The 72,089-nt window shown below is 42.3% G+C and overlaps 3 protein-coding genes across 3 annotated transcripts; 1 reads left to right on the top strand and 2 right to left on the bottom strand.

Moving 5' to 3' along the window:
- Positions 1 to 22,181: 22,181 nt before the first annotated feature.
- On the bottom strand, positions 22,182 to 25,025 carry purba (purine-rich element binding protein Ba). Its single transcript, XM_083979601.1, has one exon. It carries the CDS (start codon positions 24,970 to 24,972, stop codon positions 23,989 to 23,991), a length of 984 nt encoding a protein of 327 aa, XP_083835727.1. The 5' UTR covers positions 24,973 to 25,025; the 3' UTR covers positions 22,182 to 23,988.
- Positions 25,026 to 25,710: 685 nt separating this feature from the next.
- Positions 25,711 to 28,865, top strand: h2az2a (H2A.Z variant histone 2a). The gene is made up of 5 exons (XM_083979602.1): positions 25,711 to 25,837; positions 27,087 to 27,164; positions 27,290 to 27,403; positions 27,538 to 27,667; positions 27,849 to 28,865. The coding sequence occupies exons 1-5, from the start codon at positions 25,835 to 25,837 to the stop codon at positions 27,908 to 27,910; spliced, it is 387 nt and encodes a 128-aa protein (XP_083835728.1). The 5' UTR covers positions 25,711 to 25,834; the 3' UTR covers positions 27,911 to 28,865.
- A 3,612-nt stretch (positions 28,866 to 32,477) lies between these two features.
- hs3st1l2 (heparan sulfate (glucosamine) 3-O-sulfotransferase 1-like 2) lies at positions 32,478 to 63,004 on the bottom strand. Its single transcript, XM_083979177.1, has 3 exons — positions 62,752 to 63,004; positions 35,511 to 35,915; positions 32,478 to 33,952 (listed from the first exon to the last, which is right to left on the bottom strand). Exons 2-3 carry the CDS (start codon positions 35,769 to 35,771, stop codon positions 33,287 to 33,289), a joined length of 927 nt encoding a protein of 308 aa, XP_083835303.1. The 5' UTR covers positions 35,772 to 35,915; positions 62,752 to 63,004; the 3' UTR covers positions 32,478 to 33,286.
- Positions 63,005 to 72,089: the final 9,085 nt, after the last annotated feature.

Here is a 72,089-nt window from a genome sequence, read left to right as displayed (position 1 = left end):
TGTTACTTCCTGTGTTTTCCCTCCTCACTCTCCTTGCACACCTGTCCTGTGTTTCACCTCGTCAGCCCTGCTCCTTGTGTGTCTCCACCAATCAGGTTCCTTTGCCCTCCTGTCTCTCCACACCTGTTGCTTGTTGCTTTGATTAGTTCTGTTGTATTAAGTCTTGTGTGTCTTTCAGTTCCTTGTCGGATTATTGTTTGTTTGTCATGGTGTTCTGTTACTGCCTGTTAAGTATTAAATGTTGGTTTGCAAGTACCTAGCTACCTGTGTTCGCTCCTGCGTTTGGGTTCTCTTTCTTTCCCCACATCCTGACACAAGCATTATTGGATTATGTCTGACGTTACTAACATTAAAATACCTCACTATGACTCTCAAAAACCTATTGACAAAAGCAAAAACAAAACCAGGATCTGCATAGCAGATGTGTTTGAAAGATGGAGACTGCTGAAAGGGGAAAAGAACTTGAGTACAGATGCCAGTGACAAATTTTCTGGACACGCACCTAGATTTTTGCACAATTAACAGTGCATTTATACAGATTTATCCGATTGCGTTATTGTTGCGTTTCCGGTAGGGTCGAGACTGTGTGAGTGAGTCTCTGGATACCATAGCCAAAAAAGCTGCAGCAGGGCAGAGGTGAGCTTGTCTGTCAACCTCGAGTCTGGGGATGAGGCGGACAGGAAACATTGCGCTGCCGTATTTTGAATTTGAATTGCAGCAACAGTTTTGGTCAGAGTCTTACCTTATCGGTCCTTTAGGGTAGGAGATCCTGGGAAAACGGTTCTAGCAGGCCACATTTTGAAAACAATCAAAAGTCCAAGCCCCTTTCTTCAGACTTTTCTCTGAAGCAACACCTCCAGAGCACAGCAACGTGCTTCGCTTGTTCAGTGTTGGGTTCACATCAAAGTGAAGCCCCACAACACGCAACAGCATTGCATTGCTCAAATTGGGATTACACTGGGTCGTGTATGTCAGTGTAATCTCAACACACATCAAGGCAAGGCAAGGTAATTTTATTTGTATAGCCCATTTTTACAAACAGTTTGTCTCAAAGGGCTTTACATGGCATCATTACAACATCCTCTGCCCTTAGACCCTCACATCCACTGAGGAAAAACTCCCGGAAACCCTTTTAACAGGGAAAATTTGAGAAAGAGAAGGGATGCCTCACCCAGGACGGGCAGACAGACGTGCAATAGATGTTGTATACAGACAAGAAAACAGTTTTATATGCAAAACATGGAAATGTTGGGGGAGCGATGGAGGTGGTGGTTGGTGCAGAGAGATGGAGCTCTGGTGGAGTGTGAGACACCAAGGCCAAACTACAAAGTGCAACAGATAAAAGATAATGACAGTTGTCATTGTCAACTGTCACCTGCCAGAGAAAACTACGGAGTCCGACATTGTTTTTGCGTAGTTACACACCGATGCCATATTAACTTTAGCTAACTCTGACTGGCGAAGTCGGGCGTCATTAGCGCTGACATGGATTACAATATTTCTGTATTTACATTTAAGTTTTGCCAGCATCGCATTCTACTTGTTCTACTGTTCCACACATGTCTGACATTTTTCATTTTTGTGAAGTAAAAAGTAATTTCCATGCACCATGAGATCAGGATGTTTACGGCGCTACGCATTAGTGCTCAAAATAGAGTCTCCCTTCAGGCAAAACACTACCGCTTTGGTCCACTGGCGCCGCCAAACTCAACCAAAACTGAAAGTTCTTTAGTATTGCTTTAATTTCTTGGTTGCGTGTGAAAAGGATTTCAAGCAATTTAGTTTCTCCAAAAGAAGGTCTCCAACCCTACCATTAAAGCAGCATCTGGTCCATATTAGTGCAAGTAAAGAAAAAATTATGAACACAGGAAGTTCACCGATAGTTCATTTGAAGATATAATGTGCAAAATATGTGAACCCCCTAGATTATCTTTCCTGTGCACATGTGTCACATCATTTCCGTTTGCCATTTAGTACAAGGTCAGGCATGGGGCACTGCTTTGATGCACATATTACACCCACTTAAAAATGCATGCAAATGTATAACTTGTAGGAGTGTAAAGACACTGTCGTTCAGATGAAAACTAGGATGGGAAATACTCGTATTTATCATATTTATTTTTGCAAGTGAAAAGTAACCTTCGCACTAAATACTGACATTGTCTTCTTAATAGACTCAGCATCAGTTGCTTGTGCAAATCCCTCCCAAAACAACCTCAATCAGCCCTAGTGATTGGGATTCTTCTTCGTGAAAGTCAGAGTATGTTTTACCAGCATGACGAAGGTCTCCAGATTACCTTTAATATGACTATTGAGACAACAAAACAAAACAAAACACCACCAACGCCAACATTGCCACCAAATGAGTAACATCTCTTTGTGTCCTTTTGGAAAGCCTGGGCAAACAACATCAATAATCACAATTTAGGGTAAATAATTGACAACTTGTTTGCTTAGTCAGGAGTGTCAGGGAGCAGTAAGGTTATTGCTAATCTCTCCGGATGTACGTTTTATAAAGTCAGCAGTTTCTACCAAGTGTGATTGCTGTGTTTATGTTTGAAGTGGGTGGATTGACACTCATTGTTTAATTCACAGTTGAAAGAAGACAAGCTTCTTTCAACTAAGGCTGTTGGCAAAAGCTAAGGCTTATCTCCCAAGAAACGTCTTTGAGAGATGAATTCATAACCTTCCTTTATTAGGCTACATCACGTTTAGATTGTAATTCCTTGTTTGTTGGCCTTGACCAGACAGCACTGCGCCGTTGCAGGTTGTTCAAAATGCTGCTGCCCGCCTGCTGACTGGAAAGAAAAGGCTCGTGGAGACCGAGGCTTCTCAGTCGTGGCTCCTAAACTGTGGAACAGCCTACCTCTCCATGTTAGAGCTGCACAGCCTGTTGAGCATTTTAAAACACTCCTAAAAACCTATCTTTTCTCCTTGGGGTTCACTCCCAGCTAAGCGAGTAATCTTGGCTCTCTCTTTTACTCTCTTTTTATTCTAAATTTGTTTTAAATTGAATTATTATTATCCTTTGTGTTGTTTTTTATTTGTTATAGTGTTTATGATTAACTATATTGTACTTTTACAACTGCACAGCACTTTGGTCGACTGAGGTTATAAATAAACTGTGACTTGATTGATCTGCCAATAGAAAAAGCCCATATCTCAGTCTGATTTAGGTTTGTTAAAGTAGATTAGATTAGATTAGATTTGTAAAGATAGTGAGAACATTATTGTTGGCCAGATGTAAATGTTGAGGTGGCAGCATGGTGGCCTGGGAGAGAGTGAGCCATGAAGACATGTAGTCCTAACTACAATGTTTAGGGTTTGACCCTGCATTCCCACCACTCCCTGACAACAGCAAAATAGAGAGAAAAAAAACATCTTACTGGGACACACATTGGACAAGAGGTGTGGCCCAGTCAGATTCAACACTTACAGGGGTTTCACACTGGCAGGGCTTTGTTCAAGTTCCCGAAACCCAGCTTCGAAGTGGCCAGCATTTCAATCTGTTCTCAAGGGAAACAAAAAATACTTGGTTACTTGGTTCTTCCCTGTGAACCATGACGAGCAGAAAGGAGGAGAAGGCACTGAATACAACCTGGAGAAAAAATTGCAGTGGTCTTCTGAAGAAACAAAATGTTTGGTGGACGTTTGTGCATTGACAGAATTTTAAGAAAAGCTAAATTTGTTTGAAGTTTGAAGTTCTGTGTTTTCCTGTGTGTGTCTTTTGTCCCCGTCGTGTTCCTGTGTTATTTTGAAGTCCATGTCTTAGTCCTGTCTTCCTGTTAAAGGGATAGTTCACTCAAAATTGAAATTTCACTCATTATCTACTCACCCTCATGTTGACTAAGGGCTGGGAGAAGTTTCAGAGTTATCCGTGGCTTCTCTGAGTTACAGCGGGGCTCCGTGCAGCACTGCATGTCCATGTGACGGTTGCAAATGGATACCACTTTTCTTCGTAACACAAAGACACACCAAAAAACATCCAAATACAATATCCAATATAGAGATTTTCGGCGCAAATCGTGCGACATTTGGACGGACCAGGAAGAGGAGCTTCCGCTACAAAACAAGCTTGAAATATAGACTTATTTAATTTTTTCGGAACAATTTCGCATTTCGGGGCTTCAATACAAGACAGACATTACATAAGAGCAGCATGGAGGTATTTGGATGTTTTTTGGTGTGTCTTTTTGTTACGAGGAAAAGTGGTATCCATTTGCAACCGTTATATGGACATGCACTGCTACGCCGAGACCCCCTGTAACTCAGAGAAGCCACGGATAACTCTGAAACTTCTCCCAGCCCTTAGTCGACATGAGGGTGAGTAGATAATGAGTGCAATGGGCTCTTTGCACAGCTCCACTACTTCCTGAACTTAATGCTGCTCCTTCATTTCCTGTCTTACATTATTGGACAAACTGATTAATCCAGGTGTGTCTGAGGAGTCACAATGGTCAAACACACCTGGATTAATCAGGTTGTCCAATAATGTAAGACAGGAAATGAAGGAGCAGCATTAAGTTCAGGAAGTAGTGGAGTTGTGCAAAGAGCCCATTTGAATTTTGGGTGAACTATTCTTTAAAGTTTTCCTGCCAGTTTGATTACCAAATGTGTTTCACCTGTCTTGATTGCACCTCCTGTGTCTTCCCTCGTGTATTTAGCCTCAGTGTCTCCCTTTGTCTTTGCCTGATCGGTGTTGTTTCTTCCTATGTCCTGCCATGTGTGCCAGTGTTTCCCCCTGCAAGTTTTGTGAGTGATTTAAACACTTTTGTGCCACCAAACCTGCGTTTTTACCAGAGTCTGCTTTTGGGTCCAATCTCCTCACATAAAGTAAAGAAATTCTTATCTTTGAATTCTGGGAAGAGATGGCCATGGCTGGGTTCACTCCAATACATGACCAAATCATTAGTAAACTGGAGAATGATTACAGAGACAGCAGAAAAGCAAAAACAATTGAGTAATGTAGAGTAACATACTCCCACTTTGATTCGACTTAAACGGGTGTGAATGCTGCTGATTCACCAGAACTGTACTAGAAAACTGGAAAGTATTTTGCAGGGTATTTGTGTATTTGGCTGTTTGCTCCCTTGAACTTCTACATTACTTTAACATCTACCACCTCAGGAGCATCTTCCGTCTCCGGCCCTCACTCTCTAACTCCGTTGCTGAAACCCTGATCCCTCCGAGGTTTCCAGTAAAACCTTGGACAGTCTCCAGTATGTATGAAACTTAGCTGCCAGGGTTCTCACTTACACCAAGCCCTGGCAGCACATCACCCCCACCCTCACTCGTCTCCACTGGCACTCCTCCATACAAATGCCTCTGGAACTCAATCCCTACCAATATCCACAATGCCCCAACCCTGGACACCTTTAAATCGTCCCTCAAAGCCCACCTCTTCACCGTGGCCTTTCCCCATCAGTCTTAAGTGTTACTCAGCCTTTCCTTTGTCTGTTTAGTGTTTCCTCCCCTCTCTACCTTAAAGGGATAGTTCAACATTTAGGCAAATTGGCCCATTGCCATAATCCCTATAGTCATAGCAGTAGGTCCGTTACCTTTATTTGCCGGTGCAAGCTATTTTTAGAACGGCGGAGCAGAGCCGCGAGGTGCTCAGAGCTACGCTACGGAGGCTCATGGGATTTCTTGGTTTCCCTCATCAAACTCATCAAATACACAATCCAACAACTCCAAAACGCTCTGGTGGACAAGTTGTGACCTGCACATTCACCACGCTATGAGATAATAACAGAACGTTACGAGACAGAGTTGTTTTAGAGGCAAATACAGAGACTGCTTGCTGAAAAACTGTCCTTGAAGTCAGTGGCTTGAAGGTTTGCATGAAGTTGTTGTTATTATTATTATCCTTCTGGGAAAAGGATTAAGGATCCATATCAGTTCTCAGCCTTAACCGTAAGAAAGAAAGCCAAACGAACACTTAACAGGACTTGAAGGGCTGAATGTGTACTTAAGCAAAATCACAACTTTTCAGGTGCTGCCAAATTCATTCTTGTAATTTGCGTCACAATTGCCTGTGCGTCTGTTTTCACTTAATCTTCAAACATGTTTTTCTGACCCCATACAAAGAACTGTTTTTGTTCTTTTTGTTTTTCTTCTTTAGGGAGGAGTGTAATGCTGGACACCCCAAGTCCTTTAAATGCTTGTCAATGTCATGAACTCTCAAAACTCCCTGTTAATGCCCTCAGCTTGCAGGACTTAACCAGTGTTTCCCATTAATTAACTAGACTGTGGAGGCCCGCCACAGTCTCTCACAGAAAAAAAAAAAAATTGGCGGCAGTTTGAGAGGCTGACTGGCAGAGATGAGAGCTGGTGAAACGCTAGCCTGGTTATTTAAAACACCATATCTGATCTCTGCCTGCACATAGACACACATACACAGAGAGGGCGCACGCTAAATGCACTATATCGCGCTAATTGCTCAGCTGCAGCGCTATATCGATTGCTACCCCTACCCCCCCCCCCCCCCCCCCCCCCCGGTCGCGCCATGGTCTCCTGAAATCCTGTGGGAAATACCGACTTAACCCTTTAGCAGAATGGGAAAGGTCGTTCATTTGGGCTTAGTCCTGACCATTACTACATTACAGGAAAGTCACGATGTCCTAATTCAACAACTAAGGGTATGTGTCTGGTAAATATCAGCTGACAGTGGTGCTGGGAATAGGCCTGTATGCAAGATGTTCAAGACAACTGTCTGTAAATGATGAGGAAAGAAAGATAGGGAACTGAGGGAGTAGCCAGGGATGATGAGGCCGTGAAGTGTGAGGACGTGAGGCAACTGCGTGAAGGTGCAGCTGTGCTGATGTGACCAAAAAAAAAAAAGCAAACTAAAAACAACAAAGGTACTCGCAACTCTGCAGGACTCTGCATATAAATGTATTGTGACGTACGTTTCGAGCAGTAGGGGTATGCTCTTCGTCAGACAGTAGGATAGCTGTGAGTAGCCATCTTAAATAGGCTACTACTAGTCACATGACTTTGATCAGGTGAGGATAGCATGCAGCTGTCAACTCACAGGTGACAGAAATAACACACAGACTCAATACCAATACAATTCAATTCAACCAACTTTATTTATCCCAAATAGGGTAATTCCGTTTGCAGTCTCCAGTCAGACAGCACACAAAACAGTGAATCACACAGTACAGAAAAGAACGGGATAATAATAAATACATTTTCACATTATGACTGGAATAAAATAAATAGATGACTACTTGCTGCTATCAGCAGCATTTAGCAGCTTGATAGATGGGGCAAGATACCGCCGTTTGGAAGGCATTAAACAAAACTCCTGGCTGAGGATATGGTCAGGATGGCCCATGACCTGTCTCGCTTTCTGGACTACTCGTTTTTTCCAGAGGGAGTCAGGTCTGTCAGTTTAACTCCGATGATCTTAGAGCAGACATTGACGATGCTGCTGAGACTATTCTTCTCCTTTACAGACAATCCATAAAACCAAGAAATAAAAGAAAAGGTCAAAAGACTTTCAATAAACGAATAATAAAAGTTACACAAAATGTTCTCAGAAACATTAAAAGAATTCAGCCAGCAGATGTATTCTTTGTTGCCCTCTTTTAGCAATCGACTTTGTGTTTATGTCAAACTTTAGTTTGGAGTCAAACATGGTTCCCAAATACTTACAGTATATGACTCCACAATCTCAACATCCTCTCCATGGATGGTACTGGCTACTGACTTAGGGCGACTCCTCCTGAAGTCAATCACTAGCTCCTTGGTTTTTGTTACATTTAGATCCAGGAAGTTATCGTCACACCAGTTCACAAATAAGGAAAGTGCACAGCCATGGTCTGATTGGGCCCCCTGAAGGAGTGATACTAGGACAGTATCGTCCGAGAAATAGCTGTCCTCTTGCACAGACCTACAACTGTCTGTGTACATAATAAATAACAAAGGCGAGAGGACACAGCCCTGTGGAGAACCTGTATTAGAGGTAATGACGGAGGACATGCTGCCATTCACAAATACTCGCTGGATTCTGTCTATTAAAAGTTTAAGAGCAACAATAAAATAAGGTGAAAGCTGCTTAATTAAAATATGAGGCTGCATCTTATTAAAAGCTGAGGAAAAGTCAGCAAATAAAAGCTTTGCATGTGCACTGGGTTTTTCAAGGTGCTTGTACAACCTGTCTAAGATAAAAATCTTAGCATCATCCACACTTTTCCCAGACTGATAAGCAAATTGGAGAGGATCAAGTTTGCCATTAGTCAAGGAAACAATTTCTTCTTTCAATATCTTCTCAAAGACCTTCATCACAAGGGACGTTAAAGCAACTGGCGTCCCTTGTGATGAAGGTCTTTGAGAAGATATTGAAAGAAGAAATCATGACCTTAATATTCTCAGTGCATATAGATAATTATACATTGTGTCACACAATCAGAACATTATAAAAATCATTAAACCTCAGGCCAAAAAAGGCAGTCATGTTGTAGGATTACAATAACAATACCAGTAGAACAAAGTTCTCAACCTAAACAATACCATCAGACCAAAAGGCCATCATATAGGATGGGATCGTCACAATAAATGTATACGTAGTGAGTCCTGCAGAGTTGCGAGTATCTTTGTTCTTTTTAGTTAACTGATATACACTACTCACGAAAAGTTAGGGATATTTAACAAGAATCTCCCTATAAAAAGTTCATGCTACAGTGATATTCTATCATGAGTAGAAGGATGCAATGGTAATGCCTTTATCTCAAACAAAAGCTAACAACAGCGGTGGCTATAGCACAACAAAAATCTCAATGTCTCAATAACTTGATCAATTTGATCAAAGTGTTGTCTTGGTCTCATGATGTCAAAATGTGAACATCGTGGAGAGGAGAGGGAGAGAGAAGAGGACTTTATACAAATTGTCATTGAACCAAGTGGTTGAACGACAATAGGCTCTATGCACAGCTCCACTACTTCCTGAATGTATGGCAGCTCCTTCATTTCCTGTCTTACATTATTGGACAAACTGATTAATCCAGGTGTGTCTGACCATTGTGACTACTCAGACACACCTGGATTAATCAGTGTGTCCAATAATGTAAGAAGGACCTGCCATAAATTCAGGAAGTGTGGAGCTGTGCATAGAGCCCATTGAACCACTAAATCAGACGGTGCTTGTGATTTTTGTGGTTAATCACCTTGTTAGAGAAGAGCATGTTATTCAATAAGTACTGAAACATTGGACATGTGCATTCAAAAGTTTAGAGAAGGTTAAATTAAGTTCACCTGTGAAGATTAGTGTGCATTTTAGGTGCATTCTGAAATTTAATCCAAAAGCCAAACATCCCTAACTTTTTGTGAGTAGTGTATATATATATATTTGTTTGTGTAATGTGTGGCCTCTCTGTGTCAAAAACGCCAGGGCCTCTTTTTGGAGCCAGTCCGCCACTGGGAGTTGCCAATTAATGAAGACATATTTCTGGAGATACGAATCCAGCATGATATTTCTCATCCTGAGACACTGTGTGGGCAACGCAAAACACAACTTCCTCAATATCCACAACAGTGAAACATTAAAGGCAGCTATTTTGCCCTCAGATCTGAAAGTGGTGGCTGGTTACATCTTGTGCAATGACAATCAAAGGGGACAGCACTTGACTGACATTTTAGTCAGAAGCACTGCAGTGTTGCAATTTTTGTGATTTCCCCCCCATTGCTTCACAACCTCCTCTGACACTGTAAAGACCTATGACTCTTGAATTCTCCCGAGGTCCTTGAATCAGTCAGAGTCCTTTCTCCGAGTGGTGAAAGGACTCTCCGGTGAGTGCTTCACTGCAGGTGAGGTGGACAGGTTGTGTGGTGCAAGCTGTTGGTTTATTTGATCTCTGCTGCCAACATGTGGCCTAAATGTGTTATTGCCACTCTGGCCAGTGTTCAATTAAAAAAAAAAAGAAAAAAAAATCTGCATCACACACTATTATTTCATTTCATTTCTTTTTATTCCATTCATGGTTTACCAACTTCACACGATTGCACATATTTACATGATGTGCACATCGTTCCTGCCCCTTTTTGTATTTATTATCGCATTGGCTTAGTAACACCAATATTATACACTATTTCAAAAAAAAAAATTTAAATTACTCATACACACACTATTGTACTGTCTTACACACACTGTTATACTCATACACACAGTATAGTAGTGTGTGTGGGTGTGTATGAGTATAGTGGTGTGCGTGAGAGCAGATATGAATTATTTCTTAAATGGCCTCTCATAATAATGAGTGATTCATTGCAGCAGGGGAAGTGGCATTATTGCATCATCATTACAGGGAGTGCAACAAAAAAGAAAAACCTAATAACAAACCTTCAGTATATCTGAGCCAACCTCACTGACGTTTATGTAGTTTTTTTTCAGGTTATATTATTATCAGTTTTTGCCGTTAAAGTCGACAGCAGCCATGACCACAATTATATTTTTTATCACAATTTAATGATCTGTATATCTCATGATAACAAAGACATTTCCTGGTGATAATGGGTTGTTTTGTCTCTAGCAAGAAAATAATCCTGTTATGAGGAAACATAACTGTTATTCCAAGATACCGAGATAATCAAATCATGATCCCTTAATAACAGGATAAAATAATATTTCTGTAACCAGTAATGCATTTGTCCTTATGTCATTCAGGGTTATTGTTGTCATTTTTATGATTTAGGCACTTAAAAAAAATTTAAAAAAAATGGAAATCATTATTTGTGTGTGGGTTTTGCAACATCTTTGTATTCTGTACATCTTATTGGGGGCAGTTGCCTAAACTCCTCTTTTTAACCTGGCATTTATTTTTTTTAATTTTTTAATTTTTTAAAATTTATTTAGCACAAACAATATCATATAAATAAACAATATGAACAATCAACATTACTGGGATGTGCAAAGGGGAGGTATGAAACCCAAGAGGGCTTATATGAAAACCTCACCCAACATATTCAAAGATCAAATTTGGTACGGTTTAAAAACAAATAACATAGGAAAATAATTGAACAATAATGAAAAATAAGCAGTAAAATATAAGGAAATAAGGGGAAAAAAAAAAACATACATAAATGAATAATACAAAACAAAAATAATGAATAAGCCAACTTTAATGCCAGTTGAGCACCAAGAAAAGAAAAACAGAGGCAGTCTTTGGAGAAACGTTGAGCTATAATACAGGAAGATGAGGAGAGATACAGGGGCAGAAAGAGGCGAGAGTGATGTTCAAGAGTCTGTATATGTGTGTGTGTGTGTGTGTGTGCATCACGCGCTGTGCTGCATCCCTCAGCGGTTCAGCTCTGTGAAATCGAGCTGATCATTTCCTCCATTCATTCGCGGGATTAGGATGACGCTGTGTCATGCGCGTAGAAAATGTACAGTTTGCCTGAGCGCGCAGCAGAGAACATTCCTTACACATGGCAACACTGGCTAAAAATAGCTCACAGGCCACTCATTCACCACTACAGGATATTTGCTCAGCAGGCGTGGGATCCCCAGTCGCTTGGGTCCAGATTTGATGTATCTAGTCTCCTTGGTTACCTGATACTTACCTCTTTATCGTCTTCCTCAAACCTCCTCTCATGAGCAACCCTGTCCTCTTTGACCTATTTCTCTGCTCCTTGCCGCCGCTCGCTCTGCCTCTTTCTCTCTGCCTCTCCTTTTAGGTTTTGCAAATAAGCCGCTGATGGATTTTATCTGGCAGTGTAAGCAGGATGAAAGCCAGCAGGAGGGAAAACCCTTTCGCCAATTCAGAGAGTCCCCAATCTCAGTCGTCCTCCTTATGCTTCCTCGCTGAAGTACTTCCCAGTTCATTGATTTGCTTGGTGCATTTCAGAGATGGTTGTACAGCTGGTGGTTTGGAGAGAGAGAACTGAGAACAAGGAACAATCAACAAAACACAGGCAGCACCATTACTCATTATGAGAAAGTAAAAAGGAATTGAGAAAAAAAAAATAGGAACAAGAATCAAAAACATAAAATATCAGATGGTGAAGCTTAAAATATCAAAAGGAAGTGTAAGATTAGAGCAAGGGGAGTTCATATTTCATTACATCTAATGGTAGATATTGTAACTGAAACCAGTTTTACCAACAGTGGTGCAAACACGAGCGATATCGAGGGTTAAATAGTTACTGGGTCTTGCACTCTATAGATACAAAGGAATGCAATGGAAAACAATGGAAGCTTTATAAGAGTAAAGACTTAAAAATGAGTAGTGTGAGGTGGCTATACCATGTGGTACAGAGAACAATGATGAGTATGATATATGACGATGAGTGATGGAGTGATGGTAAAGCTGCACCACAACACACAATATCTCCACAGTTGACGATGTTGACTGCACAATAGTCTCTAGATGAAACAGACTATGCAAGAAAAATATGTTATTTTAAAGGAAGAGTTCACCCAAAAATTATTGACTCACCCTCATCCTGATGAATACTCCGGAGTAGTTTTTTATTTCTCAAAGTGCATCTGGAGACCCGGGAGGGGGTAGTCCAACGAAATCCTTATATGAGAGTCAAAAACGTCCATAAAACTACACAAAAAAACGTGTAATCTTCCACCATACTGCTCGTCCGCTGCAATCCAAGTGCCCTCATTTAGGACATTTTTACAGCCTAAAGAGTCCTGTATTGAATTTGCCTCTCACGTTCACGTGCTATTGACTCTTGTATAAGGATTTTGTTGGACTACGAACCCCCCTCCCGGGTCTGCGCTTTGAGGAATAAAAAACTACTCCGGAGTATTCATCAATCAGCATGAGGGTGAATTTCATTTTTTGGTGAACTATTCCTTTAAGTATCAGCGATATAGGTAGAGATATACTTGGTCTCTTCTGCATTTTAGTCTATGGAGGAGTGGCAGACTGAGGATGCATCAGGTCCTGTCTGAAACATATAATACAGTTTCATCAGCAAAGAAACTGATGTTAAAGCAGAAGTGAGTGATCCGGTCGTTTTGGCTAATGCTGCGTTCCAGGTAGGCTTTTGAAATCGTAAATTACAGCTTCAAGTCACAACTTACGACTTTGTAGCGTTCCAGGCAACCCACTCATGTTTTTCCGACCTGTTTTACCTGTGAAAGTCACTATAACGGCCACTCGTAACTTCGACCCGTGAACTCGTACCAGATCAAACTGGTATGACTTCACAGGTCGGAAAAACAGGAGTCTACGAGTTTCCTTGAACGCACCATAACAGTCCTCGTCCCGACGTCACCACATTCACGGCGTCCCTTGGCTGCACACACAGCCCTGCATGCCGTTCTCTCTCCTCATTGGATAAAAACTGTAGGATACGATAAATGTTTTCTCCTCGGCTCAGAGCAGAGCAGAGGGACTGAGAGACCCGTGTTTCTGTCCAAACACTCTATGTAGTGATTGCTGTCGGAAGATATAACTATTTAAGACTTATATTAACACAAATATATCACTTACTTCTGCTTTAAAGTGTTGATTAGGTAACAATTGTTAGGGACCAAGGATGAATTGATTGTATATTGGTTGTCAAAGGGCAGCCAATGACTACTTCATTCAATAATTACAACAGAATTTCACACAAATGATTAAAATAGAAAACTAGTCTGAGTGACAGTGTCTAGTTTTTTTATCCTGGGTTTAACCAGAGAGTTGTCTAATCATTTTAAAATTTTAAATCAACTTGACTTTACATGTCGAGACTCGTCTGTGTCTTGGCAAGATTAGAGTCACACTGATGACTGACTGTTCACAACACCTGGTTCTTTAATGAGTTTCACATCATCATCAGCTGAAACAGGGAATCTAGTGCAACCGAAACTCTGTCTGAACTTTGTTACACCATCGAGATTACACATATGTTTAGTCTTCGACCCTGAGAGCAAAGGGTGGGACACTACGTCCAGTGAAAAGTAATTGATTCCATTGTCAAATGTGTTTTGTGCAATGTCAGTGGCACAATATTGCGTGTAGTTTATAAAACATGTGGTCTGTGCATCTCTGTGCAACAGGATGCAGCAGCTCCACTAGAAACATCTTATCTAATGAACTTTTCCCCTTCAACAGTTCAGTAAATGCTGGGTCACAAAACAATGCAGTTTTGCTCGTGCTTCGTATCGCTCCCTTGCTTAGGAAGCAGTGAAACCACTATACAGTGAAATGGATTTCAAGCCCTGATTTGAATCTAATCATGTGCTGCCTTGTGATCCCAAAGCTGCCTCACAATACATTTCTCACAGTTTGGTCGTCCATCACGCAAAAATATCTGTGATGATGGTCAAGAGCAAACTGTGAAATGTCTCACTGTACTCAAATGGACAAAGGTGCTGCTGATAGATTGATTATACAGTAAATAACGTTGATTTAAATTGGTTAGTGCTGTGCTCTTGTCGTCTAGATTGAAAAGAGAAGAGCTTCATGTTGGTCGGTTGAAATTACTGTGCACTTGAAATATAGCAGGTTACCCACTTTGGCTTTAAGGGCACTGACTGGCAGTGTCTATCTGATGTGATGTGTCCATGTTTATCTGCTTTTTCAGACGCCATATGTCTGTATTATTCAATACCAAGACTGATATTTTGGAGATGTCACAACTCACAACTGTTTCAGTTGTAATTAATGCGTTGGAAACTAATTTTTTTTGTTTTCAGGTTGTCTGTCTGTCCGGATCTTGTGAATGTGATATATCGGTATAGCGTCTTTAGGGTTAACTGATCAGATTTTGGTAAACAAAGGTCATTGGTCAAAGTCACAGTGACACTATAGTGGCGAGACATCCAGTTGCATCCAGTTGCACGGCTCTGGGAATCCAGTGTTGGTTGATCTACTTTTAACAGCTGTTAGTTAGTTAGTTAGTTAGTTTAAGTTTATTTCGGACATGTTAAAAGAAATAAAACATAATACAGAAATGGACAGACGTAACATATAAAAACTTTGCAAAAACAACATATGAACAAAAAAAAAATATATATATATATATATATATATATATATATATATATATATATATATATATATATATATATATATATATATATATATATATATATATATATATATATAATGAAAAAAATAAAATAAAATAATTGAAAAATAAAGGTAATTAAATTTTGTTTTGTTTTGTTTTGTTTTGTTTGTTTATTTGTTTGTTTCATATCCGAAAAGGAGTGGGAAGAAGTAAAACTTATTTACTCCCACCCCTTATTCATAAATTATCTATCAAGTTATCTAGTCATTATAATATATACAGTAAGTTAATTTATGAGTTATTTAACTGGATTTATTCTAATATATTATTATATTTATATACATATAGATTTATTCTAACATATGATTACTAATCTTTATCTCTCTATATAGTCATATACATATAGCTGTAAAACAGATTGCACTTATTGAACTATTTATCAGGTTAAAAAAGAAAGACTGTTTGCCAAAATCTTCTTTGTTTTAGGTCCTTTTTTGTTTGGAAAAAAAAAGTTTCAACCTTGGTGACTAGTTTCGGCATTAGTCCTCCACCTTCCTCAGAACTGCATGTCACTAGATGACAGGTGCCGTTTGACAGGTCGGCCACGCCTCCTTCTGTCAGGTCGCTCCCTGAGGACGGCGCTGCCTCCAGGTGTGTGACAGCATGTGGGCTCCCTTATCCCAGGACGAACCAGGATGAAGGAGCCTACATGCTCCCGTAACATCAGCTGATAAGGCGCGTCACCACCTGACACCTGGTGACAGTTCTGAGGAAGGTGGAGGACTGACGCCAAAACTAGTCACCAAGGTTAAAACCTTTCTTGTCCAAACAAAACACCGACAACAAATGAATAATGAAAGATGTTTTTACAGCAGAAATGTTCATGTTTGTCTTAAAACAATAGTCAGATTTCCATGGACATTGTAACATTATTTTGCACGCAGTCTTCATTTTGTGTAAAAATAAAAACCAAACATCATCAGTCTGAGGGTCTATTAGAAGCAGGTTTGATTTGTAGTACAGTTTACAGCTTTATTGGCTTGTGTTTGTTTGTTTTGCACATAATCAGCAGCTCATGCTCAGAGTTGTCGATACTTTACTGAGCCGACACCATTGTACGTAGAGTGTGATGATCAGTGTGTGGGGGGAACACTGTGACGACTTATGGACGAAGGGAGCGTGTGAAAATGGGTTGAAACTGCAGACGATGTGTTGTGAGAGGCGAGGCGTTCAGTGTGTAGCATCAGGTACATTAGGGATCCAAGTCTGCAGCCTTTCTGTGTGTGTCGCCTGCTCTGAATGATGGATGGGCAGCTTAGCGTGGCTCATATCTGTGGAGCAGGCCATCAGGACACCAGGGCCATGTGCAGTAATCCCTTCTTTCACTGGCACTCGGCTCAGCGTGGTATTACATGCCCTTGAGCCGTCCTCCCTCTCTCTCTCACGCACACACGTTAATGCTCTGTCCTTTTTCGTTTTTCCCCTTTACACACACTGTTCATCACTCAGCACTCAGCGGAGGTCACGGAGGCTACGTGTAACGCAGGGAGCAGGGGGGTTGGTGTTGGTGGTGGGGCCTCGTTTTACGTGAATGAAATCGTGCATGTGCACTTTAGGGAAATGAAAAACGCTTGTGCCACTGAATCATGAGGTTAAATAGAGGAAGTGGAGTACACAAGCACATAATTTGGTATAATTCACAAGGAAGTGTGCACAAATGCACCAATGTCACTGTGGTGAAACGCACATTTTAGAAAAAGACTTTTGAAAACATGCAACTTCAAGAGAACCGTTTTTCATCAGCTGGTCAGTGTTTGAAGGCTGTGTATGGAAAGTCCAGCAGCATCATTGGTTCATCATTTTAAGGTCATCTTGTTTGTTGTAAAGCGAGATTGCAAAAATCTGAATCAGCACGGACGTGTAGTCAATCACGTTGAGTATTTTCCTTCCTGTTCTTGAAACCAATGCAGACGTATTTGTATCGTAAGTGTTTTCAGCTTACAAATATTGCAAAACAACACGTCAGCTCATGAGGCAAAGTCAGTGTTTCTCTAGACACGACTGCACGATCTAGACAGCAATGTTGCATAAGCATCACTTAATCTGACGACCAAGAGGTAGAATTCGTCAGTAGTTGTCTGACTAATGATGTGTTGCCTCAAACTCATCAGGTTTTTGTTCATATTGTTTGTTAACATGTTCACTGCAAAATGAATTGCTTAATAAGAACTAAATTACACACAATGTGAAGGTCTGCACCTTGCAGTGCACACCACTACCAGAGTGTGGTGTTGTAGGAAAGTACCAGTGTTTACACCTGATCCTAATGGTCACACATGAGCAAAGAGGTAAAACATTAAAGGGATAGTTCAACATTTTGGCAAATTGGCCCATTGCCATAATCCCTATAGTCATAGCAGTAGGTTCATTACCTTTAATTGTCGGTGCAAGCTGTTTTTAGAACGGCGGGGCAGAGCCGCGAGCTGCTCAGAGCTACGCTACGGAGGCTCATGGGATTTGTTGGTTTCCCTCATCAAACTCATCAAATACACAATCCAACAACTCCAAAACGCTCTGGTGGACAAGTTGTGACCTGCACATTCACCACGCTAAGAGATAATAACTGAACGTTGCGAGATGGAGTTGTTTTAGAGGCAACTTCATGCAAAACCGCTGATGCGCGTTCCCGTCGGTGGCAGTTTTTCAGCAAGCAGTCTCTGCATTTGCCTCTAAAACAATTCAGTCTCATAACGTTCTGTTATTATCTCATAGCGTGGTGAATGTGCAGGTCACAACTTGTCCACCAGAGCGTTTTGGAGTTGTTGGATTGTGTATTTGATGAGTTTGATGAGGGAAACCAAGAAATCCCATTAGCCTCCGTAGCGTAGCTCTGATCGAGCAGCTCGCGGCTCTGCTCCGCCGTTTCTAAAAATAGCTTGCACCGACAATTAAAGGTAACAAACATACTGCTAAGACTATAGGGGCCAGTTTGCCAAAATTTTGAACTATCCCTTTAATAAGTGGCTTTCATTATACCTGTTAATCTACCCATTAGCTATTCCACTCACCCTCACAGGGTCATGGCATTGGCTTATAATACTTATAATACTCTAAGGACAGAGGAGTCCCACAGGGTAATGAATGATGATATAACACTACATCATGACAATAAAGTAAAATATAACTCTAATCATATAAAATAGGAGAAGTTATAGTACCTGTCACGTTTATAGGTCGATACGTAGTAAAATGTCGGCACATTTCCAGCTATTACAGGGACACAGTTTGTGCTTCCCTGCAGCCACAGGTGCAGGTTTTCGTCTGAACATGAGGGGGGGAGGGGGGTCGAGGCGGACGGGAACTCACCATCAAACAATTTATTTCTTGTATCCTGGTGTTTTTTTTAATGCCTTGCAGGTGACGGTTCAAACATAAATGCTTTGGATTTCATCTTGATTTGTTTTGATGTTTTGCAATTTGCATTTGACTCATGTGAAGCACTTTGTTTTTTGTGTTGAAAGGTGCTATACAAATCATCATTATTCATTTATTATTTGTATTTTGGGAGTAAAAAGATCCAACCCTACATGTTAGACGGAAAGTTATGAGTAATGTCGCAGCTGCATAGTCTAAATACTGAGGAAGGTATGAGGGAAACTTACTGTATTGGGACAGGGCAGGTTCCATTTAAAGTCAGAGAATCAAGAAATAATTTGTGTCATCACATGATAATCTTCCTCTGTGGTTAGCAGGCGGGGTGTTGCAGCAGCAGACTCACTACCCTGACATATTTTATCTTGAATCATCTTTCCTCTGTGTGGGGGGTTTGACAGACTGCAAACAGCTGGGTAACTTTCCATACCTCTAAAATAAAACGGTACACACTGCAACCCGCCCTGCCCTGTTGACCCACACCATGTCGGAGAGGTATTTTTAGGTTTCAGGCAAACCTCGAAGGATACACCAGCAGCCCCTGGTCACTCCTGAGGTATTTACTTCAGTGTGGGAATGTAGCACTGGTGGTTTCTATGTAGCTACTATGATCCGCCTGGGCTGTTAGAGGCCCCGGTGGGCGAAAGTGTTACATACTTTGACAAGAGATGCAGTTTATAAACACAGTTAAAATTGGTTTACTCATTATTAATGAGCACTAATGCTTAATGTGTACTTATTATAAAGTGTTACCGAAGAAGACAAAGGCCTTGATTCAGGGTTTTCTTGATGAGAAGCACAAATATATGAAATCAGATTAGAAATTATAGGAGGTTAGGTTTATAAGTAAATATATACTATATATAATATAATTCAAACTTACACTGAGCAGCACTTTCTGTGTTGTGATGTTTTTTACTCCTTGTAAGTTTTTCTGTTTCACTAAACTACATTTATTCAACAGCGTCAGTCACTTGTTGCCTTGGTTTTACATACCAAACATGTCATACTTTTGGCTTCTTTTTGTGTTATAGTTGTATAGTATATAGTTATATAGATATATTGATTTAGATTTAAAGTGTCATGCACATTTTTTGTGCCCAGCCCACACAGGCATATAAAACACTGAATATTAAAAAACATACATTCATGAATGGCTCGTGTCATCTTAAAGAAAAGAAAGGAGAAAAAACAAAACAATGTGGGATATAATGTTTTCTGTCTCAATGATCAGGCTTCATCAATGAATCTAGTTATAGTTATAGTTATAGTTTTGTGTTATAGATTAAAAACCATTGTTTGGGGCACATCTTAATAATTCAAAACTATGGTATGGACCCTTATGTACAGTGAGAGTTTTGACTTTGAATAGGCACATTTTGCTATTATCTCTAATATCTAATATTTCCCACCCTCCCTCCTTTTTTTTGTTTTATAACGGTTGAAACAGTTGGTATTGGTTTTGTTTTCACCTTGTGTGTCTGTGTGAATCTGTGTGTTATCATGGCAAAGTGTGGCTGTGGAGGCGACTACCACAGAGACCGTTTTGACTTTGGCAGCTGTTAAAAACTCACAACTGAGAGACACTAATGAAACGTTACAGGTGTGAACTCATCATGGGTTGATGCTGTGACCCCAACACCAAAAAAACTTTTGATTTTTATCTTTGATCCTGTCTGTTTGCTCAAAATGAACTTTGAAATGTTCTATTAGATGTTACATGTCCAGATTGCTTTAATACAACCTGTCATTCCTCTGTATTAAATAAAATAAGATATACCAGTGGGATGTAACTGAAGTGAAATTGATCTTTTCTACACAGGATTTATTACTGGTCACTTTTCAGGTCAATACTTCATGCATAAAGCATATCAAGTGATACAATATTTAGACTTGCATGTCTTTGATAATGCTGTAGTCATTGGACTGACACACGATCAATCAGACATGTGCTCAGAATAAATCTGCAGTTCACTCACCGAAGTACGTACGGTATGTGACACAGTTTGGCTCACACTCACTCTGAAAAGCAGATTTTTCCACTTTCAGGCTGAAATGGTGTGAAAACTGAAGAGAAAAAAAAGAGTGAAACTGCGAACTGCGCTGGTGTTAAAGTGTTTTTGCAAGGAATCACGTCCACAAAAAATAAGTGGATGGTACTTTTTATATAGCTCAACTACATTTCTCTTCAAGTTACTGTTTAGTTTAAGGTTTTACACCAGAGAACATGCTTCACTTGTGTGAAAAAAACAGCACATTTGTTAATTCTAGTTAGTTCAATTAGTATCTTCAGGCTCTTTCATGAAAGACGCAAAGATGAGAGTGAAGTCAGAAAAAAAAAATATATATATTATACGTATATATAGAAAATATTCCACTCCCATCTGTCACCTCTCGACCCCTGTTTTTAATCTACATAGCTCTAATCTAATAGTTTTGCTTTTTAATACTAGAGTGATACTTTAACCAAAGTCCTTCGAGGCAATATAAAATGTCTCTGCTTTAACTAATGATAAACGTTGACACTGCTCCTCCTCTTGCCTGTGTGATTTGCAGGGAATTGAATTGCTTATATGGATAAAGTTACTATGATAAAAGACTTATGGATCCGGGAACATGTTTTGCCCAGAGGCGAAATAAAGCTACTAAATCAGTTACTTCATTACACCGTTACTAATATTTACCTGCTGTAGCTGGAACTATGTCAATTAATTGAAAAAAGAACATGTTGATCAATTATTTTAGCTACATTTACACCTCTTAAGTTGTAGATGTTGGTGTAATATGACAGCACATTGACTATCAGTGGATTTCTGTAACAAATATGAAGGTCACCTTGAGGTCGTCATTGCATTTTATGGGTCATCAATGAGTCAATTAATTGCACAAATCTGCAGATCGATGAGTCATTATGACATAAAGTGATACATTAAAAACAAGACAACATGATAGATATATTTATACCTATATATACTCAGTGACCTGCAGGGCGTAGAAAAAGAGCACACTTCTCCTGAGCAAAAACCTTTTTTTATTTCTCGTTGAAAGGAACTTGGTAGAATATTACAGCAGAACACACATGACTGAAACAGCTGCCATTTCACGTAACACAGTACAGGAAGAAGGATGTAGTTCAATCTCATGTGTAATATTATATATAGTATATTCATATCAATAGAAAAGAAAAAACTATTGCTCCCAGATGTTGGATTTTTTTTTTTTTCATATGGCATTTCTCTGCTGTGTTGAAGTGGGTAAAGTAAAATTCAACGAGAGGTTTACACACCAAAAGGAAGTGGGACAATGAAAGTGACATTTCCCAAAGCATGGGAATTTTGTGGCTTTTTTTTTTTTATTATTATTTATTATTAGGCTGAGAAGTAAACTTTAAACTTTTTTTTCTCCATTGCAATATAGAAATAAAACTTGAAACCGCTCTCAAAAAAATGGATAAATACCATCATACAGCAATCAGAGTACGCAAAAGAAAAGAACACAAGGCAGCTCCGCGTAAGAGCAGGCATGCAAAAAAAAAAATAAAGATCATATTTTAAAAAGGAGCGTTAAAGACAAAATGTTGATGATTGCAGATGTTTATGTTTTTGCGTCGTATGGCAACTGATGGAAAGCCAATTTATGACAAAACGTGGTAAAAACGGGTGGATTAAAACGAGGGGACAACTGGATGCTCTGTAAAGTGAACTGGAGTGCTGAGTGTTTGCTGACAAACTACTTCAATGAAGTTGTTTCTAGAAATTGCTATAACATACTGTGTTATCAATTTGTTGTACTCTCTCTTTTTTTTTGTCTGTTTTTTAACTTCCTCTAAGGAATAAAAGAAATGTTAGGAAAAAAAAAAAAAAAAAAAAGCAGGTATGAAATATCACCCTGGACAGTTGCATCCAAAGTTTAGTGTTTTAAATAAGCCACTTTAGGCAGCATTATCTAATAAATGTCTCATATTTCTAAGACATATTTCAATATATCTCTTTTGAAAAATAATTCTATCTATACTTGATCTTTTTTTAGTAAGTAAATCTCTTCCAGTATATATTTTTTTCTTTTTTTTTTTCTTTTAGGTATAGCACCCCACTGTGGGTTTTCGTTTTCCAAAAGCACCTAATTTTTTTCTTACAATCAGACTGAATGTTACTTCAGTCGTTTATGGTCTGAGTTCAGGATTAAAGGATCCAAATGGCGCACCTAAAATGAGTCAACAAGGTCAGTTCCCTTGAGACCGTAGCTCAAGCCTGGCAATATTTAGCATTTAACTTGAATAAATCGTGACCGGTGCTGGAGGCCTGAGCTCACCGCATCCCTGTTACGGCCCCCCCTCAAAAAAGGTCACAGGGGTCAAACGTGGCATATACCCCCCCGCGTCGTGAGAAACGTCATCAGTTGCCACAGACGACGTCTCAGCTGCTGCTGTTGCTGCTGCTGCAGCGATGGCGGCTGGCCGACCGACCAGATCTGCATCCGGAAAAAAACCTCTTGAGGATGACGTGGTGCAGGCACAGGTAATGCTGATAATTTACCCCCACCCACCCAGAAAAATGCAGGGCCTCGCCACGACTACTGCAGCTATCGGAGCAGGAGGTGAGCAGCACCTGAGGGGACGCCCAGGAGGGAGAGGAGGAGAGGGGATGAAGGAGGAGGAGGAGGAGGAGGAGGAGGAGGAGGGGGGAGGTCGTTTGGACTCATTTGGATTGTCCAGGGAATCCAAATGAGTCGTGTGCTTGTAACAGATCACCTTATGGGGGCTTCTCCTCCCCCCTCCCCTCCCTGCTGGGCTGAGAGGAAGTCCTGCGGTGCCGCGGATGCTCCCTTTTAGCTGGGACCGTGGACTTTGTTTGGTGGCGTTGTGGGTCTGTCTGTTGTTGTTGTTGTTGTTGTTGCTGTTGTTGTTATTACAGGTCACTTCAGACAAAAAACACACACAGCCATGGTGAGTGATGCAGGCACTCCGTTTCACTCCCACTCCGCACCTGCTGGTTTGAGTATGTCACACGTTTTCACACTTCCTTAATATCATTATCATCATTATCATCATCATCACACAGACTTACAGGTCAGCACCAGGTGAGCTCTTACCATTGGACAACTACCAGGAAGTGAGACTGGTAACCTACTGCTGTGTCAAACTGAATTTGCTGGGCTACATGTGTGAGGTTATCAAATGGACGATCAATATATATGTATATATATATATTTAGTTGGATATATATATATTAAATATATATTTATATATATGTATTTTTTTTTATCAATGGGGAATCTCATACAGGAGCTGATTACTGCAGTCCGCACTCATTTAGTTAGCTATAACATCCACCTAAACTTTTAGGACATGTTTCTCTTATATAGACAGTAACTTCTCAGTCAAATATACTTTTTTTTTTTTTTTTTTTTTTTGTAATTTACTCCGTTTGTTTTTAGCATTTTAAAGGTCGATTCGTCATGCACAGAATAGTCGTTCCTCTCCCTCTTGTTTCTCTGTTTATCTCCAGACTTTGCATCATGTATGTTGTCAGCTTCTTCTTCATCTTCATCATCATCATCACCACCACAAGCAGCCACCTTCTCCTCCTCTTCTCTCCATCAATCGTCGTCCACGTCGTCGCCCTCGGACTCCTCTCCGGTCCTCCTCTCGTACATCTTGTCCCGGTGCCGCTCCTGGATCTCCTTCATCTCCTCGGCGTAGCGGCTGAACGCGCCTCCGAACTTGCTCCAAGCCTTGAAGGGGATAGTTATAGAGTTTCTGTAACTGGGCTTCACTTCGCTCACCCGCAAGAAAACTCCGTACTTGTTGGATCCCACGTCAAAGAAGAACCGCTTGGAGTCCACCATGATGGAGGTGCCCTCGGGGAGCTCGCTGTAGCCCCCGGCCCCTCCTCCTCCTCCGCCGCCGCCGGCCAGGTCGTCCTCATCTCCTCCGTAGTCGTCTATCAACTTGGCCAAGGCGTCGCGGAACTCTATTAAGCCCTGGGCCGGCAGCGCGATGGTCTGTCCGGCCTGCAGGCCAGCTCCGGGCATGCCGCCTACTCCGACGCCGAAGCCGGGGCCTCGGTTGACGGTCTGCCGGATGCGGAGGAACCGTCCGCGCTGGTTCTCCTTGAGGTCGAGGTAGTATTTTCGGTTCTCTCGCACCAGGAACTCGCTCTTCAAGGCCCGTCTAGGCCCGGTGTCGTCCCCGCCGGATGACTGAGCGATCTGCTCCGGGGTGCTAGGCCCCAGCTGGGCGTAGTGCTCTATGAAATCCCCGAGGTAGTCGCGGAACTCCGCCGCCACCGACATGGAGAGGGTCAGCCGACTCTTGGAGCCCCCGGCGCCCACCTCGGCGATTTTGATGAACCGGCCTTTGGCGTTCTGCTTCACGTCAAGGTAGAAGCGTTTGTTCTGGATGTCCAGCCGCTTCGACGCCAGCTCCTGGGTCTCCGGTTCCCGCTGCTGGTAATGCTGGAACCCGCCGCCGCCGCCGCCGCCGCTACCACCGCCGCCTCCTCCTCCCCCTCCTCCGCCGCCGCCACCGCCGCTGCCGCCGCCACCGCCACCGCGCTCACTGCCACTGTCCCCATCCGCCATCTTCGCCACCAGCAGCAGCCCGTTTCTCTGCGTATCTTTGACCCCCACTCCCCCCTCCTGCCTCCTCCCTTCTCCTCCTCTTCCTCCTCCCCTCCCCTTCGCCTTGCTCGCCGGAGGAAACCGGATGCAGATTCTCGGGTTGTGATTGGCCGCCGCCGCTGTCAATCACAACATCAGATGGAAGGCCTGTGCTCTGATTCGCCGGTTCTCCTGTCTGTCAACAAAACGTAACCGCCCACTGGATGACATTCGAGTATATATAGAATTTAGAATCCATAACGGCTCTCTCACCGTGTTTTGGTTGTAACCGTTGAATAACGTTTATAAATACACATCCACCGGGGGCTTCGTCCTTTGCTGAACTTAATTTTGGACTAATCGGTGTGTAAATACGGTCAGTTTAAAAAATATTAGTATCTTGGAGATGTTTTTGAATGACCTTGTACTGAAAATAAAGAGTTAATCCCAAAGTTATCTCCTGATTATGTCTTTTCTACATTTTTTTTGGGAAGGATGCCCCTGGAAGGACACTACTACTACTACTACACACACATTCACACTAACCGCACACACTCACTAACCACACACACACGCAGTCCCGCCTACTTGTTGGTTTCGTGCGCAAAGGCAGGCACGACGGCGATCTCAGGGTGGGGGATGGGTGACAGCTCTGCAAGCCGCTCGGCGATTGGTCGACACGGAGATTCGAAGTAACAACGCGCGCTCTGATTGGCCGCTCGGACTCCCACGAGGGGTCATCATGCAAAAGATTTGCGAAAGGGTTTATTGTTTCTTTGCTTTCGGGAGCCGAAATTGTTTGGGCATCTTACTCACTTCAACAATCAAATAACGACAAGGAAAAATGGTACGTGCTCTTCGGTTGATAGTAAATGCACGATTGGGGCACGTCGATGCATTTTGCGCTGTAATTATTACGCAACTGTAGAAAGTGCTGTTTTGAATTTGAACTGAGGAAATGTGGTTAAAAAGCGCTAACTGTCAGCTAACACGTTAGCATTAACATTAGCTCCGTGAAGTCCCGACTTAGTGTTGCTTTTTCTGTTGAAAATAACCAGATATGTGCCGTGTTTGTTAGTGTGTGTGTTTTCTTCTCGGGGCAGTGACTGGTTTACAGGTGCGGAGTGCTTCGTTGGAAGTTTAAACTTTGATTGATATGAAAGAAAGTGTTATTTGACCCCGGTGTAGCCTCTGAAATGTGGATTAGCAACCACTAGCAAGCTAAATTTAGCTATTTCAGTGGCTTAACGGCTGGTTTTTAATAGATCGCAAGTCATTATTAATTGGTAAAAGCAAGTAAAAGAACAGTGCAAACTCGAGTGTGTGCTTTCCTTGAATTCACAAATCAAACTTTTTTTTCTCCTCCGATTGAAGTCAGTGAATGAAAACTTAAAGCGCCGCGGCTGTTTTTCTGTCTTATAGTCTTATATTTTATTAAGTCAGTATCTGTCGTTCTGAGTTGATTGCTGCTCAACTAAAAGCGGTTATTTGACCAACAAAGAGTTTGCTCGTAACTCCTGGCAGCCGTTGTCGTTGCCGCCTTTGATTTGTTATGTTTTATTCGGGGTTGGCGGGAAAGCACAACAGTTTAACCCGGGCATCTGTAACGTTAAGTTACCCACTAAACCGCGAAAGCTGTGCGATCAGTGCTGACTTCTTGATTTATTGAAATGCTTAAAATCTCATGCGCCATTTTTTTTTTGGTTTTTATCTGCAGTGCTGTCTGCCAATGTGGAAATATTAGATCAGGCATGTCCAAGTGTGGCTGCTGGTTTTTGTTCCAACCAACCAGAAGCACAGAGTTTGACCAATCAACTCTCTGAAGACTGAGATCAGTTGATTAAATGAGTCAAATCTGGTGTGCTGCTGCTGTTAGGCAGGAACAAAACCCTGCAGCCACACCGGCCATTAGTGGAGTAGTTTGGACATGCCTGTATTAGATGTTATAATGTGGCGCTTTGTTTTTGTTATACTGCACTTATTCCTGTGCAAAACCCACATACCACAACCTCGACACATCTGTGCATCAGTTGTGTGTCTGTTACTTATCTGATTCTATGCTCTCTCAATGGTTTCCTGTTTTGTTTACCACACAGGCCGGTGGCAAGGCAGGAAAAGACAGTGGCAAAGCCAAGGCAAAAGCAGTGTCGCGCTCCCAGAGAGCTGGGCTGCAGGTGAGTCCTTCAGTTTGCACTTGGCTCGATTTGTGGCTCTACTGCATATACATATGTTATGTCGCAGTGGTCCAGTTTGTCCCCTTTTTTGTTTTACTTTAACCCCCTCTCTGTTTTCTCGGCAGTTCCCAGTGGGTCGTATCCACAGGCACTTGAAGACTCGCACAACCAGCCATGGTCGTGTAGGAGCCACAGCAGCTGTCTACAGTGCTGCTATCCTTGAGTACCTCACCGCTGAAGTACGTTTTCTCCCATTTTCTGCACAAATAGTATCAGTGCATGTCAGTGGATGTCACAAGGTGCATGTCCTGTTGGTTTCCTGTGAGATTTTGCTCTTCCTGCTAATGTGTGTGTTTGTGATCATTGTTTTCAGGTACTAGAGTTGGCGGGCAACGCCTCCAAAGACTTGAAGGTGAAGCGTATCACTCCCCGTCACTTGCAGCTGGCCATCCGTGGTGATGAGGAGTTGGACTCCCTTATCAAGGCAACAATCGCTGGAGGAGGTGAGTTGAGAGTTTTAACAGATGGAGCCTTTTCTTTTATTATTATTTTTTTTTTTAAACATATGGTTATCTAGTCTAATGTCCAGATTTAATGTGCATAGTTTTGTTTATTCTGCGTCAGTTTCCGACTCTGCACTACACAGTACTACCCCTGCTTGAACCATGTTGTTTTTCCTTCCAGGTGTCATTCCCCACATCCACAAATCCCTCATCGGGAAGAAAGGCCAGCAGAAGACTGCATAGATGCCATGTTGACCAGAAGTTTTGGGGATTGGGCTTTGATCGGACCAGGAGTTCACATTTGTTCTTTTTTATTATTAATATTATAGCAAACGAAGAGTGATTGTTAGGCTTTGTGTTATATTTTTCCCATAACTAGAAAAAAAAAGTACAGAAAACCCCTTAACGACAACAAACCCTTCGTATGTTATTGTAGAAAGTTTGACTGGGAGTTCATGATTATTTCAAATGGTGACAGTGAATTTGTTTGATTGGCCTGGGACTCTGTAATGTTTTATACTGAAAATTGTTAAACCATTTTTTATATAAAAACAACTTGTTTTGTGGTTATTTTTCTTGAAGTTACAATATTTACTATAATAAAAGTTTTTAAGGAAGTGAGTTTTTTTTTTTTTTTTTGGAAACATCAAATTAGGTAACAGCTAAATGTAAGATGGTGCTTATTTTCTTTTTGACTTACTGTAATCTTTTGAACTGCACAAGAATAGTGATGTATTAAAAGTTGAATTTTTTTACATCAAAATGAAAAATGATTGAAAAAAAAAAAACTCATTGCGACTGTCTGCTACAGTGTTTTGTGTCAATGTTTAAACGTACGTATTTGACGGTGTGACTATCGGCTGCTGTCATCAGATGACACCGGTCATGTAGTTTTTCGTGTCGCTGTGCAACAAATGTCCTGCCGTCTGTCAACCTCATATCTTTACTGGATTTAGTTGGTACCATAATATGTGGAGACGAGTCGTAGAAGACTTGAAATCAGGCAGACCTGAACCACATCAGTGCTTCATACGTTTACCTCCAGTACTGAAATGTTCCTTCTTAAAGTCCATTACATTTTGCAAGTAAAGAAGTTAGTCTTTTATAAAACAAAACAGGAAAAAAAACAATGTGTTCAGGGAAATGACTTTGCATATATAATTTTTTGAATAAATACCATTTGCATGTTGTCCATGACTCAGTTTGAAACCACTACTTGAAATTATTTTTGCAGTAATGAATTTTTGTAAGTTTTATATGTAAGGTGCTATGATTGTCCAACAATACACAAACAAAACTGCATTATGGATCTCAGTTTGTTTGTTTTCTTTAAATATGCAGCCTACTTTGTTATTTCAGAAATATAAAGTGAGGGTTTTAATAGAGAAGTCACATGAATAGAAAACAGCAGATCTCATGTCTGGCTCTTGTATTTGCATAGTGACAGTTAGACGACAATCTGTGTTCCTGAGGGCGCTGGAAATACTAAAACTTCAACTGCTTTTCAAGGTTAGAAAAGTGCTTGAACCTGTTATAACCCTGTTTATTTCATAACAAATTAGCTCTTTGAGAACTTTGCTTACCTGCTGCTGTGAGGTTGTTTTAATTTAGCACCAACTCTGTATGATTACCTCATTTCAGCTTTAAGGTGCTGGAAAAACTTGAAAATGGGCCTCGACAGGGCCTGAATTTGACCTGAAGAGGCATAATGAACCCAGGTGTGTGTGTGCACACGCATTAACCTGCTACTTGCTGTAAAATGTTATGCTCCGGTTTGAACATGTTGGTCCGATATGATGAGGATATAACCAGGCCTTAGTAAGAGACATGTTTTTCATGTTCAAAATGCAGTAATCAAATCAGTAAAGATCTAAAATTAGAAAACAAATGTCACATCATCATGACATAGCCTAAACAAAATTCTAATAAAATTGCATTTCTGGCTCCTGGCCATTGGCTTTTCTGAGCTTTATCTGCATGTAAATTTCAGTACAGTATTTTGTATACATAAGGAAAAAAACAACAACAGGTGGAAATGAGTTAAAAATCCATAAAAATCTGCAGAAAAACGACCATGGTGTTTTAGTTGCATTGTCACATGACTCATTAGTGGTTTAACCATCGTATCAGTCGTGCATTCGTGCAACCGACCAGAAGGGGGAGCCACTGGCATATAAAACAACATTTCCCCAGAATCCTCACCAACAACCATAGGTAACAACTCTGGACCATAGCTCTGGACTTTCTTAAGTTTTTATATAGCATATATTTACATGATGTCCACCAAATACACTGTGTTATGGAAAGTCCTTTTGTTTTGTTTATGTTTTTTTTTTTTTTTTACTGAAAAACGTGAGTTTTAATAATTTAGTATAACATTTAAATTGAAAAAAAAAGAAATGTCAACAGCAATGAGGGTGGAATCAGGAAAAGCTACTTTAGGAATTAATTTCACTTATGGTAAGTTGATTTTTGTCTTTATTTATATTTTTGTAGGCCTAGTTATATAATATTTTCATATTATTGCCTTGGGGAATAACATATTGCTTATCTAACCTCAACTTTTTTTCACTGACAGAAATAGTTTGACATAAAGGGGAATTCACAATTCATTTTCTTGATTAGAGTTGATACTCATCTCATGTTATATAGGTAGGCTATGGATCTCAGTTTAGCTTAGCTGAGTTTAGCATTGAGAAAAGACACAGACAAAGAGTTAGCGTGGCTTTGCCTGAAATGTACAAATTTAAGTGACACCATCTAACTTCTGTTTCCTGATGTCTAACAATGATTTTCTCTTTCGTAGCCCCAACGCCACTTCAGCTTTGTCTCATTATTCCTTCCCACTGACTGAATGACGTGGAACAAGCGATGAGTGATGAGTCTGCAGGAGAGCAGGCAGCTGCAGGAGATCGAGTGACGGGCCGGGATTCAGAAAACTGTGGTTTATTAGAAGGAAAATATTCACAGAGTTTGCTTTGCTTTGCTCACGTCTGACTCAGAGGTGCAATGTTTTCTGAAACAACGATAAAACATGCTGGGACAACGCTAACGGGGGTTGACCTTTGCAAGAGCAGCAGTAACTGAGCTATTCATCCCGAGGCCCAGAGTCTGGCTTTGGAAAACCTCAGATCTGAGTCACATGTCATGTACGTCTAAATCATGCCCATCAGATGTGCTGCTGCTTTTCATATTTGTCTGAGCAGCATTAGGAAGTGTAAAGCCATGTTAGCGGGTCACCGAGGCTTTGACATATTCACACAGACATCGCTAACACGCTTAGCCTATAGCGATGTCGTCAACACAATGTTTGCAACCTAAGTTTGGTTTACGAAACTGCGGCAAACCCAAGAACCCCGACACATGAAACAGATAGAGATTTCCTCCTGATCAGATGTGACACCAGATGTATATTGTCCATATGACTGCGAGCCTCTGCAGGAACACATGAAAGACGCCGCCGCTGCCTCACATCTTCAAAGAGCGGGAAATCATTTGTTTATTCTTACATCTCTCTGTCTTTACAGTTCCCTCCGGAGGACGGTGGGAAGGTGACAACCAGAGGTCAGCCTTCAGCTCCTATTCTCGTCTGCAGACAACAGGAGATACCTGAAACACCCCGCACAAAACAGTGGCAGGCGGAAGGTAATAATCCAGATCTGCTTGTTTGAGTCGTTTCCTCTAATTTAGATTCAAAGCTATAATCAATTATTGAAAACACCACAAGTGGCCAAAAGTCAGTGACGGCAGTTTGCACTGTTATTCAGCTGAGAACTTCACAACTTATAATTATGCAAAATAAAAACTTGTTATTCCTTTTTTGTTGACGGATCCCTCTGGGTTTAAACATAGCCTGAAGGGGAAATGATAATCTAGACTGGTTTAAATAAAACTCCCAGTCACAACATGAAAACAACATCAGTCAAAGCAGCAATTACTAATTTCTAATATAGTCTAATAAGTCAAGAATAAGTGAAAAATCTCCTGAAAACAAGTATAATTTCACCTGATGCTCAAACCACAGAGACATGGATGGTACCAAATTAAAATGGACACAATCTTATATTATATTATATATAAAGTGTTTCTGGTGTGGTAAGTCATTCCTAATCAATTTAAACTAAATTAGATTTTTCTTTTATGATCAAAAATCCTCCAGTTAAAGCTTCTTGAACTGTAAGAAACAGATTTTTGTATCATCGTAGATGTAACATTTTTATTTTGGACTGTAAATAAAATATGTGTGGATGTCATGTCGAGCTTCAGGAAAAAAGTAATGGAAATAATCATTAGTTGCAGCTGTTTTGAAAAGCGTAAATAAATGGTAAATTCAAGTTAGACCCATGACTAATGAATTAGGAGAAACTAAAATCAATCTCTTGGTTTAAAAAAAAAAAGAAAGCCCACCTTTAATCCTACAGCTTCAACTTTCTACACTGATGTTGTGACATGTCAGTCTCCAGATCAAGTAACCTCAAACTCATAAAGCCCCCTCAGGTGGAACACGGGTGTGATTTGTTGGGGAGTGATGGTGAAACTGGAGGTAATTCCTTGACAGGTATAACTTGATGATGAAAAGAAACGCAGGTTCGCTTTGATCCTTGATGTAAAGAACATTTTCGATAGACACTGACAGAGAACATCTTCATCCACTTTGAGGGAGAGCAGCTTTCAGAGAGACCTGTCAGTGACTCTTTATCTCTGCGTCTTTATGTTTGATGTTTCTAAACCCTTTAAACCTCATAACTGGGTTCAGGCAGGAGACTTAAGACTCAACACATTTATTAGAAGAACATCTTTAAAAAAAGAAAGAAAGTAAAGTAAAAACACAAACAAGTGCTACATAGGCTTTGATGATAAGAAGAAAAAAAAAAACAAATTCTGATTGTGGCTACTTTCAAAAGAGCTGAAAAAGAGACATCTTTGCTGAACATCTAATATTCAGCTTATTAAAATAACAAAAGATTGAAGTAAACAAGATGACTCAACTAAAACATGTTTTCTTTACTAACGGCACAAACAGCTGTTGAGAAAAAATCAAAGCAAGGAGTCGTCGGCCTCTGTTTGAAATCGTCTACATTGAAACTCATTTTTTATGCATTTAAAGTTCATAGTGCAACAAATCAATCAAATTCAAACCATCTTGTTTATTTCTACATCACTTGAAAAAAAGTCCTCACGTCGTCTTTGAACGCCTCTCGAACGAGCACTAACAAGCGGTTAGTTGTGGTTTTTTTTTCTTTTTTCCACTTTCACACTTGTGTATGGCACGGTTGTCGTTTAGCTTCGTCAAGTGAGTTGATCCAGGGAGGCACCGGCATGGTCATGGTAAGAGTTTTTTTTATGTTTTGTGTTGTGGCCACATGTTCAACAAGAGCAGTTTGACTTCCTTCCCCTCCCAAATATCTTCACACACGTTATGTGTCGAAGCCCTCGTTGGCCACAGTTACACCTGAGTAGGTACCAACAGCAACAACGGATGTTTATGACGTTAAAACAACTCAAATCTTTCCACTCATCTACCTACAAAAACACACACACACACACACGCATCAGTTTTCTTTCTTTCTCCCTTTGAGTCCCTGAATGTGTCGGCATCTTCTCCTCGCTTGCTGTTGATCAGCACCAGGAAAACGACCGTCCCACCATTTCAAAGAACAGCTTGTTGGGCTTCCTGAAGTAGCGGCAGAGCTTCTTGAAGGCCTGGGCGCTCAGCGGGGCGTGCGGTCTGCCCTTGGACTCGTCCAGGCACTTGTCGTGTCCGGCGGACAGGAGGCAGTAGAAGCCCTTGGTGGTGTTGTAGTAGAAGTTGTCGGGGCTGATCCTGGGTGGCAGATCCAGGAACCTTTCCGCTTTTCTCAGCTCGGGGAAGGGATCCCGAATGAGCGCGTCGCCGTCCACCACGTGGATCTGCTCCCGGGGGAAGACCTCCAGCCAGCGGGCCAGATGCTGGTGGTAGAGGCTCCGCTGCAGCGCCTTGTAGCCGGGGTCGATGTGGCCCTTACGCAGCAGCAGCTCCTCCAGGGCCTGGTAGGGCTTGTGGCGGGTCAGGCGGTTGTGCAGGACCTGGGTGTAGTCGGAGACGAGCCTTTCCGCCGGGTCCCGGACGATCAGCAGCAAGCGGACGGCGGGATTCATGTCCCAGACGCGCGCCGGGACCTGAGGAGCCGCGAAGTAGCCGGGGGTCTTCTCCACCGTCAGCTGGCGAGGGAGGGTGAAGGGCATCTGGGCTCGGTACCAGTCCAGGCCTCGCTGGAAGTGCTCCTCCACGTTGAAGTAGTGCACCTGAGCGAGGGAAAGACGGTGGGTCAGCATTAAAGGAGAATTCCGGTCATTTTTGACCCCTAAATCGTTGTCCTGATGGTCACCCAGTGTTGGGGGGGAGCAAAAAACGCGACTAAAATTGATGCAGGCAAACCACTTTTTCCTTGTTGTGATGATTTCGGGATCATTTCTATCATTTGCTTCTCCCGCTTTCCCTTTCGGCCATGTGTATTGTATTATTTGAACTAGGATGAAGTGTGCTGACGATGATTTAAATTGACATGCCCGAAATAAACAAATTGATTGATTGATTTCTTTACAAAAATAAACGGTCGGAGATATTTTGGACATTACCACTGCACTGCTCCACCGTTTATTTTAGTTAGGCTATCTGAGGCGAGTGATTAGGCTACATGCAAAAACACAAAGTTTATACTGTTTTTACTGTACACTATATGAGTTCAGTGGTGTCTCGTAAGGATTCGAGCCATGTACTATAGATATTTGATTGTTTTTTGAGTGTTTGTTGTGGTTGAAAGAATTGCCCCCATAGGTTAGCGTTGTTGCTATCCCGAGCGCCGTCTCGCCATGGTGTAGCTCCGGTTTGCCTGCATCAATTTTAGTTTTCAGTTTTTTGCTCCCCCCAACACTGGGTGACCACCAGGACAACGATTCAGGGGTCAAAAATGACCAGAATTCTCCTTTAATGTCTGTTAATTTTTGATTCAGTGGTTTTGAAAACTTCTCTTTATTAATTCGCAAACGTTTTACATCTAAAAGACACTGAGCTTTTTCCATCTGACCCCATCTTGTCAAAACCAATCTATCTGAGTTTTCCAACTTCGCGGTCTTCACCCTGATTAGGATTTCTCTCTGTGTAACTTCTCTGGGACATGCCTGTCATCACTCATAACCACATACTGTAAGTACAAGACAAGACAAACTGTATTTAAAGGTTTAATGGACTTTGTTCTGATTTTGTCTTTACCTCTCCGCTTTGATTGAGATAGAAATATTAGACAGTCTACTCATCTGCTGTGCTGCGTTTGCTGCCATTTGTATCAGCGTGGCAGCAAACAGCAGGTTAAACTTACCGTAGGAAATAAGAAACTATCTACAGTGCATCATTTCCCCAGCTGACGTTAAGACTACCACTGGCTGTTTGTATTTCATTCATAATCCCGGATCAGTGGGTCACTGATACATCTGCCGGTTGCCCACTGGTTGACTCTTAAATCCACTTACTGATATATTAAATGCAAATGCCTATGAAAAACTCCCACTGGCTTTTAGTCGAGGGAGCTAATAACCAGGTCGGTCTACTGCTGCACTATTTGGGGGAGCCGCCACTGATAATTAATTTGGAGATGATGTTTTATTATTAATACCAAAGGATTGGGAGGCCCTGGGTTCATCTTTAATGAATTTATCTTCAATCTTAATCTCAATCTGAAAGATAGCAACAAATAAATGTAGTGGAGTAGCAGTATAAAGTCAGACAACATGCAAATACTGAGTGAGTGAGTAAAATACAAGTATTGCAAAGTGAACCATGAGTGAAGCGGTGACGGTGTTTTACCTCGGCCTTTGCCACCTCCACATCTGGGTGCAGGTTGAGCATCTCCAGCAGGGCCCTGGTGCCGCCTTTCCGCACGCCAATAATAATGGCTCCAGGCAGCCGCTGCTGGGTGGCATTGTACGAGGAGGAGGAAGACGACGATGAAGAAGAGGAGTCGGCAGAGGAGCTGGAACCCCCAGTGCGTAATTCCCTCAAGCACACAGACAGCTGAGTCTGCAGCAGCAGAAGCACCAGCAGCGCCAGTAGCACCGTCCACAGCATGGTGCCACACACACACACACACACACACACAGAGGTGGAGTGGAGGTTATGTGCACACACTCATGAAGCTCCCAGATTTGTAGTGAGTTGTGCTTGTTATCAGTCAGCAGGGGGCCTCGGGAGGGAGCGCTTCGGTTTGACAACCTACGAGCCAAGAAAAAAAAAAAAAAAGGTTATTTCCCACTTAACTGCCTCACTTTATCACTTTTTTTTCTTTAATACTAGGAAACTGCTGTGTTTCGCAAAATGACTGTTGATCAGCAAGCAGCATTTTATGTAAATGACCTTTCATTTTCTTCAGACTTATTCTAGTGTATTTGTATAAGCATTGCAGGATCAAATCATAAAAATCAACAAACAAACAAGTACGTTGCTTGTTGATATTATAATTAGATAATCCTGCCGGGACCTGTACATCAAAAACAGAGCGTTTTTAATACCAAGATCCAAAATAGATTAAAACAAAAGAAGCTGATCCCAAACAATACAACCAAATAAACAATAATGCAAAACAAAACCCAATAATATCAATAAATATTTCCCATATAATATGAAGAATAAGCATACAAAGCAATAAGCATACAAAGCAGACAAATAGGAACATAAACATTCATTAAAGAAAGAGAACTAGAAACAAATTGCACTAATCGTCAGCTATAGCCTATCTGTCCCTGGTGCATCTAAATAAGTTTTATACTGTGAGATGTGACTGTTTTCGTTCTCGGTATTTTGTTCCATCCCTCAGAAAGTCTGCACATACAGAACATGTGACAGTCACAGAGTGAACAGAGCTGCTTCACACGCACTGAAACTACGAATAGCTACAGCCTTCCTCTTGGAAACGGTTACACATGTCAGTGATATTAGCGCTGGTGTGAATAATGATTTGCAGATAACAGGCAACAACTGATCTGATAAAAACATAAGGAGAGAATATTTTATGCAGCTGTGTTTTGAGATTTCCACGGCATGTCTTGCAACCTCAGTCAAATACTTTTAACAAATGTCTGGAAGATGCACAGGCTGTGAGCGCCATGGCCAAAAAATATCACTGAACCATCTTCCTGAAAAGAACAAAAAAACAAAAAAAGAAACAGAAATGTTTCCCGTTAGCAGGGGAGGTAGAGTTGCGAACGCTCAGATTCAAAGCGTGCGGTCACGTGGTGTTTTCTTTTCATCTCACACAGCAGTTGCTCCGTGCACGCATGCTTGCTCGACTATTTCACGATCCCATATGTCTTGAGACGGCTCTGCACTCTTAATATGCCTTTTTTTTTTTTTTAACAAAGTCTCAGCCCAAGCATTTTTGGTTTCAGCGCAGGATATCGGGCCTGTGATGTGATTACAGCCAGAAGATATTAAAATATGAATCTACATCTGAGGCAGACAGAGAGGAGATGCATTGAAAATTAATGCTGTTATGAGGTTTACGGCCTCCCCGAGGAGCACGCACACCCCTCTGAGTTCAGCCCAGCCACTTTTATAGTATAGAGGAAGACAAGGTGCAGTGAATCCTCAAAGTCTGACTGCTGCAGTTCGTCTCCTGCTGTTGGGTTTAATGTGTATTTGGTGTGTTGTTTCAGTGTAGGTGCACTACTAACACACGTTTTCACAGATACATCACAGGAGTTAACTGATCTCACATCCAAGACGGTTTTGTTTCAACAGAGAATCAAACGTCGTCTCATCTGCTGCAAGAACAAAGATAACGTGTGAGCAAGCTACACATTGATCAGTCGTCATCATCTTCATCTTTTCTGGGTGTGTTTTCATACTGTAAATCCATTCAAAGACAATGAACGCTGAAATACTCTTTTCTTCTTGCCTTGCCCCTGAGCAAGGCACAACAGACCCCCCATGTGTTCAAACACAAAACATCAGCTGCTGAACCTCAGAAGGTTGTGAGCTCCCTGGCTGAGTGTGTTTCTATCAGTGTGACGCTTGATGAGCAGTGTTGGTTTCTTCTTACAGGATATAGACTTTAGTCCTGACCCTTGTCCTCAGTGACTGCATTGGGCTTGTTTTCTAGAGAATTAGGTCGTTTTCACACCTGACCAAGACGACTCGGTTCGATCGGGGAGCTGAAAGTTGTCACATTGTTGCATTTATTATCACTTGTTTCGGTTCTGCTTTCACGCTGCCATTTCTGAAGCGCGCCAAACTTTCTGAATAACGTCACACAGTTGAAATCAATTGGACAAATTTGCAGGGGAAATCTCTCCCTCCTGACCCGCAGAAACAAACGGCAAACATGGAGCAGCATGTTAAATCATATACGCCACCGCATGTGGCTAGTTGGCCGCCATTTATAGAACCACTTGCTCTTTTTTTTTAAACTTATCAAATAAGCTGTTTAATATGAGGTTAGGCAGCGAGGCAGAGAGCATTTCACTCTTACAATCAGAAAATGAAAGGAAAACGGCACTCGAGGAAAATACGATTGATGACGATGTTTGTGTTGCTAAAGTTACAGATGCACTGTGTATTGTGACACTTTCTACATTTGGTCCGGTGAGCGTTCACACTGCAGATGAACCGGACCACAGTTCACTAGCAAGCGAACCAAGCGAAGCGCCATGTTTTCAGACGGACCAGGGTTAGCCTGTTTGGTCCGCTCCAGAGTTCGGATGAGCTTTCACAGCACCTGCCCAAACGGAGCGGACTATCCCAGGAAACGAACCCTGGTCTGTTTAAAGCGAAACCAAAACAGTTCTGGTGTGAAAGCGACCTTAGATGAAAAGATCAACACCACCTGCATTAAGGTGGTGGTTAGGAATCTGGGGCCGGGAGACAGCATGCTAACGTTAGCTTAGCACAGACATTGGAAACAGGGAAACAGTGAGCATTAAAAAAGAGCAAAGAAAAAAGAAAATGCCACTAATCTGCATCAATCTAAACTGTAAACTGTGAATGAAGATGAGTGTAGCGGAGTGGGCTGATGTGCTGTCACCATCTTGGCAGCACCAGAGTCCACTGAAACCCACTGGTTCATCCAAGAGGTTGTGTCAAGACTTTAGTGCAAACCGGTCTGTGGCATCCCTAAAGTTGGCTAAATCATAATGAAATTTAAATAGTTAATTTGTATAAAATTTCACCACTGGTGACACATCATGAAGGAGGAAATTAGCTATAGCGACCAAAGCGGTAAGTGTTAGACTGTAGCTACCAGACTGTAAACACATTTTAACCTGGGAGTCTATCGGGATTCGGGACTGACTCACTTTTGCACCCAGCCCCAAGTCTGTGTTTTTTTGTGCTTTTTTCAGCCTCAGTTGTTGCTTCGTGCTCTAAACCTCAGTAATTAGCACATTGTGACTTGTTAGGTTGATCAGAAACAATCTAACTCCTGGAATAAACAACAAATAAGTGCTTCTCCCAAAACGTCAAAGTGTTTCTGCCCTTGGCTGTGAACTCTCCCATTCAACCCCAGAGGAAGACGAGAGATGTCAGTGTCAGCACATGTTCACATAAATATATATATATATTTACATAAGGCCTTTGACTTGGCTCTGTTTCTTTTTGAAGACGTTTCATCAACAGAACATTTAATGTTTAATTTATGAAGTCTGATTACAGCAGTGTGTTTTCCTTTTGTTCTCTCTTGTCTCTGTGTGGAGTGGGGGAATTTACTGATGAGTAAAAATATTCAGTCAGTTAACTTTAATGTTGAAATTTGCATTTCTGTGCACAATCTCCCTCTTTGGTTTGGTTGAAGTCATCACATTCACTACAGCCACAGTCTGATTCATAGTGTCTTCCAGAGCCAAGAGGAGCAGAGCCGTCGTTAGTGTGATGATGTACACCTGTGCTGCTGCTGCTGCTGCTGCCAGGTGAGCTGAGTTACTCCAATCAACACAGGGTAAGAGTTTCAATACGTCCAACATTCACACATCATTCAGATCATTACCACACAAGGAAAAGTAGGAAAATGTAATGAGAGATACAAAATTACTGTGAGCAAAGAACTTCAGAAACAACTGCTGGGGAAAATCCACCAATAGGACGACGAAACTGCCACAAACACACAACATATTAGTTAAAATGTCACTACGAACATTCAGCAGTGAGCTTTACTGTATCATAACCAGTAATCACATTTCCTTTTGCAGTTTGGAGCAAATTAGAAGCAGTTGAGTGATCTTATGTAGGCTAATTCACAGCCTGGTTTCTCTTGTAGTGATGTCTATATAGGATTTCCAGCTGACTGTATTTGGTTTTCAAGGTAAATTCATGCAAAACCGCTGATGCGCGTTCCCGTCGGGGGCAGTTTTTCATCAAGCAGTCTCTGCATTTACCTCTAAAACAACTCTGTCTCGTAACGTTCTGTTATTATCTCATAGCGTGGTGAATGTGCAGGTCACAACTTGTCCACCAGAGCGTTTTGGAGTTGTTGGATTGTGTATTTGATGAGTTTGATGAGGGAAACCAAGAAATCCCATGAGCCTCCGTAACGTAGCTCTGAGCAGCTCACGGCTCTGCTTAAAGGTAACAAACCTACTCCTAAATTATAGGGATTATGGCAATGGGCCATTTTGCCAAAATGTTGAACTATCCCTTTAAGGGTTGACTTGTCTCCATAATAAAAAAAATCCACATCCTCATGCACGTGTTTGTGTTAACTTGTTTTTTTAAGTTTGCAATCTGAAATTTGCATTAAGCAGGTTAATGGAAACGCCCATTGTGTGAATGTGACTGTAGTGAAATAAGGAGTTTGGTATTCCTGCTTCTTAGCTGATTTGTTTTTGTTTGTTAAACGTAAAGATATGGTTGTACCCTTCAGTGTGAAACACTGTTTGTTTTGGTGTAGGCTACACCTGCAACATGCACATGGTCTTAACAGTAAAAACTTAATGAGGGTTTAAATGATAATAACACAGCGGCACACAGTTGTTAGCAACACTAAACCCCTCCTCTTGTTTTTCTGTTTGTCCCAGTGCTTTTTCCTGTTGTTGCTGATGTTATTGTTGTGGTTGTGCCGAGGCCGCCCTGATGCGACTGACTTATTAATTAGTGCAACAGTGTTCTGGTTCAGAGGAGGATCCCCTCCTGTCTTGCCTTGTTCCTGTAGCAGAGCGCTAATTGTTCCTTCAGGGAGCGTTGTCGCACCCCCCGACCTTCTGTGCTCTATCCCCTGGCCTGGTGACACTGTCGTCATCAGTGCTGCAACCTTCGCCATCATCCCTCGCTAACTGCGTGCATGGGAGGTTGAATTTTACAGGTTGTTCATGAAGGTGTCATGGGGCGTGGTGGCTGTTCATGAAGGGATAACAGAGCTGCAGTTTGACTGAATATGTTTTTGAGTTATGCACAAAAAGTAAAAACACGGTTCAGTCGTATTAATACAAAGAGACTTCACTTTCACTAACGTTAAAAATGTACGCGTGTCATTTAGACAACATTAAAAAATAAAAAAGTGCGGTCTCGAAACAGTTTCTCCCAGTTGCTCTGAGAGTTTCATTTCATATCAACAAAATCCAGAGCAGCCTCATGTATTTTATCTGGAAATGAGCTGCAGTTTGTTTTATCCTCTCTCTAATTGTCAAGAAATGAGATGCACATGGATGTAGAAGAAGACAAACTAGGGATGTATTTCACCCAGATAGATAATCGAAATTTGTCAAATTGGCAGAAACAGCATCGTTTTGGTTGGTCTCATGTTTGTAGATGGGTGTTTTAGTTCACTACAGTGTGTAATCAGGCCTCAAACTGCTGCATAAATCTCAGGTTGCACATGGAAGTGAACATTAAACCAGCTCAGAGACTCCATCACAAACTACATACCACAAACCTGCTTCATTATCTCCTCGCCACAAAATTCCCGTAATATTTTTGGCTACAAGATCAGGCCAAGCTCTGCGTGATTCATGTCGTACAACAACAACAGCAACAACAACATTAAAGGCTTCTTGCAGTGTCCTACGTATGAACTCTACCTCGTGCACGTTAGCTTGCTGGCGGCTAAAAACGCCCAAATCCAGAGTAAGAGAGGAAAAGAGAGCACCTTCCACTCATTATTTTGATGTGAAGCTGCAAACTGTGGGCTGATACTGCCAGTCACACTCTGGTTTATGTGTGTGTGTGTGTGTGTGTGTGTGTGTGTCTGTGGGGCAACTGAGACAAAGGGAGGGGGAATCTTTTGGGAGGTGTGTGTCTGTCGGTGTCTCTCTCTGTGTGTGTAGATGTGCAGACGCCTTGTGTTAAGTGGTTGCGTGAGTCCCTTGTGACTCCTCTGTAAGCAGGAGTAGTACTTCCCCCTCGCTGTCAAGTCGCTTCACTTCCACCTCACCTCATGACCTTCCTCCTTCTCCTCCTCCTCCTTCTCGCCCTCGCTCTCACCTTCCCTCGTCCTCTTTAACCCCTCTCACCTCTGTTCTGCCTCCTCGGCTTGTTCTTCGCCCCGTTTTAGGATCCGCTAACAAACCCCAGCACCATGCTAATGGGGATGCCCTGCAGCAGCCTCTTAGCTGCTCATAAATAAATCACAAGTGCACCTTTTCGCCCCGGAATTTTTTTTTTGAGTCAGAAAACTTTTAATCTTGACGAATTGGAAATGAGACACAGTTCTGTGTTCATGCACCTACAAAAACAAAGAGACTTTCCTCCATTGTTTTCTTGCACTTATTGGATTTTGTTGAAAAACAACTTGAATAAATCGGTAACTCTTTAATTTACAGGCCACTAATTACGTGATAATGTCAAGGAATTGCATAGTAATGTCAAGAAATAGCCTAGAAATAATGGTCAATTTCATAGTAATGGTATTTTTTCCTGAAGGCAAAAGATTGCACATGCTTTTCATGCTTTGATTTTTTTTTTTTTGGGAAAGGCCAGAATCATTCTCCACCAAGTCCTGGCAATTGTCAGTAACAATCAATTATTTCTGGGCTATTTCTACACAATCCATCGTTATTTCTTGGCTATATTTTTCAACATTTCTATGAAATTGACTGTTATTTCTAGACATTATAACGCAATTACTTGCTATTTCTTGACATTATCACGTAATTAACAGCCTGTAAATTAAAGGGTTACCAATAAATCTTTTTCAAACAAGAATTTGAGGTATTTTCCAAAACAAAAACCGTTGTTTTGGAAAATAGTCTTTATTTCTGTTCATATTTTCTATTATATTTTGCACTATAATGAGTTAAAACTTTCCGTGCTGAAGGATGATGGAAGAGTTTACGATTGCTGCACGCTCGGCCTCGTTTTGGCATTAAAAAAACCACCAAATAAAATGGCGGACTTCATTTGCGCCGCTTCATGGTTCTCGCTGGACGACGGGCTCTTTTTCACGGGCGCCACATCATGAGCTCCACGCTGGCTTGGCGCTCGCTCTTGTCTTGGCTCTGCTGCTCAATGAGCCTCACATGAGTTATTGCTGCCGAGTCCTCGTCGTCTTTCCCGCTCATCATCGCTTCTTGTGATTCACATTAGCCGCCGTGGACGGGGGGGAGACAAACAAACAAACACCAACCACAACCATGATGAAAACAATGCCAGGACTGTCAATGATGCGTGAATTCTCCATATTGACAAACACAAGTATCTCGCCAGGCCCGGAGAAGATAGAGATGGAGGAAGAGAGAGAAAGGAAAGAAAAGGAGGGGGGAGTGTAATTATCTGTGAAAGGCAGATGCTGTCATGTGCGTTTTGGGAGAGTCCCCATGTCTTATAAGTTTTAATGTGTGTGTGTGTGTGTGTGTGTGTGTGTGTGTGTGTGTGTGTGTGTGTGTGTGTGTGTGTGTGTGTGTGTGTGTGTGTGTGTATCTTGTCTCATCTGCATGTGTGTGCACAGCCTTTGCCTTTTGTGTGAGTAGGCTACACAGCGTGCGACTCTCTGCCATCCAGGCCCTTGGAAATATCTTTTTACTGAGCGATGGTATTTGGGGTGGAGGGGGGGGGGTGGAAGGATTATCCTGTACAGAGAGATTCAGGGTGGCGGCGGGGAGGAGGAGGAGGAGAAGGGAGGAGGAGGAGGGGGCTGAGGTACAGTTCATGTGTGTGTGTGCTCTGCAGGGGGGGGGGGGGGCATGCATGGTGAAACGCTTTGGATTGCCAAGCCTGTCATATCACCAAGGCTGTGAGAGTCAGATAAAACTCTGTCTGTGTCCTCCTTCCTTTATTTTGTCTTCTTCCATTCAGCCCCCCCTCCTCCCCCCTCCTCCTTCCTCCTCTCTCTTTCCTCATCCATCCATCTCTCTTTCACACCCTGCTCTCCCTCTCCCTCTTCCCTTTCTCTTTATTTGCCAGGTAGTATACCACCTTCTTCATTCACTCAGCCATTCGTCTTTCTTTGCTTCCAAACTTCAAACTTTTGCTTTCTGGGTTTCATGTTCAACACACACAGACAAACAACCCTCCTGGAAGGAGGGGAAGATGGGAGGAAGGAAGGAAGGAAGGAAGGAAGGAAGGAAGGAAGGAAGGAAGGAAGGAAGGAAGGAAGGAAGGAAGGAAGGAAGGAAGGAAGGAAGGAAGGAAGGACAAAGGGAAAGATGGGAGGAAGGAAGGAAGGGAAAAGGAAGGAAAGATTGAAGGAGGGAGGGAACAGATTGGGTCAAGAAGGAAGGACAAAGGGAAAGATGGGAGGAAGGAAGGAAGGAAGGAAGGAAGGAAGGAAGGAAGGAAGAAGGAAGGAAGGAAGGAAGGAAAGATAGAAGGATGGGGGGGAACAGATTGGGTCAAGAAGGAAGGAAGGACAGAGGGAAAGATGGGAGGAAGGAAGGGAAAAGGGAAGGAAAGATAGAAGGAGGGAGGGAACAGATTGGGTCAAGAAGGAAAGATGGGAGGAAGGAAGGAAAGATAGAGGTAGGGAGGGAACAGATTGGGTCAAGAAGGAAGGAAGGAAGGAAAGATGGGAGGAAGGTAGGAAGGAAAAAGGAAGGAAATATAGAAGGAGGGAGGGAACAGATTGGGTCAAGAATGAATGAAGGAAGGAAGGACAAAGGGAAAGATGGGAGGAAGGAAGGGAAAAGGAAGGAAAGATAGAAGGAGGGAGGGAACAGATTGGGTCAAGAAGGAAAGATGGGAGGAAGGAAGGAAGGAAGGAAGGAAGGAAGGAAGGAAGGAAGGAAGGAAGGAAGGAAGGAAGGAAGGAAAAATAGAAGGAGGGAGGGAACAGATTGGGTCAAAAAGGAAGGAAGGAAGGAAGGGGGGAAAGATGGGAGGAAGGTAGGAAGGGAAAAAGGAAGGAAAGATAGAAGGAAGGAGGGAACAGATTGGGTCAAGAAGGAAGGAAGGAAGGAAGGAAGGAAGGAAGGAAGGAAGGAAGGAAGGAAGGAAGGAAGGAAGGAAGGAAGGAAGGAAGGAAGGAAGGAAGGAAGGAAGGAAGGACAAAGGGAAAGATGGGAGGAAGAGAGGACAGGAAAAAGGAAGGAAAGATAGAAGGAGGGAGGGAACAGATTGGGTCAAGAAGGAAGGAAGGGGAAAGATGGGAGGACAAAGGGAAAGATGGGAGGAAGGAAGGAAGGGAAGAAGGAAGGAGAGAACAGATTTGGTCAAGAAGGAAGGAAGGGTGGAATGACAAAGGGAAAGATGGGAGGAAGAGAGGAAGGGAAAAGGGCAGGAAAGATAGATGGAGGGAGGGTACAGATTGGGATAAGAAGGAAGGAAGGAAGGAAGGAAGGAAGGAAGGAAGGAAGGAAGGAAGGAAGGAAGGAAGGAAGGATAGAAGGAGGGAGGGAACAGATTGGGTCAAGAAGGAAGGAAGGGGGGAAAGATGGGAGGAAGGAAGGGAAAAGGGAATGAAACACACAGACAGACACACACACCAGGGCCGGCCGGTCTCATACATCACGGCCACGGAGATGATGATTTTTTCTTTCAGAATAATAACAAAGGAAATGTAACGAGGGGCCGTTCCCATCTCCCCCCATCTCGTTCCCATTTCCCGCCTGGAGAGGAGATGTCCAGCGCTCGGCGGGGGGCTGGGGGGGGAGTGGGGGTCCGTAATCAGAACAGATGAAGCTATCTGAGGAAGACGGTGGGAATCGGTCATGCCTCCAAATCGGGTTTCGACCGACCGCGGGGGTTCTTCCTGCGTTTCCCCCTTTATTTCATTCCTCAGAAAAGATGGAGGACAATGAACAGTGAGAATCTGTTGTTCCCTTCCTCCTCCTTCCTTCCTTTCCCTCTTCTTTCCACAATCCTTCCTTCCTTCCTTCCTTCCTTCCTTCCTTCCTTCCTTCCTTCCTTCCTTCCTTCCTTCCTTCCTTCCTTCCTTCCTTCCTTCCTTCCTTCCTTCCTTCCTTCCCTTCGTCCTTACTTTTTCTTCCTTCCTCTTTTGATCCAATTTACCCTCCATCTTTCTTTCCTTCCTTTTCCCCTTCTTTCTTTCCTCCTTCTTCCTTCCTAGAACAAATCTGTTACCTCCCTCCATCTTTCTTTCTTTCTTTCTTTCTTTCTTTCTTTCTTTCTTTCTTTCTTTCTTTCTTTCTTTCTTTCTTTCTTTCTTTCTTTCTTGACCCAATCTGTTCCCTTCCTCCATCCTTCCTTCTTTCTTTCCTTCCTCTTTTCCTTCTTTCCGCAATCCCTTTTCCCTTCCCTCCTTCCTTCCCTTCGTCCTTACTTTTTCTTCCTTCCTCTTATGACCTCTTTTTTCCCTTCCTTCTTTCCTCCCTTCTTCCTTCCTAGAACGAATCTGCTCCCTCCATCTATCTTTCCTTCCTTTTTCCCTTCCTTCTTTCCATCTTTCCCTTCTTCTTTCCTTCCGTCCTTCTTGACCCAATCTGTTCCCTCCCTCCATCTTTCTTTCCTTCCCTTTTCCCTTCCTTCTTTCCCTTTTTCCTTCCTTCCTTCTTGACCCAATCTGTTCCTTCCTTCCCTCTCCTTCCTTTTTCCCTTCCTTCTTTCCCTTCGTCCTTCTTTCCTGCCTTCCTTCCTTCCTTCCTTCTTTCCTTTCCTGCCTTCCTTCCTTCCTTCCTTCCTTCCTTCCTTCCTTCCTTCCTTCCTTCCTTCCTTCCTTCCTTCCTTCCTTCCTTCCTTCCTTCCTTCCTTCCTTCCTTCCTTCCTTACTTCCTTCCCTTCATCCTTCCTCCCTTCTCCTTCCTTCCTTGACCCAGGTGGACAACAGTTAAAGCCCCAGCACCGAGCGTCCAATCTGCTCCAGGTTCTCTGGGAGTTCACAGATAAGATGAAAGAGAAACATGAGGTGTGAATTAGAGTGAAAACAACAACATCAACAACAACAACAACTCTCCAGCGTCGATTGAAGTCCAGAGAGTTTTTTGTTTTGTTTTGTTTTGTTGTTGTTGCCTCTTCCAGGCTCTTGTCTTGTTTGTGTGAGGCGTTCGAGGCAGCCGAGCGCCGAGCGCCGGGTCCGGAGCCCGAGGAGAGAAGAGGCTCAAGTTTCCTGCGTGAGAGGAAGATTTGATCTTTTTATTTTTCCTGAGAGGAGGAAAACAGACCTGTCCACGTCGGCCCCTGACAACGGCCCCTGACAACAAGCCTCTTCCTCTCTCAGATGTTTGTCTGCGCTGCCAGAGCTCATGTGGGCGTCGTCAACAACATCATGTGCACAAGTGAAATACAGTAAAACAGCAGAGTTGAGCCTGAAACAACAACAACCACCACTGCAAATGTCGATCTTGAAGACGGTGTCATTAAATTGTGTCCTTCGAGATTATTAGGAATCACTCGGGGTGCGTTCAGACATGTGGCTCGTTTGCATTTGCTCTGATTCACGGAGCGAAGACGATACAGTTGCTGCATTTTTCGTTTGAGTAGTTTCACACGGTGACAGTCTGAAGCGGTACAAAGTTGTAAACAAATGCTGAAACAACTGTTTTCTTATTGGTCAGAGATCTTATCTAGAAGGAGCAGGAGGAGAAGGTTACCCGGGAAAAACCACGGAGTAGATCTCAATGGGCCTGAAAATTAAAACCCAACCCAATCTGAGTCATTTGTGCCTGAAAATTAAAACCCAACCCAATCTGAGTCATTTGTAATATTTTCGGACCAAACCTAGCCAAGAAATAAAAAAAAGTCGACCCTGTGGCCCAACTCGAGTCATCCTTTATACTTTTGCAGCTCGAATGGAAGTGAGCCGAGATGAGACCAACCCTTTCTTCTGGGCGATCCCAGTGCAATTGTTTTATCCTGCAAACAAACATGATATGATTGCTGTGTTTGCACATCTGACCAAATGAGCGAACGATCTTTGGGGTTCAACGCTCCCAGTTTTTTGGAACGACTGCTCCAAACGAGTTAGGTCTGAATTCACCCATAAAGCCTGGTACACACATGAAGTTAATCTGGCTGGTTTTTTCTCCCCGATTTCTCCCCTTCCGACCCAGGAAAGCAAACGTCCGATTATCTGATGGCTATAATAAATATTATCTTACGAGATTATCCTGAGGTGTGACTAAAGCTCTGATCAACTGTGATTGGCAAACATCACTTTATGAAACGTGGTTATAGGTAAAACACGATAAATATCTGGCCAAGTTGCACAGAACAGCTTCAAGGCCACACGATCACAAGTCAGATGCCTTCAAAGTCGAACAGACTGAACTGGACTAAGCTGTAAGGAGAAGAGAAGGGATGACACTCAGCATCGGTCCTTTACGGTTTAAAACCAGCAGCACAGAGCAGAGGAAAGGAATATGCAAACAGAAACAATCCAATGTCTTTTAAAGTGTTTGTAGAGAAGTGCTTTATCTTTAAGTTAAAATAAAACAAAGTTTAGCTCCTTCTCATTTACTCAACATTAGAGTAACACAGTTTAATACTGTGTAGTAGTTAGTTAGTTACTTTATGTAAAGCAGGTAAAATGGTTTGGTCAAGGCTGCAGGTTGATAAAGTCGTGAAGCTTCTGCACTGACCACTGTAACATGGTGGTCAAACACCGCTGTCAGCTTAGATTAGCAATCAATCAATCAGTAAATCAATAAGTCATCAACCGTCGTCTGCGGTCACAACATTACACCTTCTGCACATATGACAGTATAAATTCATTTGTTTATTCTCTTCCTCTCTTCATTATTATCTTTTCCTGCTCATCTATCCACCTTTTTCCGAACATCAAAAACATAAGCCGGTTTTGCTCTTCCGGTGGAATTTTATGTTTACGTTTCCATGGTTTCGGTAGTCGCAGTAAATGCATGGATTTTTTTTTTCAATGAAAATCTGTAAAATGCATGGATCATCACACCAGTTTTTAACAATGGATATTATCACACTAATTGACATCCGTGTTAAAAGCCAGCGTTAATAGATCCATGCGTTTACCGCAACTATGACAACAACTGAAAACCATGGAAACGTAAACGTACAATTCCACCGGAAATGCAAAAACAGCTTCTGGTTTTGACCATATAGATGATGTTCGGAAACTTGTGGATAGTTCCTCACCTCAGGTCACGTTGTTGTCGTTGTTTCAGTCTCACTGTGACATCACAATGGACAGGAAGAGGAAACCTGTCGTCTGCTCTCTCTCTCCGTTTATTCCTGCCTCACTCTGACTCTGACCTTTACTGAGGTCTGTCCATCTTTTACCCATCAGCCCCCTGCTGCTTTTCAAATTAGACTCTTTGCAAAAAAAGAAGACACACACAGACACACAGACACACACACACACACACACACACACACACACACACACACACACACACACACACACCCGCCCCCATCCTCCTCCTCCTCCTGCATCTTCAGCCGTACATGTTCCCAGATCTGGGTCAACCGTATCAAACACCGAAACACGCCTGCTCCTTCTTCTCTCTGGTGTGTGTTGTGTTTATTGTGTGTGTGTGTGTGTGTGTGTGTGTGTGTGTGTGTGTCTGTGTGTGTGTGGAACATGAATATTTAGCATGCATGTGTGTAAGTGTGTGTAAATGTGTGTGTGTGTAGAAGTAGAAGTGGGGGTTGTACTGTTGTTTGATTAGGAGGAGTTTGATTAAGAAATGCAGTTTTATGCAAGGAATCTCTGAGTGTGTGTGTGTGTGTCAGTTTGTGTGTGTGTGTGTGCGTGTGTGTCAGTTTGTGTGTGTGCGTGTGTCTGTGTGTGTGTCAGTTTGTGTGTGTGTGTGTGTGTAAAAGCTGTCTAGAAGTGTGTCTAAATTTTACTCTAATTAAAAAGGCTTTTGGCTTAAATGTCAGGGCGTCATCACTGGCAAACTCTTCACGCTTATGTCTGTGGTGTGTGTGTGTGTGTGTGTGTGTGTGTGTGTGTGTGTGTGTGTGCATATGACCCACCTGGCGCAGCGCCCGTGTAAATCTGTATAAAGCGCAGACAGAGTGGTTTCCTTCCCGCTGATGCTTCGTCATCACCTGAGTCAGGTACATGTGTCACTTTTTCTGTCTGTGTCTATACAAGTCATCTTCCTCTTCCTCCTCCTCCTCCTCCTCCTCCTCCTCCTCCTCCTCTTCCTCTTGCACTACACTTCACCCACCATTTACCACTATTACCCAGAAAGCCACAGTGACAAATTACCCCGTCAGTTTTGAGACACGTTGGTAATAAATATGAATAAAACAAATACAAAAACTCATTTGCAGCAGTGCAGGGAAACGTTGCCTTTCATTTTACTGACCTCACTCATGGACCACATGCATTAAAGGGATAGTTCAACATTTTGGCAAATTGGCCCATTGCCATAATCCCTATAGTCATAGCAGTAGGTTCGTTACCTTTAATCGTCAGTGCAAGCTATTTTTAGAGCGGCGGAGCAGAGCCGCGAGCTTCATCAAACTCAAACATCAAATACACAATCCAACAACTCCAAAACGCTCTGGTGGACAAGTTGTGACCTGCACATTCACCAGGCTATGAGATAATAACAGAACGTTACCAGAAAAAGTTGTCTTAAGCCGTTTTCCCACTAAAATTAGCGGGTCGACGCAGGTTTTTTAAACGCGGGTCGACCCGCTAACAATCGGCATTTGGCCCCTTTCCCTTTCCCAGTTGCTCCGCGAGGATCAGACGGAGCATAAACCAGTCGCCCCGCTCTCATCCTTGGTGCAAGAGACACACACAGTCATGCCACAGCCGCCCGCCGCGGAGTGTCCGTCCGCCGAGGCAGACTCTCTGGCTGGCTGACCTGGAGCACCAGGAAAAACTGCCTCCGACGGGAACGCACATCAGCGGTTTTGCATGAATTTACCTCTAAAACAACTCTGTCTCGTAACGTTCCGTTATTATCTCATAGCGTGGTGAATGTGCAGGTCACAACTTGTCCACCAGAGCGTTTTGGAGTTGTTGGATTGTGTATTTGATGAGTGACAAATTAAAGGTAACGAAGCTAATGCTATGACTATAGGGATTATGGCAATGGGCCGATTTGCCAAAATGAATTGATAAATTGAACTATCCCTTTAATTCACACCCAACTGCTAACATCCTTGTTTACATGCTCACACAACACACACACACACACACGGAGACACAACATATGTGGTCTCTCTCACAGTGACAGTCGCCTCGACAGCTTGGCCTGACAGCGAGAGGAGCCCGACCCCATCACAGGCCAAGCGGGGCGTTCAAGGGGCGCAGGATAGTTTGTGTAAGAGAGAGTGTGTGTGTGTGTGTTGTGCATGTGCGTGTGTGTGTGTGTGTGCGTGTGTGTGTGTGTAAGGATTGGGAGGATTTGGGTGCTGTGCCCCTCTTGGCACATTGACCAGGTCAGCGGCTCTGGAGCAACAGAAACCGTCAGCTTGTTGTTTCGGGTGAATCCAGTGTCGTTCGCTGTACGTGTGTGTGTGTGTGTGTGTGTGTGTGTGTGTATGTGTATGTGTGTAGTGTAGTGTGTGTGTGTGTGTGTCAACGCTTGTGTACATATGGACGTCTGGAACGAGGGCAGGCTGACAGATGGGGGCGGGAAAGTTGTGTCTGGTCAATATCATCACGGGCCAGTGAACCTAAATATTATCTGGGCCCTGGGCTGTGTTTTTCCTTTCTGGGTTACACACTGTACGAGGAATGAAAACAAAAACAAAACAAAGGCCAGAATAATAATAATAAAAAAATACAACAAACTGGAGGGAAAATTTAATATAAGCACTTTTCACCAAGTTAGACACAACTTGAAAACCTATCCTCACCCACTAAAACACATTTTGCACTGTGATGCACTTGTATAATGGTAAGAACAGGTTGCAAAGGTGAAACTCGATCAAAGCACAGGAGTCTAAACTTACAGTTTTTCTCAATTGTTAAGACACATTTCTTGAAACCTTCCATCTTTTTCTCTAAACTGTAAACACAAAACACAATTTTCAAACTACATTCACAAAACTGCCAGCTCTACCTGCAAAACCAAACTATATCACCTCAAAACAGTTCAAACTGTGCTTAAAACCAAACATTGTTGTCAGATCATCGATCACCCGAGTCAATCAAAATGAAAAACACCACTGAACGGTCATTACACACAACATAGAAAAAAGGAAAACACAACGATCAGATCATAAAGCGGCAGAAATAATCTTTACGTTCACAATAGGAAAATGCATTTTGCAAAACAAAACAAAATTCCTGTTTAGCACTTGTAGTAAAAAATAAAAATATATAAACAAGAATCATTACAACTTTACATACAGTAGCTATCTACTGTACAATTATTCATCTACAGCGTCATGTCGATGTGCTGCGTCAGGACACAGGACTTGCACACTCTGCCTCTCTGATTGTTTCTATCCATAGGGAAACTTCAACACCAAGGCTCCCTGAATTGGCTTATACTGGTTTCTTCACATAATTAACCACAAGTGTGATCAGTTTTGAGTTGCTGTGTTTAAGTTCAGATTCTTGTGCTTTAATTGAGTTTCACTTTCACCAATTCAATAAATGGGTTCAGGGCACCAAGCATTTGGTTTAGACAACGGGGTTTAGTGTTTCAGCAATTGAGGAAAAACTGTAAACACAGCAACTCAAAATTGATCACACTTGTGGCTATATGAAGAAACCAGTATAAGCCAGTATGAAGCCAGTATGTACCAGCACGTCAACATGATGCTGTAGATGAATAATTGTACAGTAGATACTGTATGCCCTTTTAAAGTTGTAATATGATTCTTGTTTATGTATTTTATTTTTTTACTACAAGTGCTTAACAGGAATTTTGTTTTGTTTTGCAAAATGCATTTTCCTATTGTGAAGGTAAATATTATTTCTGCAGCTTTATGATCTGATCGTTGTGTTTTCCTTTTTTCTATGTTTGGTTTTAAGCGCAGTTTGATCAGTAGTTTGGTTTTGCAGGAAGAGTCTGAGGTTTTGTGCATGTAGTTTGAAAATTGCGTTTTGTGTTTACAGTTTAGAGAAAAGTAGGGAAGGTTTCAAGAAATGTGTCTTAGCAATTAAGAAAACTGTAAGAGTGAAGGAGGGAGAAGGAAGAGGAAAGGGACGGAGAGATGGAGGGAGAAGTGATGCACCTGCATCATCATCAGGTGTGTTTGGGCTCCTGCTGGCAGCTTACCATGGCAACCACGGTTTAGATCCTTCTCACCTGGGCGGCGGACCCCAGGGAGCGAGGATTATCGAAGTGAGGAGATTGGGAAGGATGGAAAAAAAAGAGAGAGAGAAGGTGATAAGCTGTGGTGAGGGATGGAGGGATGGAGGGAGGTTACAGATGATGCCACAGTTGGTGTCGTGTTACAGCCAAACGTCGTCCTACAGCGACGGTAATAAACCAAACACACACACACACACACACACAAAGACAGACACACACCAAGCTGCGAGTGTAGGTCGTCTACAAAGAGACATTTTCCAGACTGTGACTCGCTGTCATTTTAACAAACACACTCAGACTCAGTAAAGATTCATCTTTGTCCTTTTCATCCGTAAAGTTTTCCATAAACACGGCACCGTTTCAAGAATCGCAGCTATTTCTTGAAATGCGTCTGCGTCCAAACCAAACCACTGAAAACCACTCTAATACTAAACAGAAACATAGGCCAGGCCTGGATGTGATCACAGAAATACACCACAGAGAAGAGGACGTGGAGCATGCACATAAAGTTTGCACATTGTATACAAACTCAAATAAGAAGAAGCATAGGCCGCTGTTGTTGTGAGGTTAGAGAGGCGGGGCTACACAGAAGTTGCATGTTGGTTGCACACATGACAACCCAGAGGTGACGTTTTAAAATGTGTTCACTCTTGGACCTGTTTTCAAAAAAATGTAAAATGTTTAAGGCTCCCATGTGGATGAAACAACGATACGATACAAAACTGTTGCGGATCAGACTCCTGAACCCGTCTCTTTGTGGACGGACTGAGGTTAAAAACTTTACTCGTCTCCTGTTTGAGTTTGTGAATGAATACGTCTTTTATTCTTTATCGGGTTTATACTTGACATTAAGTGACTGGTTATGCAAGATATGGTGTTAGAGAGACAGAGAGTGAAGTCAAGTGATCGTACTCCTGAATCTGTGTGATACAGTTTTGTGTGAACGTCTTTGTCGTCGGCAGGTTCATTAACGTGTCTCATAGATTATTTACATCACTCATATGATACTGTCCATTACACACCGACGTGTTTTCTTTAATGTGTTATTTCTCTGCTGCTTCTTTCCATTTGTACTGCTTTTTTTTTGTGTGTGTTTTTTTTTTAAATAGCACCATTAAGGTGAGGGAGGACGGAGCGGGGAGGTTGTGTGCATCATTAGGAGACGCTGTGTGTGTCATCTGTCAGACACAACTGTGAGATAACTGAGCTGTTTGTGCAGTTTGACTCTCAGGGAGGTTTAACACTGGAAGTCTCCACAAAAAAGAAAAAAGAAAAAGAAAAGAGAAAGTGAAGCAGAGCAGGAGGGATGTAACGGACAGAGTCCTGCAGCGGAGACAAATTAAGGAAGCGACTCTGACTTCAACGTGTTTACACACAAACACGTTGTTGTGTTGCAGTCACACACATTCAGCTCTAATCGCTGCGTCGGCTCTGGTGTCGTTTCCACTGAGCTCCGCTGGTGGTGGTGGTGCTTCTTCTTCTTTCTGTCTCTCTCTCTGTCTCTCTCTCTGTCTCTCTTTCTGAGCCCAGTATCCCACTGACTCTCCAGACCGGCCCGACACACACACACACACAGACACACACACAGAAAGACACACACACATACAGTATACACACAAATGCGACATATGCACACTTTCACACTGACAGGCACCGCATGAATACACAAACCCTGTTTCCCCCCACATGCACTAACTAAAACATGGGCATGCACTTTTACACACACATGCACACACACCATCGCATTGACACACACACACACACACACACACACATGCACACACACAACCACGCACACATGCACACATAGACACACACACAAGGAGGACATGAGGTGCGTAACAGGGGGCAGTTTTGATTGACCAAGCACTTCATGACTCTTAAATGGCTTTATTGCCTTCCTACTTAACCCACACACACACACACACACACACACACACACACACACACACACACACACACACACACACACACACACACACACACACACACACACACACAGACACACTAGCTCCCTCCTACTGTCTGGAATCCATCAAGGTCGCACCACAGATATGAAACTCTTCCTCCCTCCGGACTCTTTTCTGTTTGACCTCCGTGACCTCTGAGCTTTGATTCTCTTCTCTCTGTCTCTCTCTCTTCTTTTTTTTTTTTTAACTCTTGGATGCGAGCCAGGATTCGAGTCAAATGATTTTGTAACTGTACAGAGCGGGTCGATACTTGGGAGATTGGGTTGATTGATTTTAATTGGCAGGACACCAGGAGGCAGCAGCAGCAGCAGCAGCAGGAGGAGGAGGAGGTTTGACAGATGTGAGAAAGGTGCTGCTGATTGTTTTATCATTCGTATTTGACCTCAGTCACCGGAAAAAAAGTGAGACGACTCAGAGACTTTTTTCTTTTTCATAAACATCGTTTAAAAAAGTTAGATAATCTGATTTAAAGGGATAGTTCAACGTTACGAGACAGTTGTTTTAGAGGTAAATTCATGCAAAACCACTGATGCGCGTTCCCGTCGGGGACAGTTTTTCATCAAGCAGTCTCTGCATTTACCTCTAAAACAACTCTGTCTCGTAACGCTCTGTTATTATCTCATAGCGTGGTGAATGTGCAGGTCACAACTTGTCCACCAGAGCGTTTTGGAGTTGTTGGATTGTGTATTTGATGAGTTTGATGAGGGAAACCAAGAAATCCCATCAGCCTCTGTAGCGTAGCTCTGAGCAGCTCGCTGCTCTGCTCCGCCGTTCTAAAAGTAGCTTGCACCGACAATTAAAAGTAACGAACCCACTGCTATGACTATAGGGATTATGGCAATGGGTCAATTTGCCAAAATGTTGAACTATCCCTTTAAGTGCAGCTACAACTCCTGCTCTCTGCGTTTTGACACTTTCCCACGACTTCCTGTCACTTCTGTAAAGTCCGTCCACATCTGTATTCCACTCAGGTGGAGTGATGAAGGGGAAGAGGGGAGATCATCGTCCTCCTCCTCTGGCCTGAACACTTTGGCCCGAACCTCCGTGTGTGTGTTTGTGTGTTGACAGACGTCTCATTATGCCGATGTGCCCTTGAGCTAGACACTGAAGCGCTGCCAGCCCCCCGCGGCCTCCGAGCTCCATGTGCAGCAGGAGGGCAACACAAAAGAAAAAAAAAAAAACTCCTTCCAGGGATCGATGCAGCGTCACGCAATTAAAGGGATAGTTCAACATTTTGGCAAATTAGCCCATTGCCATAATCCCTATAGTTTTAGCAGTAGGTTCGTTACCTTTAATTGTCGGTGCAAGCTATTTTTAGAACGGAAGAGCAGAGCCGTGAGCTGCTCAGAGCTACGCTACGGAGGCTAATGGTATTTCTTGGTTTCCCTCATCAAACTCATCAAATACACAATCCAACAACTCCAAAACGCTCTGGTGGACAAGTTCTGACCTGCACATTCACCACACTATGAGATAATAACAGAACGTTACGAGACAGAGTTGTTTTAGAGGTAAATGCAGAGACTGCTTGCTGAAAAACTGCCCCCGACAGGAACGTGCATCAGCGGTTTTGCATGAATTTACCTCTAAAACAACTCCATCTCGCAACGTTCTGTTATTATCTCATAGCGTGGTGAATGTGCAGGTCACAACTTGTCCACCAGAGCGTTTTGGAGTTGTTGGATTGTGTCTTTGATGAGTTTGATGAGGGAAACCAAGAAATCCCATGAGCCTCGGTAGCGTAGCTCTGAGCAGCTCACGGCTCTGCTCCGCTGTTCTAAAAATAGCTTGCACCGACAATTAAAGGTGACGAACCTACTGCTATGACTATAGGGATCATGGCAATGGGCCAATTTGCTAAAATGCTGAACTATCCCTTTAACAGAGCTGCATCACAGTGTCGGCAAAAGAGCCCAAACTGTCTCAACATAGATAGAAAAAGTTGATGTTTTTACATTTTGGTTGGCAGGAACTAGATCTAAAGAGCGGTATTAATCTAGAAATTATGTATGAGCGGAGCCTCCTCCACCTTAAATCACCTTCAAGATGTTATAAATAAAACCCTGATGCCTTCAGGCCCTGCGGGAAATTTCAACGAGAGCAGATTGGAACAAAAACTCATCGTATAAAAATGACTCTGAAAAAGTTTTGATTGTCGGAAATCATTTGAATATGACTCTGTTGGAGCTGCATTGTGTGTGTGTGTGTGTGTGTGTGTGTGTGACGTTAATGGGCTCATTGGTCGTCCTGTTAGACTTGACGACCGCTCAGCAGAGCGCACCGACCGTCTGCTGCTCTTTTTTTTTTTTTTTTTTTACGTCGTGATGTGGGAATTTGGAGGTGTGTGACAGATATTGTTGGTAACACAAGTCTAATGAATCACAAAACACACACACACACACACAAAAACACACAAACACACACACATAAACATAAACACATGCACGTAGTTGCACTCAGTCAAATTTATGCATGTGCACGTCGCCAAATTTTGTGATTTTTATGAGCATATGACAGATTGAGTGAAAAAGGGAGGACTTTTTGTGAGTGTGTATAAGTGTGTGTCTGTCTGTGTGTAGGTGTGTGTGTGTATGTGTGTGCGTCCTGGTTCAGTGCGCTTCAGAGGACGTATGCACTCTGCTCATAAATAAAGGCCATGCATTATTCAGGGCTGCTCCACCAGCTAATGCCCCTTAATGTGCCCAAACAGCCATAATGTACTTTGCTACCAAGGTGGCAGAGACCATCACACACACACACACACACACACACACACACACACACACACACACACACACACACACACACACACACACACACACACACACACACACACACACATGCACATGCACGTCGTGAAACCTCCGCCCCTACATTTTGACACAATGTCTTTGTCATTGTCGCTCTCAGGCTCTTATCACGCTCTCAAATTGCCCCATGTTCCTAATTTTCTATAAAAAACTAAAAAAAAAAACCCTCCATTTCCCTTTTGATCCAAATCGCCGCTGCTCTCTCGCTGTCTCGCCAAATTTCCATCGAACTTTGCTCGATCTCTCCCTAATTCTTCCTCTTCCTCCCTCTTCTCCACACTTTCACTTTGTGTTTTTTTCATTTGAAGAGAATCTGAGCACAGTGAGTTTCCTTCTCCGTGGCCGTGGGGCATCGACTCAATCTCTGCAGAATTGGGATTTTTTTTTTTTGTCTGAACACGGATTTGTAGCTGTGAAGCTCTGGCAGCTAAAGCATAAAGCTTCACTAAGTACGCACTGTAATCTTAATCAGTTTTTTTTCTCTCTCTCTCTCTCTCTCTTGGTGAGGGGGGAGGAAATCAAATTGATTCAGTTTGGAGGTATAGCTACACACAGGAAAAAGAAAAGCCCTTAAAAACCATAAAATCAGTTTAAGGTGGGATGTTTATCGCTGCTGTTTTGCTTGTCTGCACTTTATCGCCGGTGTTTTATGTTGTAATCGCTCTGTAATTGATTTGCCTGTTTAATGTCTCTGCTTTTAATTGCTTTGGCAGTTTGATCCTGTTTTTGTTTTGCCTTTTTTTTTTTTTTTTAGTGCAACATTTTAACTCCCTCTCTGGAGCGGAGCGTTAATATAAGTCAACTTCCACAACTCATGTTTGCTGTGATAAATAAATAATGAATGTGTATGTGTATGTGTGTGTAAAGACATTTTATTTTTGATTTCCTCCCAGGAGACAGTTAAGAAGCTGCTTTCCTGAATTTGGCGTCTTTGGATTTAATCATGTGAAACGTTCGAGACAGAAAAATGTTTAAAGGGGATTTGACTTATTCGTGTTGCAACGGCATCACTTTAGTGCAAAAATGGAAATTTTGTTTTCAGAGGAAGGATTTTCAGGTTCTGCACAGCACAAAAAGTTGTTTTCTGTAACTTTTCATGATCGAGTGCCTTTATACTGTATTATAAATGCATGTTAAATGAGAGAGGTGTGTCTCTGTAGCTCCTATTTTTAGCAACTTTAGCTCATCATTTTGTTTTTTTGACCTGCAGCTTTACAGTTTCATTTCACGCTCACTGCTCAAAAACTGTTGTTTCTTGTGACACCTCAGATAAAATTAGTGACTAGTTGGTGACAGGAAGTGACAGATACGTCTTCCAGAGTGAAGAGGAGTGAAAACTATTCACACTGAATGAGCTGCATGTAAAACTATTAATATATTCTTTCTTTCTTTTGCTTTTTCCAGCATTATATTGCACATGTGTTGTGACAGGATGATATCAGAACATTATAGGGCACTTCACGTAACCATAACATCCTTAATAGAAAAATACTTGGGTTTCTGTTGGACGTCCTGTTCTCCAATCTGAACTATACAGTTTTTTTTACTGTCTAATATGGACATGGGGGGAAAGTAATGGTTCCTTGGTTGCCATGTTTACAAGAGTACCCACCGTTTGTCACCAGTTGTTACTATAATAACTGTCATGTCTTTGTTTGATTCAGGAATCGACCTTAGGGTGTGTATTTCCTCTACACACTGAACATCCTCTGTGCATGGGCGGCGTGGTGGCCCGGTGGTTAACACACAGCAATAAGAAGGCTGCAGGTTCTGTCCCCACACCAGGTCTGAGGCCTTTCAGTGTTTGTCTTCGACCTCTTGCAACAGTCCAAACACGTGCACACGAGACTAATCAGCAACTCTAATTGGTCGAACAACAGAAACTCCGATTTTAACGTGGGAATCAAATGTGATACAGTGGAAGCCGCTTATTGTGATCACTATAAGCGATTTTTTTTTTATTATTTCACTTCATTTTTTATGCAGAACATCATCTAAATGTCATTTGTATAGTTTTCAATGAACAAAATGTAACAAAACGGCGGGGTCGTCATATCACGGCGGCTACGGCCACATCGTCTCGCTCTCTTCTTTTGATCCTCTCGATCCGCATTTCCACACAGCAGCCGTTTAACCCACGTGGCACATTTGATAGAGAGTGTTGCTGTATGATTTCTCATGAATGGACGGGCAATATTGCACTGTTGGGCTGACCGATAAAACATAATGATATACAGTACATCCCGAAATAACTTTTCCTCGATAGAAATACAAGACGCGGCTGATAGAAAGTCGAAATTACTATAAACAAATTATTTAAACAGATTTGTATAGAAATGATTCTGCCCCTAGCCTTATGATCCATATAAGCGGTTGATTATTATATCCAATTTTAACTGTTTCAACTGTATTCCTATGTTTTTCCTTTGTTTCTCCTAACATGGACTTTATATGTTTCTTCTTTACGCTACGTCACCGCACTTCTCCATCCGCTCCGGCCTCCTGCCATAATCGCTACAGCCACTAGGTGTCGCCTGGTTAACAAAACGCACAACAAGCTGCTGCACCTTTTCTTTACGGTACGTCGTCATCAGCATAAAAACTAAATATCCAACGTATCACATACACCATAAATACTTCATTTCATCATCTTTTCTTATTGTTCTCGACGTCTCTGATGTTACATTTCCACTATTTGTGTGTGTGATGTCATTTCTTATGGCTCTGATGATGTCACCGACCGCCCACCTCTTCTTCTTCTTCTACTCGTTAAAACAAGAAACCGCAGACTAACGACAGAATCTCTTCTTCTTCTCCTCCTCCTCCTCACTTTGTAGATAATTACTGCCTCTGAGCTGCTCCTAGTTAATCTGTCTGTGTCTGTGTGTGTTGCAGGTCGTGCCACGTCTCGGTGTAACGTTAACCTCTCACATGACACCGATTGCTCACAGTTTGTTTTGACGCACAAAAAACACACACATACACACACACCCCTTCATTCAACACACACACACACACACACACACACACACACACACGCACGCACGCACACGCACGCACACACAGACCACACAATAACCCCATTCATTCCTTTACTCTCTCTGTCTGTCTCTTACTATCTCTCTCTCCTGCTCATATCAACTCTTTGTAAACACGGTGAAGGTCAAAAACACGGCACACGGCACACGCAGTCGCTCCGACCTGGACTTGAACCTGGTCCTGGTCGGTTCAGTTCTTCAGAGTTCTCCAGATCAGGTATCTGTTTCTCACGGTGCAGAAGCACGTAACCAATTAGTCATGAGGAAGTGTTTCTTTGCCGCAAGTTTGTTCAACGTCGTGAGCCACATTAACAGTGATTCATTTTGTGGATTGATTGATTTTGACAGGAAGTTTGTTTTAATGATCTGACAAAGATATGATGGTGAAACAAGGTTTGGTTAGTACGGTACGGTGGCCCTGAAGGTGCAAAACACTGCAAAAAGTGCTACAAATTCAGCTGCAAAAACCTCCCAAACACAACAAAAGTGTTTCCAGGGACACACACAAACAAAAAAAGTGACGGGCTAAAAGACTAATGCTTTGCTATTGGTAGATATTCACAATAATATCTGAATTATGTGATTGTATGAATTTTCATAAGAAACCAAACAAATTCAGCTCAGTTTCAAACATCACCAACACTTTTTTTTTGTTATTCATAACAAGTACTGAACAAAAGTGTGTCACATTTTTTTTGTGTGTGTCACATAGAAACACTTCTGTTGCGTTGTGCAGCACATGTGTGTTGTCAAATTGATGAATTTACACTGCGTTTCTGTCAGATCTGTCGCCGCTGTAAACTCTTTTTTTTTTCAAATCATACATTATTGCATAGTCCTTGAAGGCTGTTATCAAATGTCAGGAAGAGAGAGTTGTGTGTGTGTTTCCTTGCGTCACGCTGCTGGTTAGATCTGGTTAAACCTTAGAAAGCCGTGTTTGTTTGTTTGTTTGCTGAGTTGAGCTGAACGTCGGTGGCACAGTGACCTCTCAGCTCGGGTCAGAGAGCGACACCGATGTTTGACTGTCGACTGAAACTGGAAACAAACACTCTGCTCTCGTGGCTAAAGTTTAATATTTTACCGAACCTGTCATCCTCCCACTCTCTCTCTCTCTCTCTCTCTCTCTCTCTCTCTCTCTATCTTACTCACTCTCTCTCTGTGGTTTTTCCCATTAATGTCACCAAAATTTCCCACTTTTGCTTTCGACAGATAAGAGTCTCCACTGTTTGCTTTTTCTCCGAATGTCAAGCGACTGAAGCCGTCGAACCAACGTTGCTTTTCGAGTTTCACAGAAACTTCTCTTCTCTCACTTCCCTCTGACTTCCAAGTTTAAACGCTCACATACGCAACAAAACACCTCCTCATATCATCTTCCTTCACCTCGTCACATGACAGACACACACGCAGACCCCTTTTCTATCCTTTCATGACTCCACAGCCGCTCAAACTTTACGTCCTCATCCTCTCTCTGACTCTCCGTGTGAGCGAGGAGAAGAGAGGTCGTAGAAACTCCTAGAGAGCAGAGCGGAGCGGAGCTGAGGTGAGGTGAGGTGAGGTTAACTCTGCAGGTGCAGTGGGAGTCGAACCGCTATCTGCCAGGTGTGTGTGTGTGTGTGTCTGTGTGATGATGCACACGGAGCAGCAGCGGTTTCCAGAGCGGATGAGCAAGGAGTGTAAAAGATGAAAAAGAAAAAAGAGAGAAGGAGAGGTCTTACCTGACTGACGGAGGTTTATCTTTATTTCCTGTGAGCGTCTTTATCTTGTCTCTGGTCCCGTTCTCCTGTTTCCTCTCTTCTTCCTTCCTTCTTCCTTCCTTCCTTTGCCTCTTTTCTTTCCTGTGCTTCAGCTTCCCGGGGCGTCGCTGAGGAGGTGTGTGTGTGTGTGTGTGTGTGTGTGAGGTATGTGTGTGTGTGATGAGTGTGCAGCCTGTGTGAGAGAGAGAGAGAGAGAGAGCGGCTCTGCTTTGTGCTGCCGACCTCGCTGAGCGTGTTGTTGCAACTGACTGAGTGACTGGGAGATAGAGGGAGAGAGGGAGGGAGTGTGTGCGTGTGTGTGTGTGAGAGAGAGAGAGAGAGATTAGTTCACACAGACTCATCTCTGCCTGAGGGAAACACCCCTCTCCCTCTCCTCCTCCTCCTTCCTCCTCCCTCTCTTTCTCCTCCTTCTTGTCTTTCTAATTTCTCTCCCATCAGATTCTTTTCTTTTCCCTCGTCTTCTCACCTTGAAGCGCTTTCTCTCCCTTTCCTCTCTCTTTCCTCTCTCGCTTTCCTCCTCTTCGCTCTCTCCTCTCTCTTTAACTGATCCCTCGCTCCATTTCTCAGTTTTTAACCTCTTCTTTTGTTGTCTTCCCTCCTCATATCATCCCTCTCTCTGTGCAGTCCGCTCGGCTGTATCATAAATAAGTTACAGAGAGCTGAGCACAAAGGCAACTAAACAACCCGTGTGTGTGTCTGATGGTTTCTCTGTGGAAGCTGTTTTGCTTCTTTTTTTTTGTATTAAAGATATTTAATCTTTCTGAACCGTCCACATTTTCCCTTTTTTCCTTTGAACTTTGTTTAATTGAGGCAGCGTGGGAGGAAAAAAAAGAAAAAGAAAGGAATGTTTTCACTTTTCACATCGGTTCAGGGACGCACTGTCAACTTTGATGGTTTTTAATTTTTTTTTGATTCAAGGTTTGAGACTTTACAGTGTGAACTGATTAAGAGTAAAGTGAAAAACATTAAATAAACCTGTCGTCGTTAATGTTTAGAGTTTAGAGTTTATTTATTTAGCACACAAATTTCAATGGTGCAAGGAGGGAACGAAGCCGGTTGGCTTGTATATAGGTTCCACCCCTATAACAAATTACAGCAAGACAAATTTCAATGGCTAACAAATAAACATAGAAAAAAAAGAGATAAAGTGCATACATAATCAATGTTATATGTGTTATATGTGTTTCGAGAATTAGAAACAAGTCCCGAGAAGATTAATGAATTCCCTTCAACATTTGCCAACAGTATGTCGTGTAAAAACTGCCACACATGTGTTTTTCTGTGCCATCGAATGAATCAATACGGCAACATCACGGAATAAATTAAGCAGGAAAGAGAAAAGATGAGCGCCTGACTGAACACTGACGGCCGATTGGAAAAGACAGCAGTCAGTTTAACCTTGAGCAGACCCCTACTCAGTTTTTTTTGTTTAAGCCCATCACAGCGATTACAGAATTTAGCTTTAGCCTGCTAATCTGCTCTACATCCACATTAAACTGCTCCTCAGGAGTCTGGGCAGAGGGGAGGAGGGGGTGCAGGTGGGGGGGTTAGGGTTAATATGAAGCGTGTTCGGACGCTGCGACAAAAAACACTTGAAACCAAACAGTGAGAATGAGGTTAACGCTCAGAGTCTCGGCTTTAATTCCTGGGTGTGACCCCCTTTTAAAAAAAATAAATAATACACAACACCCCGAAGCGTATACGAGGGGAGAATAGGAGTCACACTGTTCACAGAATAATATGTGTATAAAAAACAAACTCAAACACGCTTAGAGCTGTGAAATTAGTGCCTTAACCTCACGTTCACCCCGGCGGTCCCTGTATGATGAGTTTTGTGCTGCGGTGGCAAAAAGCCTCAGTTTTTTATATCAGCGTAACAACAAAACAACACATCCATATTTAGTGTTTCTGAAAATGCTGCTGCAAATACTATTAAGTGAAAGGATAAAGTCGGTCATCGTCTGTGTTTTTCTTATCATCAGTCTTTCAATACTTTATGAGTGAGTGTAGTTTCCTCTTATTCCTCTTAGCTACATTAGGCTATTCCCTAAAACAGCTGGGAACTGTCGTTTTTATTAACTACAGTTAAATGTTGGTCAAACAAGAGGAAAAGTGTGTTTTTTGGGGGGAGGGAGAGGAGTATTTTTAACACTGGATTGAACCACATTTACTCTTCTGAGTATTTCCTGCAGCAACATTGTGTATGTGAGTTAAATTAGTTTGTGTGTGTAACCTAAGTGTGTGTAGTGCAGCAGTGTGGTTCATTCATGTGGAGCGCTGTGGTCTGAAGCTGTGGATACACAGACAGTGTGCATCTGTTGACAATTTAAAAACAAATTGGCAGAGTATCCATGAAAGTCAACGGGAAAGATGGCGGTCTAAGTTAAATATTGAAAAAGTGAATTTAACACTGACATCCATTTCCATGCCAAGTTGCCTGAATAGCATTAGCTTCAAACCGCCTATCCAACAACAGACAAGTTGTTACTATATTTTCTTATGTTTATTAAGATAGTAAAAACATTTGGAATAATCTGTGTGGTTTTAGAAGTAGAAGTGTGTCCATTTTTGTAGCTTCATGCTAGCAAGAAAGCAATTTTAAAAAAGACCAGTTTATGACCTGATTAATGATGTTTGAACTGCAACAGACAGAGTTCAATATAATTTATAAATGATGCACCCATGAAAGAATAATACTATATATAAAAAAAAACTTGTTCCTCGTCTTTCTTCAGGTTTTTTACGAAGCCTTTGGTCACATGAATGTGTTACAAAATCAGCAAACAACGGAGAAACAACGTCAGTGTTTCTGGGGACACAAAAAAGAGACAGACGCGGCTCGCTAAAGACTAATGCTAAGCTAACAGTTCATATTTGAATCATGTGACACTAATGCAATAAAAAAATAAACCAAACAAACTCTCACAACTTCTAAAGTCAAGATGCATTGAATAAAAGTGGGCCGTCGCTTCACTGGAAACACTTCCTTTATGTTGTGAGTTTTTGCGGCTCATGTTTTGTCAAAGTTATGAAGTCAACTTACATTGAGCTCTGACGGCTAATTTTAAGAAATAAGAGGAATATATATATCTTTTTTTTTTAAATGCATAAAAATATTCTTACTTAATGTGCATTCTTATAAAATTCCTCTCATATCATATTAAAATTTTGTTCATTCTGACCTCGGCCCCACTGCTCCACTCTCGACTTCCTGCAGACAAACCCATCCACTGGACCGTGACCTCATGGCCTCAGCTCAGTCTAAAGAGGTCACGTAAACAATTATTTTCCATTTGTGGGCGAAGCAGGAAGAAGATGAAGATGAGGATGATGATGATAATTAAAAGAGTGAGTTTAAACCCCAGACAATGGAGATTGATGCGTTACAGCCTCCTCTTCCTCCTCCTCCTCCTCCTCCTCCTCCTCCTCACCACCACGTCTCCACTCAGCTCACAGGACTGATGTTGTCGTCGCCTCTTTAGCGGAAACTTGAGTGATGTTTAAATCATTCGCTTCATGTTCATTATTTATTCACCGAATCTTTTTTAATCAATTTATTTTTATTGTTTCACTTCCACTTCTTATCAGTCGGAGCCAGAACAACAGGAAACATGTCGCTGTCCTTTTAGCTTACATGTAGACTGTATAAGTATATATTTATGTGTGGTTGTTTGTGTATGTGACCGTGGGGGTGGGAGATGAGTAGCTGAATTAAAGGGACCCCCTCCTCCTCCTCCTCCTCTGTGAACAAAGCTGCTCCTCCAGCTGAATGGTGGAGTGTTTGAGTCTCTGTTATCACCGTGTTCCTGCCGACGGTGCCGAGGAGCTTTTCTCTCTCTCTCTCTCCAAAACAAAAAGCTGACCCCCTGTTGAGTTTCTCTGCGGGGGGTGGCACTCAGCGAGCCATCTTCCTCTCCCTCCGAGACCCCAGGGAGACGCTCAGCCAGCCCCTCCTCCCTCTCCTCCTCCTCCTCCTTCCTCCTGGTTTCCCTCCCTCTGAGGCTCGAGTTAACTTTCATTCTCATCTGCTGCTCTGATCAAGTGTATGTGTGTATATGTGCAGCACAAAGGTTCCTCATATACCACTGAACCCCCTAAATTTGCAGATTCAGACACTAAAATCAAGTTTTAGCGCGATATGCATTCATTTCATAGTGTGTATGTGTTTGTCTATACTGTGTGTGTGTGTGTGTGTGTGTGTGTTTGTGTTTATGTTTAAAGGCCACATTCCTGATCAAAACACAGGTCGCCTGGTGTTTGTGTGTCTGTGTTACCTTTGAATCGTCCTAGCACGAAGCTAAAAATGCTAAAACCTAAAAGAAAAGAAGCGTATGAGGATGTTTTTGTTTAATAACAGATAGTTATTTTAGTGTAACTGCATCTTCTGTCTTCTCCTGATGTTTAATAGTTCATTTATTTATAACTTTGTACGAGAATTATGTAGAAATGTGAGCGATAATCAGGTGAAAAATGAACATTTGGCACAAACCACCACCACAACTACTTTCCTCTCCCGTCTCTCTCTCTTGACCTCTGTCTGCCCGACCCTGACCTCTCCATCACTTCTCGGAAAAAACTCCACCTTTCTCTTTTCCTCCTTCTTCTTCTTCCTCTTCTTCTCCATCCTTTGTCGTTTTTTTTCTCTCACCTCCCGAAGCTACAAAGTGATTTGGCGCTCGCTCGGGCCTGTGAGAAAACCCAGGGGGTTGGCTGCTCTATGAGGCGACATCCCTGAATAAATAAGCATGGGTAATTTGCTCCGAACCTGCGGCCCCTTATTTTCTTTTCTTCTTCTTTTCACCCTCCCGATTTTAAAGAGAGAGGGAGAGGGAGAGAGATAAAGACACAATAAAATGGTGGGAGATCCTCACACAGGCTCATTATATGGTTGTCAGTGAAGTTTTCTCAAAGGGCTTTCTGACGGATCGCTCATTCCCCCGCTCCCGCTCTGTTTGTTCCTTTTTTTTATTTTTTTGGGGGGGGCAAATTATCTATATTACATCCCGGCGCTTTCTCCAGTGGCTGAGTATTTGGATAAAAACCGAGTCTCATTTAAAAAGGAAGTAATGAGCCGCAAATTCTCGCCAAACTAAGGCAGATTATCGTGAACAAATTGCAAAGCTTATCGACTAGCGCTAACAGCTATTAGCGGCGTAGCACCTCACACACACACACACAGAGACAGACACACAGACACACACGCCCTACGAGGCCTTGGTGAGGATTAAAGCAATTTAGGAGCAATTTTCCTCCCAAAAAAGAGACAGTTTAACACAACGGACTGGATGCAGGGTGTCCGCGCTGAAGCACAAGCTTCACCCTCCTCCTCCTCCTCCTCCTCCTCCTCCTGTCTGCTACACAGACAAACACACATTCCTGACTTCATGGCCTGGCGAGGAGTGTGTGAGCGCCAGGTCAACTGTGAACATCAGGTATTAATAATGCAGGACAGGAAGCAGCCCCTCCGACTACAGCGCCCTGCACTCTGACTGTAATCTCTACAGAGGAGGAAGAGGAGGAGGAGGAGGAGGAGGAGGAAGAGGAGAGAGAAAGAGGAGGAGGAGGAAGAGGAGAGAGGTGTGCAGGGTGGGAGGGAAACCTGCCGGAACAGCATCATCCAGCGATGTGATGAAACAGGCTTAAAACTATCCGAGTGTTTTTATAAGTTGAGCAAGAACAAAGTGAAGTGATGTAAAACAAAGTGATATTTCTCACCCGTCAATAAAGAGGCTCCACTTTGTTTGATCATTTTGCTGCAGCCTGTCAAACGCCAAAAAACAAAACAAAACAAAACAAAGCAGCATTTAAAAGTGATGAAATTTTGCATCATTCAATATTAATAATGCAAATTTAGTGACATTTAAAAGAAAAAAAAGTGTGAGTCAGCAGTTGAAAGATCAAGATGTGCAAGAAAAAGGAAATGAGATCAGATCAAACTCTGTTGGTTAGCACTCACAGTTACTTATCAGTCTCCGCTGCAGAGTCCTTCAGCTCGTCGTCTTTCTTCACCCGTCCTGCTCTCATAGGCGTTGTTGTTTTTAAAACAGGGAAGCACAAAAACAACTTGCAGCAGGTCAACAACACAATGACATCAATGCTGCTGGGACGTCTCCTTTTGGCCTCCCGTCGACATGACTTGACAGTTTTCCAGCTCTTAGAAGTGAAGCTTTTTGGAAACACTGCTGACTCTGGCTGTGTGTGTGTTTTTTTTCTTGTCTCGATGGACGAAAACTGAGAAGACGTTTTGGAAAATATGAGGCAGACGCTCCCTGATTGGTTTGGTTCTTATACCTGCCTCGATTACCTGTGGTGAAAACTGATCAGACTGCAAGGTGGTAACTTATATTTCTCTTTTAAGAAGTGCCCTAATTAGACCGACAAAGATTTTTGATTTACTTAGGACAAGTGACATGTCACACTTTGTAATAATAATATTCATTCATATCTTGCAACATCCAAAAGTTAAGTTGATGCAAGTTTATTTAACAAGAATAACACTTTGAAAACAGCCTGAGCTCCGTTTACTCATATTATCTTCACTCAACACTTTGCATGAACATCATTTGCATTTGAGACACATCTCTTCAAAGAGCTCAGACAAGCAGCTGTTCCCCGACTCCGTGAATATTCGGTCACTTCTGGAGCCTCCACGCTCTCCTCATGCCGTCCGTCCGCTGCGACGCTCGGCTTCTCCTCAGAAGCTGCAGGAGGACGAACGTCAGTTCATTAGCCACTGATGAGTCGTGTTGCGGCAACAGGCCAAACTAGAACAGAGACTAATTTGCCGGCAGTCGCCAGCTGGGACGTCTTTGTGTCTGGGCCGAGGAAGTTAAGAGAGCAGCGACTGCAGAGAGAACGTCCCGGGAGAGGCAGCGATCGAATTCAGGCCACGGCTCTCATTCCTTCAGGTCTCTGCTCTGTGAAGGCAGACTGAGACCGAGAGCCGACGGCTGCATGGGAGAGACTTTGTAGCTGAAGGTGGAGGTGGCGGCTTCAACCTGTTTACCTGAGCCTTACCTGAGCCATGAATGTATAAGAAGACATGGATATAATATATTCACACCAAAAAAAGGTGTTTACCAGGTGTCATAACTCTTTGTCCTCCGAATTTATACCTGACTTTTGCTGAAATTGATTTTTTTTTTTGACATTTTGACTTCTTCTTAACCTAACGTTTCATCAGCTGTTTCAAGTGTGTCAGTGTTCAGGACAGTGTTCAGGATGTACCCCATCCAAATAGAAAACAACATTATTTAGGTCTTTCATTTTGGCCTATAGTGTGGCCATAGTTACATTTTATTTTTAGGCGACATCTAGTGGCCGTAGTAATTATGACATGAGCAGAGGGAGGAGGGCGGTGATCTATGTGTAAAGAGCACTAAGGATGTGGTCAGGAGGGGTTAGGAGAGTGGCGTTCAGTTCCCACAAGAAAATAGCACTTAGGTTGCAGAAGTGTCATCATTATTTTAGTAACTATGACAAAAAAAGTCAGAGTAAATTTTGGGGAAGTACTAACCCTAACCCTAACCCAACTTTTTTCGAAAGCTACTTTTTGTAGGTCTTTCAAGCTTATGAAGTACTTTTAGTGAAACCCTCTCCCTTATTAAATTCTGGTAGTGCCTAAACCTAAATAAGTACTTTAAGTGCATTCATCTACAGTACTTAAGTACGTTTAGTGCCTCAACCTTACCAAGTACTTTTAGTACTGAAATCTAATAATAGTCAGTTTACTTGAATCTAATTAAGTACCAAGCTAACCCTAGTTAAACACTTAAATCTATCTAAGAACTTTAAGTGCCTAAACCTAATTAAGTACTTTTAGTGATTAACCCTAATTTTGTACTTTCAGAGGTGAAAACAAATTACTCTAAGTGCTAAACCATAACCAAGAACTTTTGGTGTACAAACTTAAGCAAATACCTTTATTGTCTAAATCTACTTAGGTACTGTCAGTGTCTAACCCTTATTTTAAGTGCCTCAACCAATCCAAATACTTTTAGTGCTGAAATCTAATTATAAGTACTTTTACTTAAATCTAATTAAGGACTAATTAAAGCTAACCCTAGTTAACCACTATAGTGCTTAAACGTATCTAAGAACTTCAAGTGCCAAAACTTAATTAAGAACTTTTAATGATACTTAAACACAACAGTGTTTTAGCAGAAACAACCCAACACATTTTACAGTGTTTTAACTGGATATGTGTAAAGGTGTAAAAGTTCATGGTTGTGGTTAAACTCTAGTAATTAGCACTGACTCTGATTGACAGGGTTTAATTAAAATGATCGGCGTCGTTGTAAAACCCAGCTGCATCGTCAACGCCTTCAGGAAAAGCCTACTTTTTTAAATGAGAAGTTTTTTTTCCCCACGTGGTCTCTGCGGCTTCGAGTGACAGGAGACAGAAATCTGCTGCTGCCTGTGATTTTTAACCGGCTGCTGACTTGATGCATTTCTAAGTAAAACCTCAGCAGCAGGGTTAATGCAAGTGTGTTCGTGCACATGTACGGAAGTCTCAGAGCCGCAGACTAATTACCTGCCATGTGAGCGGGATGTAAATGGCTTCTCGGGAGAGTATAGAAGAGACGTTTTCTTTTCGGGGAAGAGAAAATAGGTCTGGGTGAGTTGACGTGGACACTTCACAAACTTCCAACTTTCACCATCAGTGAGCTATAAGGCCTTTGTGACTTTGTACGAACTGTACCCACTCAGGAGTGAATGGAAAATTTTTTGATGTTGTTTAAATGTACAGTTATGTCTGTCCAGTGTTTTATATGAAGCTGCTGGAGGCATTGATTGTCCAAGGCAAATTTCCCTCTGGGGACAATAAAGTTTATATTGATTGATGCATTGATTTAATGCAGCTTAATGCAGGAAGAATTAATACATTAATGCATATGTCCCCCAGATTTATGGGTTAACTGTATTTGTTTCTTTAAATAATTAATTTAGCAATGATATTTTGTTTTCTGTTCCACAGATTCTGCAGATGTCTTCTTGACGTTGCTGTCAGTGCATGTTGATCGGGGGATAATGGATAAGAACAAGTGATACATGCAGCGATTTGGAGCCAAAATAAGGAACGACAGGAGGGAAGACAGAGGATAAAGGAAAGAAAAGAGAGAGGTGAATGAAACCTCACAGCAAAGATAAAACCCATCCCCTTGTTTTTCCTGTTTCTTCCATGTTTCTCCTTCCCCCACCTGCACACACACCTGCTTCACATCCGTCATCACCACCGGTATATAAATGTTCCTCGAGCCAAGACGCTGCAGCCTTTGGCCAAATTGTCTGCAGGAAGT

The sequence above is a fragment of the Trachurus trachurus genome (assembly GCF_905171665.1).
Source record: "Trachurus trachurus genome assembly, chromosome: 9".
NCBI lineage: Eukaryota > Metazoa > Chordata > Actinopteri > Carangiformes > Carangidae > Trachurus > Trachurus trachurus.
This window is presented reverse-complemented; position numbering and strand designations above follow the sequence as displayed.

Excerpts from the sequence above, each read along its gene's own strand:
- purba (XM_083979601.1), bottom strand. The coding sequence starts at position 24,972 with ATGGCGGATGGGGACAGTGGCAGTGAGCGCGGTGGCGGTGGCGGCGGC.
- hs3st1l2 (XM_083979177.1), bottom strand. The coding sequence starts at position 35,771 with ATGCTGTGGACGGTGCTACTGGCGCTGCTGGTGCTTCTGCTGCTGCAG. Across the intron at positions 33,953-35,510 it reads TGGAGGTGGCAAAGGCCGAG|GTGCACTACTTCAACGTGGA; the intron begins GTAAAACACCGT and ends TCCCTCGCTCAG.
- h2az2a (XM_083979602.1), top strand. Across the intron at positions 27,404-27,537 it reads TTGAGTACCTCACCGCTGAA|GTACTAGAGTTGGCGGGCAA; the intron begins GTACGTTTTCTC and ends CATTGTTTTCAG. Across the intron at positions 27,668-27,848 it reads GGCAACAATCGCTGGAGGAG|GTGTCATTCCCCACATCCAC; the intron begins GTGAGTTGAGAG and ends TTTTCCTTCCAG.